Here is a 72089-nt window from a genome sequence, read left to right as displayed (position 1 = left end):
GAGCAGCAGCAATTACAAAACTCCGGTTTCCCTAACCATGATGCCTAGGTGGCCCAACAAAGCTTTTCAGAAAGAATGAAACACTCAGATACTTAAGGAAAGTGTCGCTTTTCAACAGCATGACTCGAACAGACTCCACACACAGACAGCGGAACAGCCTGCTCTTCAAGGTTTACAGGCAACACTGAACCAGCTTCTGCTGCAAGATGTTAACTTCTTTGACATGCCAACAGTCAGTGAAATCACCTCTCAATGTGGGTTGTTCTGGCTCCCCAGCAGCATGAAGCTGGATAATATTCTATAGTAAATGTGGCTGCGTTATAATGAAACACCAGAAAGGTTTCTATAGGCCAGTCATTCTCATATCCAAACCACTCAATTAATTTATTTCACTACAGGGACTTGCAAAGAAACGAACTTTCTTAAGAAGTTGTGAAGCCTGAGACTAGTCCTTGATATCTGAACACACTGTAAGTAGCTAGTGGATGCCGTTCATGTGGTCTCAGAACAAAGATAATTAAGATTTAGTTGGGGATTGGTCCTGCTTTGAGCAGGGGGTGGGACTAGATGACCTCCTGAGGTCCCTTCCACCCCTGATCTTCTATGATTCTATAATCTGATTGGTCTGCACTAAGTCCATACTATGTCAAGCATATAGCAGCAAACTTTGTAAATTATACAGGCTGCCTCTTGGGTTTCACCTCCTTCTGTCTGATTTGGAAAAAGATCACCACATCCTTCCACTGTTGGTCTGAACAATGCTCCTCTACCAGCTGAATAAAACTGATTCAGAGGATAGCTAAAATAGCAAGAACACTTGTCGGGCTAGGAGACAAGCGACCATTTTGGCCATAAATAGGATGTACATCATTCTTTCACCACAGGACTCAACATCTGTTATACATACAAATGGCTCCTAGATGTGGATTTTCACTACACCAAAATCTTATTCCTAGCAATGGGCCACACAGGAGTCCATTACAGCCCTCTTGTATCAGGGCACTAAGTGAAGTCACTATGTTCACTATTATAAAAGAAACGTACGAAGCCTTCCAGTACAGTGTTTGTCCATGAAAAGTTGAAAACGATTTTTTCCAGTTCTGGTGGGAACTTCACTTATTTATTGAGTCTGCAGACTCATAATTCTTGTCTGTCCCATAAAAGGATCGTTTCATCCATGTTTCGCAGCAATAATTAATTCCTCCCAGTATATTGTGCCTTGAATAATCAGGGAGATTATTTATTACTTTACTCTGTATACGTTAGCGTTGTATGGAGATTAGGCCAGTGCTCTCGGAGGCTAAGGCTTCATGTACACAAATTCCTTATTTTCTCTATTGCTATTAAACAGATTTGGAAACACTAGTTTCCTCCGGAACAAATATTGGTTGTTGTATTGGTGTAGCTGGTCTGGATTTGGTGTTTAGGATTTGCCAAATAAATTCCTAGTTGCTTTGGGTCCTGTCTACCTAGAAGGGTGCCTCTCTCACCCTGATGCTTCTTAGACACTCTTGAACCCCCAGGAGGGTGAGTATTAATGGATAGAATAAAATCAAAGCAGGTGTCTAAACCGTTAAAGTTTGTCATTGAGGACTCATATTGTTTCTCAAGTGCTACCATTTAGTTTCCGCACTCAGTGCTGTCTCTGCTAGCAGCACTATTGATAATTAGTGTGTGCACAGTCTATCTGCACCATGTCACTTTTAATAATAAGTGTGTGGAGGGGGGTGGGAGGGAGAGAATGCTATTTCTAAGCATGGATGATGTTCCTTCATTTAAGTGCTCATGATCCTACACATCTGCTTTATTCTAGCTGGCTTTGTCAAAACCTTCCAGTAGACACTGACCATCCAGGAACAACTGGAAAGCTCACGGAGGGTGACAAAAGGAATTTTTTGCCCCTCCCAGACGCTGTGCTGAGTGCCTTGCATATTCCAGTCAGCATTACAGAGCATAGAATCACACTTATGTCAGATACTTTATAACGATTTGTTATTTATATTGCCATAGCACCTAAGAATCCAAGTCATGGTCCAGTGCTAGGCATGGTACTCATGTACAACAGAGAGATGGGCCCACGCCAAAGCGCTCGCAATCGAAGTATAAAAGTCCCAGATGCAACAAAGCAACTGCGCAGATTAATGTATCCTCACTGGAGGGTCTGAACTTCAGCAATACTCCGGCATTCTGCATGCCCCACTAAACACACATTCAGCTAGGTAGTATATAGCTAACTATTAGGAAAACAACATAAACAGCTGCCAGTTTGGACCTAAAAGACAGCCCCCTTGTGGTACATTAGAGATACAGCAGAGTCTACAGCTGTCCTCCAAATGAGTGCTGATCAATAGATGATAATAGATCAGAAGAAAATGAGAAGAATTGAAGCACAAAGCAACCAAGTCTGGAATACCATCTGGCTGGAAATTCCGGTGACTGGCACAGTCTAGTCATCAATATGTAAAAACAAACGTAGAAATATGCCATGAGGAATAAACCCCACCTTGCCTCTGGGAAGGGAGTTGGTATTTGATGCCAAGGATTTTAAGGACAGAAACTGCAGAAGGCCCAAATTCCAGCACTATGTGAACCAAGAAGCTTCACCACTTGCCTAGAATTTGAATATTTAGAGGAAGGGAGGGGCTTCCTGGAGTCACATCCTGGAGACATCTCTCTGTTGGCTCAGTGATGTAATTTATGCAAACCCTAGCATTGTTTTCTGCCATGAAGGAATTGCTGCTGTAGCACTATGCAGATGCTATTTCTCCTTTGGTGTCACTGGCACAAAAGACCAACCCATGAATTTCAGGCTCCCTATAGCCAGCTGTCCGCTAAAATCTCTGTGTTATTGTAATCTGCAAAGAGTGATTTGGAAAAATGATCTGCAATGTTATCTGATTCAGTAGCAGGCGAGGAGCCAGAAAAGGCAATGCTTGATTTAACATGGACAAGATATATATATATATATATTATATAGCTACCTACTACATAGCAATGCGGTGCACTCACATAGCACCATTCATTGGAGAATCTCAAAGTGCTTTGCACCCCGCAAGGTAGGTCAGCATTTTAAACCTTATTTTGCAGCTAGACAGACTGAGGCAAAGAGAATGAAGTAAAGAGCCCAAAGCCTTACAGCGAGCCAGTGGTTGGGCTGGGAATAGGCCCCCACAGGCTCTGACTGTGATCTTCTTTACCCCTGTGTAAATCTGGATTAACCACTGAATTCAGTTCCTTCACACTGGAATAAAACCAGGGAGAGATGCTATTCAGGCCCCTGTCCTCTGCTCTAGCCACTAAAACACAAGTACCAAGCCATCAGGAACTGATATGAAGTGCCTGAATACCCTCTTGCTTGCCTTCGTGATGATCTGTCAACCGCAAAAAGTAGGACCAAAACACTTAATCTGCCTGACCTTTATCCCCATCACCGGCACACAGGCAGGCATTTATAGAGTGGGGTCTGTCTACACTGCAGCCATAACTGCAGACTCGTTTAGACATATTCAAGCTAGCTTTAATTTAGCAAACTCGGGTACCCGTAGCAGGTGAGCCATCACAGCATGGGCTTCAGCATGGGCAGCACAATCCCACCTGGCCCACAGGGTAATTATTCAGGTGGCTAGCCTGCAGGAAGCGCAGGCTACCGCTCCAGCACCCAAGCGAGACAGATTGATGCGGGCTCTACGCAAGCTGCAGGGTAGACAGACCCTAAGCCCGCCAACAGAGAGCCTCTCCTGGGAGCTGCACGACCTACCAGTAAAAGCACTATCTCTGAAGTGGAAGGCTGTGTTATTCTGCGGCCACAGTACCCTATACAGTACAGAACAGGCTTTGGAGTAAAGTAATTCGTGGATGAGATGTAATTAGTACTGCATCATCTCCTGCAGCATTTAAAGTTGTACCCGTGAAATGGGTGCAGAACTGCCGGCAAGTGCAGTAAATGCATTTTAACGGACCTGTTGAACTAGGTGGCTGCTGTGCTGATAGAACCAGGATTACCTCTCTCGTGTCACGTAACATCGCCAGAGCAGCAGAAGAACCTTTACGGCGCAGATTGCCCACTGCCTGCCACATGTATCGTCATTTCCACCGAAGTATCATGTACAACCATTGACTGACTTATAGACTCACTTCGCACAGGTGTAAAATGATGAATCCAGGAGTGGCGGATTAGCCACTGGGCCAACGGGGCCTGTGCCCAGGGGCCCCAGCCAATTGGGGGGCCTCAGAAAAATGGGCACCCCCGCATCCCACCATGCTCCACCCGGCACGCCTGCCGGGGAGTGGGGTCAGGGAGCAGGAGTGCCAGGTGGGGGGGCAGGGCAAGCCCCGTGCCCCAACCCCATTTCCCTGGCAGGGGCGTGGGGGAAGGGGCAGGGGCCCCCACTTGTTCTGGCCCAGGGCCCCAAAAAGCTTAATCCGCCTCTGCCTCCAGGTACCAGATAGCAGAGAATCAGAAGGTTAGGGAGAAATTTATCACCATTGGTTGGGTGAGATTAACCCCTCATGTTCATGTATGGTAAGATTGACATGATTGGTGACATCGGAGAACATTAAATATTTTAAAACAATAAGATCAGGGTATAAGATAATGTAGTTAAGAGGCGATCCTCCCAAACTCAAGCTGTCCCATTGTTCTCTCTGATAGGCATCTGTGAAATCTGTTCTGTGAGAGACAGAGCTCTTGGGATACCAGAAATTCCACAAAAATATTCTAGCAATTTGCTCAGGAAGTTCTGGAGATTTAATCCAGTTTTACTCTAATATTTTTTCAGTTTTACTACCTTAAATATAACACTAACTCCTAATAATCAATATGGATGTTAGTATAAAATAACTTATTTAGAGATATATTACCTTGTTTTGCATGTGACTCCAACTATTATGTACTTTCTAAAACAAACTACTATGCTGATTCAGGGAATCTTAAAATAATTGTCTTGACCCCAATGAGATATCTCTGAGTATAATATATTTTCAGACAAAGCCACTTAAATATGTCTTTGTGGGTGCTGTGCAGGACCCAGCAAGTCTACAAGAAGAGATGCTGCTGTAGATGATTTTTTTAATAGGAGTATGGTTGAAATTCAAATTTAAGTGAAGGGGTGAGATAAAGACACAATGGGAAAAGAATAATGCTACATTTGGGGAACGAGAAGTTAATTGCATTGGACAAATAATGTGAAAGCTCTTTTACATGTTATCACTGTCCTTTTGTTTACTTGTTCCAGGCTGGATTTTTGCTTAATATGGAGGAATACCGTTTCAGTAAAGCTTTGCTTTCAGTTCCAAGAGGAAGGAATGGATGGTTTGTTTATTACAACTGAGAAAGGTAATCTAAATTCAAGGGGAATATTGCAAACCTGTCTGAAGGCAGCATCCAGTAAGTACCCACAGGAGACAGGACAGCAAAACCACTTCAGGGAAAATCACAAATAAAAGACCATGAGTTACTGTCATTTGATTCTACTGCAAATGCAAAAACAGATGGACCATTCCTCCAAAACTGTTATGAGTTAGGAAGCCCAAGTGAGAGCAAGTATGCAGTGCAATTGGATCACTATTCTTTGGGATGGATGCCTGTGCAGCTAGAGGGGCATGGGAGATCTGCTGGAGTGGCCTTTTTATATTAACGAAATGCTGGGAACTCCATTAATCTGCTTTCTGTGGTCAGGAGACCTCCCGTGAAGCAGCTGTTTTCTGAAGATCTTTCTTCAGTTTCTATGGCAGACTTGCCTTACCAGTCTCCAATCTGAGAGTAAGGACATTCCATTAGTCAGGTAAAAAGGCTCATGTAAATCTCAATTTTTACAAGCAATTTCTGAAAATATAAAGCAAAATTAATCTCAGTACAGGCAAACCCAAAATTCATTTGTTCCTTTGGGCATTTTATAGGAGCCTGGGACAAGAGATGGATTTGAGCTGCTTAAGACTGGTTTCTTTCACTCAGACTTCAAAACCCTCAGGAACAAAGTAAGACTGAGGAAGAGTATGAAAGGGATGTAAGACACACTTCTTGTTGACTAAACTAACCGGCACTCTGCTTTCAGAGTGAATTGTAAATACTGGTTCCACTCTTAGTTACACTGGTGTAAATCAGGACAAACCACATTGGCATCAGTGGATTTGAACTGGTGTAAAATTGCTGTGAAATCAGAATCAGGTCCTGCAACCCAGCTCCAGAGCGGCCAAACATTTGACCTGCAAAAACAGATGACAGAGGGCCAAACCCTCAACTGGTGTAAACCAGTGCAGCTCTTTGACTTCACTGTAGCTATGCTGATTACAGCCCTAGGAATCGGGCCCAGAGTGCTTTTTCCTCAAAAGTAAAATAAAGTACTGTAATTTTTTCCCCTCTGCGTGAGAAAGAACAGCCTCTGAGCAACAGCTTGAATTGTGATGTGTACTTAACCAAGTGACTCTCTGCAGCACCTCCCTCCTGCTCCAGCTTCCTGATAATTCTCTCCCAGAGCTGTTTAGATGATAAGAAAGTGTGACAAAGTTCCTCCTCTGACTTGGTGGGTCCTGGCTTATTGGCGGATTTTCTCGCCTCAGAGGTTCACGGCAGCCCTCAGTTTGGCCACTATCGTGGCTCAAATCTGCCATTCACTCAGTTAGCCTCATCACTGGCCAGCAAGGGGAAAGGAAGAACAACAATCCCCGCAGTCTCTGCTGATCCACCTAGTGGATCGGGGAACAGGCCAGAGACCTTCCCCTCTGGTGGAACCCACAGTGCAGTTCAACTCCTCCGGTAGCAAGTAGGGAGTTTTGGTGGGTGGAGGGAACCCAGGCCCGCCCTCTACTCCGAGTTCCAGCCCAGGGCCCTATGGATTGCAGCTGTCTACAATAGCTCCTGTAACAGTTGCATGACAGCGACACTCCCTAGACTACTTCCCCATGGCGTCCTCCCAACACCTTCTTTATTCTCACCACAGGACCTTCCTCCTGATGTCTGATAATGCTTGTACTTCTCAGTCTTCCAGCAGCACCTCCTCTCGTTCCCAGCTTCTTGCGCCTCTTGCTCCCAGCTCCTCGCACGCACACCACAAACTGAAGTGAGCTCCTTTTTAAACCCAGGTGCCCTGATTAGCCTGCCTTAATTGATTCTAGCAGCTTCTTGATTGGCTGATTGGTGTCCTAATCAGCCTGTCTGCCTTAATTGTTTCCAGAACGTTCCTGATTGTTCTGGAAATTTCCCTGTTACCTTACCCAGGGAAAAGGGACCTACTTAACCTGGGGCTAATATATCTGCCTTCTATCACTCTCCTGTACCCATCTGGCCCAACCCTGTCACATAGGACAATGGCATCAAGGCCAAATTTATTTCACATGTTGAATTTGCAGTGCTAGGACAAGTTGAAAATTCTTTTCAATAGTTTCATTTTCCAAAAGTAGTTTCAGGGGAAAATGTGAATTTCCACTCGCACATTGACTTAATCATGTCGCTGTATATTTTCCTTGCTGGAATCTTGGGTAATTGGCAGCACAAGGCAGCCCTTTATAAGATAATACCTTATGTTAGTCCACTGTACTGTGAGACCACTAAGTTGGTAACTCACCTAACCAGGAACTGACAGACTACACTGAAAATTGGAAGAAAAAAAAAAAAGAGAGAGAGATACATTTTTAAAGATAACCTGAAGGCAAATATAATATTTATACTTATTTATCCTCACAGCACACTCATAAGCCCCAAAACATGTCTAATGAGGTGGAATTGCAAAATGGCCATGAGTGCGACGTGCTTGGCTTCTCATTGGTCTCTTAGCAGTCACATGTATCTAGAGTTTTCAACTATGTGACTGCTGCAGGCAAAACTCTTGTAAGGAGCAGTGAGAGTTGCTGCAAATCCCAACTCCCAGTGGTATTCAGCCCCAAAAATGCCAACCCAGGAAAAACAAGATGACTGACAAACAAAAGTTGCTGGGGCAATTAGCCAGAGCAGACAAAACTTAGTGCTCTTCATAAGACTTGGTTTTCCAAATGCAGGGCATCACCTGCACCAATGAACTTCCATCCACAGCTTTTTGGGTTGAATTGTCTCTGATCTTTTGGCATTCGGGCAGAATTAGAAATGTGCACGGAATTGAAAGGTGACAGAAAGGCATTAACTATCACAGATGAATTAGTCCTGGTCAGGTCAATACTGTGCCTTCTGCATGCCACATTTGTGAACACGAAAGACTGCATCCTATGTGTCTGCAATGTCCTAGCTGATACCAGCTTTGCAGCAGCCCCAACAGGAAGGTGTCTCTGGTGCCCTGATAAGAAGTCTAGGCTTTTCCCGTGGAGTAATTTAGTTTTTTACATTAAACTTAGATGCAGAGTTAGAACAAAGGCAGCTCCTTCTAAGGTGATCAGACATCATGTTTGTTTAAGGATGGTCAGACTCCTGGCTTGTTTTGATTTTCTCCCTTTTGTCAGAGTTTCCAGAAATTTTTGTCTAGACATTAAAATGCCCTTTTTGTAGGTGCCTGCCAGTTCAGATGTGATATCTAGGAACCTGGTTTATGTAGGTCACAAACCAGAAGGGTAAATCAAGGTAAATAAATTGGCTAGGTTCTCAAGGAGTTTGAGGCCAACATTTTCAAACGTAGGAGCCTAGTTAAGCAGCACATTTATATATGGGCACTTAAAGAAGTGGCTTGATTTTCAGAGATGCTAAGCAGCTGCAGCTCCCAGCAAGGTTAGTGGGGTTCCTCAGCAAATCTGAAATTGCCTAAATATGGATCTGTAGACCTCACATTAGGCAACTGAGTTTGAAAATGTGGTCTAAGTGTCCAGATCTGCAGGGGAATTCCACCGCCCCGCCCCCCATCTCTATACCCCTAGGAACTTCCAAGAACCCCATCTTTAAATTAGTATTTCTCTAGCTCTGTGATTTGGATGCTCTGTGGGTGACACTACCCAGTTGAGTAGGTTAAGCTCTGTGCACAGATATATAACTATGCATTTGCATACAAACTGAACTCACAACCCACAAAATGTAAGCAGAAAAAAATGGAAAAGGGTCTTAGTTATAACACTGCTAAGAGTTCAAAGAAGCCCCTTCCTAGGCTGAACTTGGAGTCACAAGGGAAGAATTTAAACCCATAGCAAGTGAGGTTTCTGACAGTTTTAGTTTTATTGTTCATATATTTTCAAAAGGACTAACAAGTCTCATCCTGCCAAGAGATCTGAGGAGCCCCAAGAGGCTACGGATTTGACTGATTTCCAGAAGCGATTAGCACCCATTACTCCAGCTGGAGAGCTGCAGGTGCAGAGCACCACTGCAAACAAGGCCCTGCCTGCTTACTACTGGCTTTGCCAGGACAAGATCGTTTTCGCTCCTCAGTGCAGGCTTTGTTGCAGGTATAAGACACATAAGACATTAATACCTATGATAGTCTGCGGGAGACAGTATCTAGCTACTTTTAAATCTATTGTATGAATGACTCATTCACATGCTGTTAGAAATATTGTTATGCCGGCTGTTAAGCTGCCTAACAGGTGCTGCGTCATATTGCTGCATACAGAAGGTGTAACCTAAAAATGCTGCATTCTACCCTGAATTTATAAAGGGGAAAACACTAATCCAGGATCTTGTAACTAACTACTGTAAATGGTGAGGATACGATCTTTTTAAGGTTTTCACTTCCTCCAGCACTACCGGTTTCTGCAAACTTTCATTGCTGAAATGTTGACATTGTGTCTAGATGGCTATTATATTTCTTAGGTGACAGCAGTAAGAAACATCTTCTTTCCTAGTGGAAAAAGAGAACCCTTAGTCATCTTCCCCTTCGAAAATGTTTTATAAACATTTATGTAAATAAACAAAGAAAATGAAGAGACTCTACGTGGCTTCGGATACTTTTCCTGCTGACCTACTGAGCCATTCCAATGCTTGCTAGTCCTGCAGTAAGGAAACTGAATGATGACCTATTCGCTAATAAACTAGTTTAATGCCAGGCATTCTCTTTTTAAATTGTTAACATGAAAAATAATTTCAACAAAGATTTGAAAATTTCACTGGAGAAGACAGATAGATGGGCCTTTTGCATTTATTTCTGATCTTCTGTGGAAAACTTGCATTTAGTAGCTTAATCTTCTTGATTCGCTCTCTAGTCTTTCACTTCCAGGACATAATTTCAAATCTATCCCAGGCTAAAGTAACAGAAAAATCTTTGTGATCTGAGTTGTCCGGAAAGGTCACGCTTAAAATAAGTTCCTACGTTTTAGTCTGGTTCAAACCTCAGAGAGGAATGGGAGAAGAGCCACAGCCAGGCACATGAAATTTCGTAGTCTCTCGATTGTCCTGCACAGTCTAACATTATTCAGCAGGATCCTGAAAATCTCCCAATGAGGAAAGAACGTGCAGTTCTGATACAGACACAAGCCCATTTGTTCTAAGATGCTTTTCCCGATGGCCTATGACAACAACTGGCAAGTTCTGTGGGGCTGGGTGCAAACCTATTATTCCGTTGTTCCCAGTGCCCTGGAGTGGCACTTAAGTAGTGCCATGGCCAGCTGCGTCTGGGGAGCTGACCTTTTCACGCCAGAGTGGCTGGCAGCTGTGACACAGGTTACATCCCTTCCGAGCACAGTCTACGACACTCACCTGACCCTCCTTAGCAAGGAGAGAGCACATGTCTGTGGACATAAGGGGAAAATGAAGGCGCTCTACTTCATAGATCCTCACCCTATAAATATTAAGCCATTCATCATCTCCTATGTGCTCTATGTACAGTATGTATCTGGAGTCCATAAGAAGCTTTTTATATTTTGTTTTTATTTAATGATCTCTCTGTCACTTTCCCCCAGGAATAGACACATATAATACAAAAATCACATTAAGTTCTTGGCACTAGTGAGAATGCCTGGAGCAGTATCACACTGTACCATAGCTCTTTGAATGTGGGCAGCTCATTCCCCTCTGCTGATACCTTGACTTATACTGCCTTCTTGGAGCTAGCCACAGTCTCCCCTGCTCCCAACTATTCTCTTATCTAAACCAGATTTCCAAACTATGGTCTGTGAACCCTTGGTGTCTGCAGAGAGCTGGCTGGTGACAGAGTAATGGCTCTGCTCCTGAAAAGTCACATTCAAAGAGACAAAACAAATTGAACACTTTCTTGATATGAATTTTCTATGAAAACATTTGCCACAGGGATGTTATAAGACAGCAAATGGGAGGGGAGGTGGCATGTGTGACAGTCAATGGGAGTGGATCTTATCACAGTGCGACCAATCTTTATATTAAGATGTGATTCATCCTATGAAAAAGTTTGAGAGTGGACTCCAATTGGCCAGGTACAGCAGGAATGTAGAAATGTAGGCCATGTCCACAATACCCATTTTTGTCGACAAAAGTGATCTTGACACCCAAAAGTCAACATAATAGAAAGCGGAATCTCATGTTCACGCTTGCTCTTGCTGTTGGCTGATTGCGTCCACAGTTGGGGCACCATCATCGACAGTGTGAGCAATGCACTGTGGGTACCTATCCCACAGTCCAGTTCAACACCTTCTGTAGGTAGGTGTTGTGGGAAGGCAGAGTGGATCGTGGTGCATCTTGGGACCAGGCTAAATGTCCCGTGATGCATTGCTTTCTGTCCCACCACTCCATGGGCTTCCAGCTTTCTTTTGCGACATTTTTGCAATGGCCCTTCTTTGCTGTGAACCCCAACATCTTTGTGAGAAGGGATGGATCCTGCACTGCTCTCCTGTGCTCTGTTAACTGTCATGAAGACATCTTGGATGGCAGTGCAGTTAATCATCAAGTTCCTAATTGCGTGACATGGATAGGAGCAACTTTAGATTGCTTTTGGCATTCACAGAGCAACTGCATAGGGTAGACCTTCACTTTTGGGCTCAGGAAACAAGCACTGAATGGTGGGATTATATTGTCATGCACGTGTGGGATGAAGAGCAGTGGCTACAGGACTTTCAGATGCCGAAAGCCACTTTCCTGGAACTGTGTGTGGAGGTCGCTCCAGACCTGCGGCACAAGGACACCAGAATGAGAGCTGTCCTCTTGGTAGAGAAGTGTGTGGCAATCGCTGTGTGGAAGCTGGGGACTCCAGATTGCTACTGGTCAGTCGCGAATCAATTTGGAGTGGAGTGGTGCTGCATTAATGCAAGTGTGTAGGGCCATTAATCGCATCCTGCTACGAAGGGCTGTGATGCCAGGAAATGTGCGTGATATAGTGGTCAGCTTTGCAGAAACGGGTTTCCCTAACTGTGGAGGGGTGACAGATGGCACATATATTCCAATTTTGGCATCAGACCACCTTGTGGCAAAGTACATCAATAGGGAGGGATACTTCTTCATAGTGTTGCAGACGCTTGTGGATCACCGTGGGCGTTTCACTGACATCAACGCAGGGTGGTCCGGAAAGGTGCATGCATCTTCAGGAACACAGGCCTGTACAAAAAGCTACAAGCGGGGACTTTCCAAATCAGAAGATTACAGTGGGGGATGTTGAAATGCCCATAGTGATCCTGGGAGACCCGGCATACCCCTTACAGCCATGGCTCATGAAACCTTTCATGGGACACCTGGACAGCAGTAAGGAGCGATTCACCAACAGGCTGAGTAGGTGCCGGATGAGAGTTGAATGTGCCTTTGGCAGATTAAAGGCCCGCTGTCAGTGCCTTTCTGGAAGGTTAGACCTTAATGAGGAGAATATTCCCATGGTCATAGCTGCGTGCTGTACATTGCATAATCTCTGTGAAGCTAAGGGTGATGGAGTGCTGAGGCAAGCTGCTTGGTCGCTGATTTTGAAGAGCCAGATCCCAGGACTGTCAGAGGAGCCCAGAGGGGGGCGATTGGAATCAGGGAGGCTTTGAGGCAGCACTTGGACAATGCGGACCAGTAATGTGTATCTCTGTCAAAGGTGCTTCAGTCTTATATTACATGTAGTTTCCCTAGGATGCAACGGTGTCATTTGGGGCCTTATATTCCTGTAAAACAATGATAACGATGCCTGTGCATGTATTGGTGGTGCCTGCAATCTCAATTAATAGAAAAAAATTGAGGTGATTTGACTTTATAAAGCTTTGCTTTTATTGCACAAGGAACAGCACGAACACACACACAGGTGCCTCCTGGAAAGGAGGAACCAGGGAAGGGCAGACTTTCACAACTGTGTGTAGGTCCAGCTCTCATAGTGAAAATTGTCTGAGTGGGTGGAGTGAAGGGGAAACCGAGACGTGCCGGAAGGTGGAAAGGAATGTGTGGGCGGAGTTGGGGGGGCAGGGGAAAGAGTTCTGAATGTGCTGCAGGGGAGGGCGAGCTTGGATCTGCTCCATCGGCAGCACCATTAACGACTTCAGCATTTGCTCCTCCATTCCTTTCATCATCCGCTCAGTTATGTCCTTAAACTCATGATTCTCTTTTCTGACCTGCCATTCAGCTTCCCAGCACTCCTTGCATTCCCTTCTTTCTGCATTGGAGCTCTGCAGTACCTCCTGGAACATGTTCTCTTTGCTGTGTCTTGGGCCCTTTCTTAACGGGCAGAGACACTCGGCCGGGGTGCATGGGGTGTTCCTCAAGGCCACATCTGGTGAAGCACAAGGGAAAATGCACAGAAGCAGGACTGTTAAATTCATGCACAGCACTGAAACATTTCAGTTAAATTCACCTTTTGCAACATTGCCATCACTTTCTTCCAGGCACACATCTCTGTGAACAGCCAAAGCATGGTGAGTGTTGGTGGGGCAGGGGGAGAGGAGGGGCTGGTCTACATGGGGAAAAGAGCATACACTCTCTGCAAGGCTCATGGTGCAGCATTCTGTGGAAAAAATTCTAAAATTCTCCCACTTTTCCACAGGCAGGGGTCATTCTATCAGCCATCTCACTGCAAAGGGTAAGCAGGGAAATGAGGGTATATCTACTACATACTTGTGGCATCTGCCCTGCTCCCTATACTGCTCGCCTATGTGCTCCTTTGGTCCGTGCACAAGTGATTGCCGAATGAAGCGGGAAAGTTTCCTACAATGGGGGAAGGAACAAAGCTGTTCTGCCACGGAACCTTCAGCAGAGCATGGCCGAGTACCTCCGGGAAACTTTCCTGGAGATCTCTCTGGAGGATTCCCATGAGAACTTGGCATGTATCAACACCCTGTTCCACCGTACCGATTAGCTACACAGGAAAACGACCAGCTCACAGAAACACAGCCAGCCTCCCACATTTCTATACCCTGAACCCACCTCCACACTACTCAGGCCACAGTCACTTACCAGGTGTCTCATCTCCTGCTTCTTGCTCCCCAGAGAACGACTGCTGAGATTGGCTAGACACCTCTGGAGTGGAGAACAGTTCCTGGCTGCCTGCCCCATCGAGCGACCCCGCTGGGAGCTGCATATCCTCATCTAACTCCACCTCTTCATCAGTAAGTTCGTCCTCTGGGTTAGGTCCTCTTTCTGCCGCCGCCGTTCCCTCCAAAGTATCCACGGGGCTCTTGGCAGAGGAGGTGGGGTCGCCCCGAGGATAGCGTCCAGCTCCTTACAGAACCGGCAGGAGTTAGGTGAAGCACTTGAGCAACGGTTTGCCTCCTTTGCCTTATGGTACCCCTGCCTTGGCTCCTTTATCTTCTCTCTGCACTGCAGTGTGTCCCAATCATAGCCCTTTTTGCACAAGCCTCGAGAAATGTGTCTGTAGGTATCCCAATTCCTATGGCTCAAGCGCAGCTGAGACTGAACAGCCTCCTCTCCCCATATACTAATCAGATGCAACAGCTCCACAGTGGTCCAAGTGGGAGAGCGTTTGCTGCGATGACCCACCATGGTCACCAGGAAGATGCAAAGAGACCTCTCCATGTGGAACCAGCAGGAAATGGAATTTCAAAAATTCCCGGGGCTTCTAAGGGGGAGGGGAAGATGGCTTTTTCCCCTGCTTGCAGGGCAGTGGAGTTCAAACTGCTGACCAGAGCGGTCAGGATGGGCATTGTGGGACACCTCCTGGAGGCCAATTAAAGCAATGAAATGAAGCGTAGTGTCTACACTGGGAGTTTGTCGGAAAAAAGCAGAGGAAAAAGATGTCAGTCTCTCATCGGGGTGGATGTATTTAGTCACCAAAACTGGGCAGTTTTCCTGACAAAAGTCACATCGCAGTGTGTATGCTTTCACTGTTTGGACAACAAAAGGCAGTTTTTGGCGACAAAACTTGGTAGTGTAGACAAGGCCTTAGAGTGGGAGGCAGCTGCAGTTTTGCATATTGAGCCTGGGGCAGGAAAGCAGGAGACAAATGTTCCAGTCCCAGTTATGCCAGTGACTCTTTCTGTGACCTTTGGGCAAGTCACAAAACTGCTCATGCCTCAGTTTCCCCTCTGTAATAGAAGGATAACCATCCTGAATCATCGAGAGTAAAAGTGCTTTTAGGTCTAAAACTGAAAATTACTGTATGATAATTAACAACAGTAAATTACATTGATGAAAGGAAAACAGTGGGTGCTTTTTACAATCATTTGCCACAGCCCTTACAGACCCACATGTCGAATGCTGTGGTAAAGGCCATATCTAACAAGTCAAATAAAATTAACATTCACAGTTCAACTATGTAATATCTTATTTAGAAAATACATATTGCATTTTAACTTATTCTTGGCTCCTTTTAGCTCTCTGCGTTGCTGCTTTGCTATTCCGGTCTGTTTGATCTGTGCTCTGGTTAATTAATTTATTCTGTTTATTTACCTCCATTTTCATTTTTCCATATTGTCTTCCTGTCAGTCTTTTCTTTGTATCACTTTCTGTTTGACTCACTTTGCCCTTACTTCTCTGCATCTTTTCTCTTTTTCCCTCTCTGCTTCTCCCATTTATCATCATCATCATAGAATCATAGAATATCAGGGTTGGAAGGGACCCCAGAAGGTCATCTAGTCCAACCCCCTGCTCGAAGCAGGACCAATTCCCAGTTAAATCATCCCAGCCAGGGCTTTGTCAAGCCTGACCTTAAAAACCTCTAAGGAAGGAGATTCTACCACCTCCCTAGGTAACGCATTCCAGTGTTTCACCACCCTCTTAGTGAAAAAGTTTTTCCTAATATCCAATCTAAACCTCCCCCACTGCAACTTGAGACCATTACTCCTCGTTCTGTCATCTGCTACCATTGAGAACAGTCTAGAGCCATCCTCTTTGGAACCCCCTTTCAGGTAGTTGAAAGCAGCTATCAAATCCCCCCTCATTCTTCTCTTCTGCAGGCTAAACAATCCCAGCTCCCTCAGCCTCTCCTCATAACTCATGTGTTCCAGTCCCCTAATCATTTTTGTTGCCCTTCGCTGGACTCTCTCCAATTTATCCACATCCTTCTTGAAGTGTGGGGCCCAAAACTGGACACAGTACTCCAGATGAGGCCTCACCAATGTCGAATAGAGGGGGACGATCACGTCCCTCGATCTGCTCGCTATGCCCCTACTTATACATCCCAAAATGCCATTGGCCTTCTTGGCAACAAGGGCACACTGCTGACTCATATCCAGCTTCTCGTCCACTGTCACCCCTAGGTTCTTTTCCGCAGAACTGCTGCCTAGCCATTCGGTCCCTGGTCTGTAGCTGTGCATTGGGTTCTTCCGTCCTAAGTGCAGGACCCTGCACTTATCCTTATTGAACCTCATCAGATTCCTTTTGGCCCAATCTTCCAATTGGTCTAGGTCCTTCTGTATCTTATCCCTCCCCTCCAGCGTATCTACCACTCCTCCCAGTTTAGTATCATCCGCAAATTTGCTGAGAGTGCAATCCACACCATCCTCCAGATCATTTATGAAGATATTGAATAAAACCGGCCCCAGGACCGACCCTTGGGGCACTCCACTTGATACCGGCTGCCAATTAGACATGGAGCCATTGATCACTACCCGTTGAGCCCGACAATCTAGCCAGCTTTCTACCCACCTTATAGTGCATTCATCCAGCCCATACTTCCTTAACTTGCTGACAAGAATACTATGGGAGACCGTGTCAAAAGCTTTGCTAAAGTCAAGAAACAATACATCCACTGCTTTCCCTTCATCCACAGAACCAGTAATCTCATCATAAAAGGCGATTAGATTAGTCAGGCATGACCTTCCCTTGGTGAATCCATGCTGGCTGTTCCTGATCACTTTCCTCTCATGCAAGTGCTTCAGGATTGATTCTTTGAGGACCTGCTCCATGATTTTTCCAGGGACTGAGGGACATAGTCATATATGGAAAATATATGCTAATACCTCTGAGGAAAAATAATCCAAATCTTAGACACTTGGTGAGAGAGAAGATCCTGGGAAGCTGTGATGCTGAAAGAGTTCTGGCCGAGACAGCAGCCAGCAGATTAGATACGAGTTTGAAATGAGATATGGCTACAAAAAAGGCTAATGTCATCTCGGGCTACCTATGCAAAGACATCACCTCATGTCACAGAATATGGAGATGAAAGTCCTTTTTTATAGGACTCTACTGTTATCTCAGATGGAATGCTGAATTCCGTTCTGTGCTACATGTTGCCAGAAACAGGTCTGTCGTCTATCTAGGAATTTATAGAACTCTCATCCCCACAGTAGCTGCTACAGAGATATTGACAAGGTGGAGGGAGTTCAAAGAAGAACAACAGAAATGATAAGTGGACTTGCAGGACAGTTAGGCAGAAAGATTAAAGGGGCTGAATACGTTCAGCTTGGCTAAGAGGCGCCTAAGGAGGCTCATGATAAGAGTCTGCAAATACATGAAATGCGTGAACATCAATGAAGGAGAAGAGCTAGTTAGTATCATGCACAGGGGGGTAAAACTAGCATTAATGGGATGAAATTAAACCAGGGAAGAATTTAGTCTGCATTTAATGAAAGTATTGTGTAACAGTCACCCAGCGAGGGGTTGGAAGACCCACTGCTTTAGACTTTCAGGTCAACGGCCTGAAAATATCCTTCACTGGCCCAGCAAGATCATCTGGAAGATCCTTCACTGGCCCCAGTGAGGTAGGCTGGAAGATCTGACAGCTCTAAATCTATCTGGTTAGAATATCTGCCAGCACATATTAAATGCCCATAGAACCACTGAGGTTTGCAGTGGTGCTAAACTGGTCTGAGTTTGTTTTCTGCATATCTCTATTAGAAATAGATTCTAAGACATGGATGCACATTAGTCTAGAAAATCCTATCTCCAAAATAATCAATCAAATCAAATGAACACAAGCCTCACTCCAATGCATTTCCTCTCTCTGTCGGAAATCAATAAAGGATGCAAACACTGAAATTCCAGCATTACCTACCGTTCAAGAGCATTAATGGTGTATGAGATGTACATTCAACCTTGATGCATAATAAGCTTTAGTTGATATTTCGCCATGCTACAGTCAGTGTTAATAAAAATATACTATAAATAATTAACAATAATTTAAATATTCATATGTTGTTGGGGGCAAGGCCTTTTATCAGGCATTTGAGGATACATTAGTGAAACATGATGTATTTCACTAAGGTTGACTTTATCCTAAAAATGCTACCCTGGTGCATAGAGTAATAAGATATCAGAGTGGCCAGCAGACAGTTTGTTAATATATAACTGCAATATTCTTACTTGATAAACTACAATTTCATAAATGGCTGATGCATATGAGCAAGCTTATAACTATATTGGAAGCATTAATTTAATTTGACTAATGCTTATATATATTTTATACATTTATATCTTTTTTAAAACAGTCTTTCTTTTATAGTCAGAAAGGAATTTTTTTCAGTGTTGAAAAATGCAGCACGAAAATATCACCTCAAATTGTCACTTAAAAGTAACCGTGGAAGGCTTAGATTTTTATTGGTAAATATCGGTAAACATTGATTTCACCACCCACATACACATAAACTGTCGAAAATATATTTCCATCAATAATAATTGAAAGGTGCAGCTTGGCAATGAAAGAAAAATGCTGTCTGAAAACTTCTTAGAGTCAAAAATTTAGTGATATTTGAATTAGGCTTGTTACAAATTAACTAGTGAATGAATAGTAAAGTTGGTTTGATTTGTTGATTTAAGGATATTTACTTTGCCTCTTTTGACCCGTGATGTTGACAATTTGTGTTTTAATGGTTTATAAAGCTTTAGCTATTTGAATTTCCATGTCAACTGTCATTATCTGTCTGATCCTCCCCCCATAATTTCTCACAACTATGAAAATTTAAAATCGATAAAAAATTAAAAACAAATGCTTAAAAATAAACACTGATATTATCCATCAAAATTAATAAAAACATTAAAATCTTTCTAAAGATAGAGCTGTTCATGGTGTCCCCCAGATAAGCTTGGGATCTATAGTGTCCTGTCTTGTAAATGTTCGGGTGTAGGTGCTTTGCCTCTGAATCTGGACAGAAAACCAGTGTTAAGGGTATCTTCTCCCATCCATAAACACAAGTACCTTGATATTAATGTGATCTGCACCCATAAAACAGGAGAAAAACTACTATAGGTAGAAGGAGATTTTTGAAAAGAGATGCAAGAGAAATGGTACCTATCTCCCTATGTAGACTATATTAAAATAATCCCTCTCCCTCGATATATAGACAATACTGGGCATTGGATTCAGCAAAGTACTTAACCATGTGCTTACAGCCCATTGAATTTAAACACAAGCTTCCATGCTTTGCAAAAAGTACATTAAGGCTTCAATAACAATTTTTAAGTGTCTGAAAATGCAAAAGATAGAGTACTTATGGCATTGAAAGCCCAGTCACATTGCACATATGAGGTATCTTCCGCTCCTGTTTTTTCTTTGTAAATGAGAGGCCTAATATATTTCAGTCATGTTAAATATATACAATAAAATATGAAGGATTTATCAGGTGACCACAGGAATGTGGTTGCGGTTGAGGGAGCCACTTATGTGGCATGGGCTGCATATACTTTGCTTTTACCAAAAGATGTGATTTTAGCCACTGAAAGCATCATTTCACATACTGAACAAAAACAATTACTTTATAACGAAGTTCTAAACAGGTAAATGGTAATAAACTCAAAAAGGTTTGCAACGAGTTTCCTAATTAATTACAAATGGCATCTCTAATTGATCTGGCATGTTGGCTCAGCGAAGTTCTGCAGTACTGCACTGGCCCCTGACATTTGATGCCATGAATTCATGTCCCAGCCCTACAAATCAGGATTTACAGTCAAACCACCGAGTATGTCAATCTCATTTCAGATCAGGAGGGACTTTACTCATCTCCTTAAAGTACATTCTGTTTGCTTTAATAAGAGGCTAAATGGCTGTCCCTGAGATGGAGGATTTACCTTCCTTCTGTTCAGCAGGGGCTAAAATGTGATCAGTCTTATCTTAATTTATCTGTTGTTTATATTCAAAAAAATGAATTAATCCAACCATTCTAAATCAGCATAAACCAGCAAAATAGATGTAGTGAGCTCCATTGACATTTCTCTCTCACACTAAATTCCACTGCATGACACAAAGTGTGCTGACCTATCACACCAGTCTCTCGAACTTCATCCCTTTGTATGTAAGTGCATTGACCAAAAGAAGTAGCTAAGTCCCATAGAATCCTCCAGCTCTCAGCTCCTTCCCTCCCAGCTTCCGTAAGTGTGCTCATAGAGGGACTTGGGCAGGATGAGCAGAAGGTGGAGAATGCCAAGAAATTGGCAGCCCCTCACTGACATGCCTCTTGGCAAGTCTCACCTAGTTTGGCTCCACTCTGCAAAATCAGTGATTTATACCATATGCACTGTCCCATTGAGCGGAGGCAATCTCCTTTCCCCTTTCTAATGCGTTTCCCTTCCCCACTCCAGACACTTTTTGTGCTGAATTATTGCAAGGCACCATCTCTCTCAAGCCCCCATAGCTGGTCAACACAATAAGAAAGGAAGAGCACATTGGAGAGAAGGTTTTGCAATTACTTCCTAATCTTGGTGACATTCAAAATTCAATTGTCCCTTTGTCTATTCTGTCTCCTGAGTTGATGCTAAAATTAGAAGCCTAGGCTACAGCTTGTGCAGGGAACTGGAAGTCAGGAGACCTGGGCTGCATTCCTGGGTATGCTACAGATTTAGGCTTTGTCTACACTTAAAACTTAGGTTGATATAGCTACACCAGTCACAAGTGAGAAAAAACACGCAACCTGACTGACGTAACTATGCCAATCTCATCCCCAGTCCATGGAAGAACACTTCTGGTGATGTAGCCAACTTCATTTTGGGAGGCGGTGTTCCTACACCAATGGAAAAACCCTTCCATCCGTGTATGCTACATCTACACTACAGGTTATGTTGGTATAGTCTTCATAGTGCAGATACAGCTTTACTGTGTCACCATGGGGAAATTACTATCCTCTCCCCAGTCTTAGCTGCTCCATCTGTACACAGGGATTTTGAGAGTGACTTATCTCACAGGAGATTTTAAGATTAAACTTGTTAAAGGTCCTTCACTGAAAGACATTAGAGAAGGTCAAAGTATAGTTTGTACAAGGTGCAAGACCTCAGCCCTAATTAAATATAAACAGGCCATAACATCATTTGTTCAGGGCCAGGTTCCCTCTGATCAATTCTGCTTGGAAAGTTGATATCAAACCCCAGATACATCAAGTGGGAAAGTGGTGCACAAAAGTGAAAATGACAGGGGCTTCTGGGTTGAAAGGAGGGGGATCATGACTAAATTCAAGGAGCAGAATTTTAATTCTAATAAAATAAACTTCATATTAAAACAGAGACAAACAAATGGGACTACTTCCTTTCATCTGTCCTGCTTCAGGATTATACCAATAAGAGCAACCAGATTCTTGTTTATAAGAGCTGGGAACCAAGGCATCACATCACAGCCCATCCTCTGACATGGTTGTGTCCTTCAGTGGAGTCCTAGACCTTTAGATGTAGGTTGGTTCTGACATAAATTTTTAAAATCAGGTAAGTAATATTTCCAGGTTCATCTCCTGAATTTGTAATGCATCCCTTTAAGTTGCCTTCCTGGTATTCCAAATTTCCATGAAGTCTGCCCTATTGTAATTACAGAATAGCTACTGCCTCAGTATAAATCTAATAGACTTTTTGGCCTTGTCAGATTAAAACTTACCTATCAACTCACTGCAGTCCTCTAGATCTCCCTAAATCTGTACTTGGGAGAGAATTTATGACCAGGAATTGCATTTTGCAGAATGATTAAAGTTACCAAACATCCATAAAAAGTTGCGGTAGTAGATATCATCTTTTTGAAAGTCTGCTTAATTTATAAGAGGTGGAAGGTTTATTGTCATTTAGAGTCCATAGTGATGCAGCAATTTAGCATTTTGCTGGAGCTGTACACAGCTGCTGTCTCATTTATGATTTTTACATGGTTTTAAATTGCCATACTTGTATCTGAGGCCTTCTGCACAGTGAAAAAATGTGAGACACTCTTTGCATAGCATTTTGCTTCCTATCCCACTGTTAGAATATGAAGCAGCCCATCTTCCTTCTGATAGCATTGTAGAGTATACAGTAAGCCGCATTGACATTATATTATCGCACACATATTGTCATCATGGGATAAATTCACCTCGGTTTACACCGGCATAAATGCTACAGTAGGAGCTGGGTCCTAGAAATGCTGCAGGGAGCAGGAGGATAGTCAATGGCCACAACCTCAAGAGTTCAGAGCATGTGTTTCAGTACAGCCCTGACGTGGGAGCACTGTAGGAGAAGGGGGCCTGGGAAATGGCCTCTGGCTGCACCAGGATGGCAGGTCCCTCAGCAGAGCCCCACAGGGAATAAAACCGGGCTCTCCAGATAAAGGGCAACAGTGAGAACATTACCTGACCACCAAATCTGTGACTCAACCCTTAGGGACACCGGGTTTAGCTGGCACAGGGAGGTAAGGTTTGCAAACCCCTGCATCACCTATGCAGTAGGTGGCCAATAGCCTGCACTCTCAAATGAAAGGCCAAAGCCTATGAGCCACCGTTCAGATACTTAAGGCCAATTCATGAAGCCAGGGTGACTTTTCATGCAGGACTTTTGTTGGCCTGTTGTGTACTCTGCGTGGACACCGGCCCCTTGCACTCCAGAAGGAATGGCTGCATACGACTGTGCTGGGGAAGCTGGGATATTCCTAATGGAGTCGCTGCTGCCCAGGCAGTGCTGCCCCTTTAAGTGGCTAAAAACAGGCAATAAGCAGCTTTGTACAGCCTAGACCCAGTTCAACAGTAAGACTGCTTTGCTCCAACCCAGCCCAGTGGTCTGCACACTGGATGGGACTCCTCTAACTCAGGGCACTGTCCGTTTCCTAGTGTCTGCCCGCCTTACTCCTCTGGGGGCTGGGTGTACAAAGCCCCGAGTATGGAGAAACCCAAGAAGGTGATCCACAGCCACAGAGTGTCCCCTCATCAAAAGGGAATCCCTCCCCATTCACCGGGCTCCAGGAAGGCAACGCAGCTCTGGAGAACGGAGTAAAACCAAGCTTTGGAATGCCAGCGTGCATATTAAAAATGTAAGCATCAAATATCAACTGACTCTTAAGATCTTTTACAGTTTAATATGTCTGAGTCTGTCTATTGCACACAGCTCTTCAGCCACGGCAAAGCCTGGGCTGCTGAAACAATTGGGACACAGAAAGGCTCCAGTCCCGCCTTCTCAGCAGGTTCCCTAGACCATGGAAAAACTATAAGCCAGGACTAAAAAGATCAGAATGGGCAACAGTTCTGTCCCCACAATGAAGAAGATTCAGTCTGATCCATCAAGAAATTCAACAGCAAGCTCCCCAACACAATACTGACTGAAGGTGGATACCACTTGTATCTGAAATCAGGTAAACTGGAAGGCTAGACATGGAAACTTATAATAAAACAAACTTGTTTCTTCTTTGCCCACTTAGCCATTTTCTTCCATCCTTTGCCCAGTCAGCCAGTGGCAGAGATGGGAACAGGAGTCCAGATGCCTATTCCTATACCTTCCCCAGTGGCCTCTGTTTGCCCTAAGCTTGCAGTCTGAATGCGAGACCAATTTGGAAAAGCATCTGAACTCCTGGGGGCTCATCTGAACTGAACTACTGAAACGTCTGAGGTCTGACGATTATGATGTATAATCTCCAACATCAGAGACATGAGTGTGATGGGAGGTTGCTTTGACTGTTCAGTTCATCCTACTGTCATCAATATCTTCTGCAGCTTTATCCTATTTTGTGTTTTAGTTCAGTTTGACAAAGTTAGCTCTGTATCTATACAGAACACTAATTAAAGACATTACAATTTATCTTTGTAGGAAATCCAGTCTCGCTCCCGTGAGCATTACATTTTTCCAGCTTAAGTGAATTCTACATTGTGTTTATGCTGTAATTTTAAGAATCCCCTAAAAACAAACTCAAATGGCTCTTTTCATTAATTCTGAATTTCGTCTGCAACAGGCCGCGGTGGAGAAGGCTGGAGTTTTTTGTCAATTGTAATAAAATCCAATTGCTGCTTAATAACTGGAGTGAAGTCAAAAGGAGCCACAACAATGAGGAATTAGAGATTAGCTGGAGTAATCATAGGCTAATTGAAACAATAAGCTATTAACTGGTGTTTTGGCCATTCTCACAGAAAGAAGCTGCATTTAACTCAAGTTGGCATTACTAAGCATAAAGGCTCATCCTCCTTAATGAAATCCCAGCCTTGCCAGGAACAGATATTGCACTTTCCTTTTGTCCTGGGATGCTCTGGCAATGGGCACCTCATAAACGTGTGTGATAAAATAAAATGATAATCACTGGCTTTTCATTAAGCCTCACAAATAGGAGCATATTTCATGCTAAAGCATCACAGGTTTATCCGAGTCTCCTCTCCGTATTTCATCCAAGTCATCTAAGAAAGTTTTCCATTTTTAAATTGTTTAGCTTCACAAACCCTACTGGAAATAACACAGTGGTGCAAACACTGGCTCCTTGAACAACTTGTTTCATCCTGTGGGAAATGTTTCCATAGCATGTAAATATCACATAATTAGCACATGGAATGTTTAAACAGCCAATCCATATTAATATAAAGAATTTCAACATGTCAGCATCAGCTGGAGTGAGGCAGCCGCACAGAGTGTTCAGAAAAGGCACTCCTTTTCTAGATGCCAACAAGGACCAGACAATTCTATGTCAGTAAACCAGACAGCAATACGTCTCTGTGAGGGACATGTTGCCAATCTCCACAGTATAACATCCATCACAGAGCAGACCCCATTTATCTGACTGTACAGAAATCTAACATGGGTCTCTCTTCCATTTCCCAAGATGGGACACCGGCACCAAAAGCAGAGAACACGGGAGCAGCTGTTTTATGGGCATAAATAGCGGGCGGCCTCAGTAGCCACAACAGCCTATTCAACCTCTATCCTGCTTCCTGTGAATCCCAGCAGAAACTGAAAACCTCTTTATCCAAAAGGTACATCTGAAATAAAGCTCATTAGCGTGTTTGGAAGGCACATTCAACTCCACCTACAAGTCAAAATTATAAATGTTCTCTGGACTGTACTCTGCAGCCCCAACATTGGTCCTGCTGCTCTGGAGAGCCGAGAGAGAAGGGAGGATATGGGCAGAATCCAGCTCTTCAACAATAATTCTCAGAAGCAGAAAGAGAAGAAAACTTGTAAAAAAGTATTTATTTCAGTAAATTCTAGAAAAGGGATGTGGCATCAGCACCAGCCATCCTGCAAGGGATCTGTGCTAGAGCTGACAGGCTAACAGCCTAAAATCCCCAGACCAGAGAGGTATATGATGTAAATGTTGTCCATCATAAAAATCAATGGTTCTTTTGCTAAGTGGTCAATATTTATTTGGCTTTAGCATTGTTTAATTCAATGCACCAATTAAAGATAGTGTAATGTCTGATTTGGTCCCAAGCCGCTGTTTCTATTTGTCGTTACCTCATCTGTTTGATATCACTCATGTCTGTAAGTCTCTGCTCTTTTGTCCCCTTGCATAACTCAAGGACAGGAGTAATTGACATGAAACTTTTAAAAATTAATTTCACCGCATATGCCACTAACAGAGAGTGCAAGTCCTCAGAATCATTTATAACTTCACGGTGATTGGCCCTGACAAAACAATACCTTAAAAACTCCCGAAAGTAAATTATGGTCCAGGCAAATGGCTGAATGGTAGCTGGGCCTAAATCTTGGAACACAGCCAGGCAAAAACAAAGTAATGCGCTTTTGATATTAATAACAGAGATGATATTGATCTGCAAGCCAGTGTCACTTCTACACTCAGGCAAGGAGATTGCTTCAGGCATTTAGTCCACTGAAAGCCACTTTCCATATAGACCATTTAATTCTGTGAGTCTTTAATTATATGAAATGGAACCCAGTTAAAGGGCCAGATACCTCTTTCACTCATCTTAGATGTGGGCTGTGATTCAGGAAGCTGTCAAAAATGTATATAACTCAATTCCTAGATTTCAAAATGCAGTTGTCTTTTAAAATGTTTATTTCATCTCTGTGTTTCTTTGGCTCACAGACTATGAATCTGTAGGTACAGGAACTCTAATTACAGGATCACATTTTTCAAAAGACCTAAAGTTAATGTTTCTAAATTTTATAAAATAAAAAAAAGGAGTAACTCAAGGAGAGAACCAACTTCTCTTGCTAAAAGACAGAGGAAGTCAATATAGAATTCCAGTGCTCGAAACCTCCTGCCACCCAAAAACCAGGCTTGTCAACCTTGATCAAAGGTGATCAGATTTGTCTCCAGTTGAGTAAATAAGTGGATTATTTGTCTTTTATCTACTGGGATAGGCTGTCCATTCAAGGCATGGCCTGAGGGTAGGGAATGGGAGGAGGTGCATCTCCCCAGGGGAGCTGCTAGTGGCAAACTCAATTTCCCTGCGGGATCATGGACCCTGCTGCACCTTTTACCCTCCCTGGTCCAGGGTGATGCTTGTGAAACCTAGCTCCAAGGCTATTATTTTCATATTTGGCTCCTACCAATCAGTGAGAAAGACCCACGGTGCCTCTTCCTGAGGTTGGAGCATCTTCTTTCTGGAACATAAGTTAGTCTTTGACATAAAGGAACCGTTGTGATGTGGCTTATTTAGCTGTGTGTATTACCCAGCAGCTATCTGAGGAGTTAAAATCTCCATGTGCACCATGTCCTAAGGCTGAGTGCACTCTGGGAGCTGGGCCAGGGATTTTTGTCCTTTCTCCTGTCCCAGGGGACTGATCACAAGTTACTAAAGTTGTTCCCACCTTGTTTCTCATCTAGAGAACCAGATGCTTTTCCTAAAACATCAGAAGCATGTCCACGGCAAACAGGCTGTGTCCAAAATGGGTTTGTCAACAACCTGGAGCCAACCTGCTGAATTAGAGGCAGAGTAATGCCATTTGGGGGGCACGACTTACCCTGGCACTTGAATTCTGCTATCCTACAAACAGTCACATGGACTCTAGAGACCTTTCCTGACTGGTGCAGCAACAAGTGTGCGTGTACTTGTCACTGCCTGATAGCAGCAAAGCCGTATGGGGTAGGTGCCTTCCCACACCAGGCAGAGCCAGGAGAAACAGACTGTCTCCCGGAAGAGGAGAGAACTGCACATGGGTGCCAGTGGGTACAAAGGAGCTGAGCCGTTGTTGCCAACCCTGAAAATGATGGCTGACTCGGTGGCAATCCTCCACCCCGCTGAATGTGCCAGTTTCAGCCTTATGCTAACAAAATGTGATTTCCACCTTGTGATAGCTCCAGGAAAAAACAAGATGACCACGGTTGGACTCACTGGGGTGAGCTAGAGTAGTCTCTGCTTCATGAGCACTGACAAGCTTGTGGGGCTCATGCACGTACCAGCATGAAAGCTTCACTAACACTTAAAGACCAGCTCCAATCCTATTCCTACAGACAATGGCTCTTTACAAGAGCTTCCTTAAATCTCTCTGGCTAGGTCTACACTACTGGGGTAAGTCCACCTAAGTTATTCACGTAGCTGGAGTTGTGTAATATAGCTGGAGTCGACGTAGCTTAGGTTGACTTATTGCGGTGTCTACACTGTGCTGAGGCTCTCCCATCGACTTACCTCACTCGTCTCATTCGGGGTGGAGTACCGGGGTCAACTGGAGAGCGATCTGCGATCGATTTAGCAGGTCTTCACTAGAGCCGCTAAATCGACCCCCAGAGCATCAATCTGGTGGTAATGTAGACATAGCCTCTTTCTGGGGTCCAACTCATGTTCGACACCAATGAATCCCGAAGAGTTTGACAAATGTCATTAGCCTAATAAACAGAACCTTTAACTAGCACACATTATAAAGCATCTCTGGTTAGAGCATGCCTCAGCCACCATCCTTATACAGGTTTTCGCCTTCAGCTGCTCCTTCAGTCACAAAGCAGAACACAGGCCCTCTTCTCCTCCCGCCCCAGGGCTGAATTCCATCTGACCTGTGTAAAGCCTGAGTCTTGGGCTTAGTGCTGAGCACATGGGGAGGTGAAATGAACTCCCCAGCCCAAGTCTTGGATGCGGGACTGCTGCACAGCACCCCCATTGCTGCTTCTCCAGCCTTGCACTGACCTTCTGTCCCCATGAGTTTCACCCATAATTAAAATAATATTCTTCACAATTAGAGCTGCAGAAGGCTTCAGTTAACAGAAAGCTAATTCTGTCTGAACACAGGTGTTAAAATCCAACTCTCACAAACAGCAACACTTTACAAACAGCAGAATGGTCCCAATACCAGTGGATGCCAACACAGAAGAAGCCAAGAAGGGGAAAAAGAGCCAAGGTGGATGAGCTTTACTCTAATTACATGGTGGTCAGTGGTGCACAGCTAAAAGTATTGTACTTTGAGACCTTGAATCAGTGATAGAGGAATCCAAAAAGCCCTGCACAGTCTGCCGTCGTTGTACCAGTTAGTTGTGGTATTATTCAGATCGTTCAGGGGCCTACAGATAACATCTAGGTTAAGCTATATCTTCTGCCTGGCAGTGGGGGACACAGATTTTTTTGAACAATGTCATGGGGAAAGTGAGCTGTACACTAAATACAGCTGTGTCCTAAGCTGTACCTTCAATGCAGCCATCACTTTTCAGCCTTCCTTTTTGTGCACATAGACATGTATAATATGGAAAAAATACTATTCCCTATTTCCTTTTTTTGAGTCTTTCCTAATGCCTGTATTGTGACAAATATACCCCAATCAACAGGGTATTTCACCACCCCCATCATTTGAGAGTCAGATTCTGTATAATTAATGAGCCATGATACTAGCTAGGAGAATATAAGCAAACCAATTTAGAAAGGATGAAGTTCATACTGCTTTCATGTGTTGCACTAGCCTTAGCATATTACAGGTAGGGCAGATATAAACTGCACCAAAGAGGCGACAAGATTATCTGTGCAGAATTGACAGGCTACTGTGCTGGCGAGAAAATGGTTTAATAATGATTTACAGTGCTTACCATCTTTCAGTGGATAATGATACTTTCATTTAGCAGGAAAAGAAGCCTGAAGTACAAGTGACTATTGAGTCACAATGTTTTACCATCCGGAACTATTGAAAGGTTTATTATTACCAACACAAATTATGAAATGACCATGAAGTTACTTGTAGTTAACAATGCATATACATTGTTAACTGCTAAATAGGAAAGTAAAAGGGAACATGAAAATGTCACTCCACTCGCAGCTTTTACTTTAGGAAAAAATAAGCTCTGCAGCTCGGGTTGGTAGCAAACCTAAAGACACTAGCTGAGCTATATGCATTTGCTCCAACCATCTTATCTTTCAGCAGTTCTCTCTGAAGGTGCTCACCGGTGTTTATAAGAGTATCTATAAGTGACAGTCATTTACGGCATAAGGTTTAGTTGTAGTCACAGGCAGAGAGGCAGATAGAGAGGGGATACATGATGGCATGTCTTGTTATGGTTTTAACTCTTCAATAGTCTGGAATGGCAACCTGACAGAAAAGTGCTGAAGTCATTAATGAGTTATGAAGGTTTTACTGGAAGAAGTTTGGGGGTGCCTGGGTAACACCCAATGCTGTCCTGCACTCAGATCGAGCTGGGTGTCCATTGCTGTGGTGCCAAGGGGTATTTATTTACTCTTTTAGGGATATCCAAGAGTGCTTTAGGCATTTCTTGGGGCTGTGTTCTGTCTCTAGTCACAGGTAAAGCTAGGTCCCTCAGTTACCAGGGGCCTATCAGTCGTTCCTACACAGATACCAATGGGAGGGGCACTGGGGAAGGCTAACAGTGAGCGTTCCCTTGGAATTTTCCCCAAAGAGGTTTCATGCCCTTGCAGAGCGGGGAAAGCATCTGTCCCTGGCTGGAGTCCAAGGATCTCCCCTGATCTAGGTAGATTTCAGGGGGATCTATGCAAAGGCCTTGTGCCTCTCCAATGGCTTTGAAGACCCTTTCCCCACTCCAGCGACCAGGCAGTGTGGCGCCATTGAAGCCCCACTGCAAGGACTTTCTGGCTGGTAAATGCCTCCAGGACCCCATTTTTAAATTTCCCAGTGGAGAAGGTGAGGGCCACACAGGAGCTTCCACAGCCTCAGGCTGCACTAACTACTCATGCACATTTCCATAGGGCTCGGAGGGGAGCTGGCGCCATCCTTCTCCCCAGCTGCAGATCCTCTGCTCTGAAGAGGGCTCTCCATGGGGCCCAGGACCGGGGCCTGGTACAACAGAGATTGCTGACCTTCACCCACACATGGAAATCCCCTCCTCATAGCAGATACCAACAGGATGGAGGATGGAGTCTAACTATCCAGGCCCCTGCAGGGGAGAAAAATTACAAAGAAACCTCTCAAATGTGCCTAACAAGGCACTTCCAGTCACTGCTTTGGCCTCTGATATCATGGGACCTTCCAGGGCAGGGAGCAAAGCTGTGTTCCTCCAGTGGGGCACTGGGAAAAGCTGATTTTAACTCCACTTCTGGTTCAAGGCCAGACAGTGGCCATCTTGCCCCCTCAGACCAGGCTTGTTTGTGAGAGAATTAAGGAAATGCTTGTAGCAGAGTGACTTTTGTTTTCAATGGGAGCTGTTAGAGCTGCTTAAAGGTTTGGGATAGCAGCCCAGGCACCAGGGAAGCTGAATGAGTCAGCAGAGTACATCAGCGGTGTCCTTTATCAATAAGTACACGAGGGTGTGGTGTGACAGAGGTTTTATCGTCACAAGTTTGGGATGGTGGCATCACTTACAAATGGCAAAGTGAGACATACATAAGTAGCTCCTTTCCCTAGAAGCCTCTGTTCTTAGCACTGCTTCCTCAGCATTGTGGCTAGAAACTGATCCCTGATTACGCTCTGTTTTTGTGATGTTTGCATTATTTTGATTTCACTGAAAGCTCAGATGACATTCTCTTATCTACAAAGAACAAATTATCTCACTCATGTTAATCTTTTTTATGATTACAAGATTATAAATTATTAAACAAAATCTGAGAAGTGTGTTGAGATTTACCCTGGGACTGACGCAAAGAATCCTTCCTTTCAGCATCAACATTAATTAATAAATGCAGTTTTTGCATACCCACTTGTTAGAGAGATAACAGAGCTGGCAGACAGTCAACAGAGAAGTGCTGTCTAGAGCCAGTCTTGCACTTGACATAATTTGTATCTTTAAAGAGTACATTGTCCTTTGATAAAAACAGGGGAGTGTTGGGGCATATGCAATGGATTAGCCAGGGCGTCACTGACATCATTGATGCGGCTTCAATGCGAGAAGTGATTTCAGGTTACAATGCAGAAAATAGCAGGGTGTCCGACATACAATAAATGGCAGCACCCAAAAGCTTAACAGCGACTGGATCCTGGACTCCACATACTCTGGAATTGAGGACAACGCAGAGCCTGGATGAAATCTTGGTCCCACTACAGTCAACAGCAAAACTCCCCTCGACGTTCAAGGTGCCAAGATGTCATCCCCTGTTTAGAATGAAGGCAGGGGTGGGATGGGTGGGGAAAGGAGAAGAATCGTAATTCAGGTGGCACAACTTATTAATACTATGAGCTAAATTCTGTCCTAACTCACAAATGAAATGAGTTTGAGAGTCTCAGTCTAACCCATTACCTCAATATCACAAAACTATCATTTCACTCAGCACCACTGTCAGCAGTTGTTGTAACTGACACAGCTGAGAGAGGAAGTTTGCGTGGCCCTTGCCCCTTCTAGAGCTTGCTCTTAGCAAGCCTGTTAGGGCAATCCAATGGCACTTTGCATTTATAGACAAGTAATAAAGCTCCCAGACCCTCACTAGGTAACCAGTGCGTATGATCATTGCACATTTCATAGATGAGGAAACTGAGGCACTAAGAGGGGAAGTGACTTGCTCTATGTCTCATAGCCCCGGGGTTAGAATTGAGGACATCCTGGAGCTGTTTTATTAGCTAAACAACTGAAATATGTTCATTTTCCTAATGGAATAGTGCCTGGTTGGAGGGGCAGTTGTTTTTTTCAATGTGTCCAGGAAATGTAATTATTTTTGGGAGGACAATCTCAGGCTACTCTGATTGCTCCTTCTCACACTCCGCAGTAACCAGCGCCCTGTGTACTGCTGGCTGGAGGACGGCAACTGAGCACTTTCTTTTGCCACCACTGTTCATTAGTTCCTAGATGAAATCAAAGGACGCTATTGAACTCTAGATAGATATGCAGCAATTAGATCACATCTAGATATATCTGGTGTGTAAAACAGATGGAATTTGCTCCAGTGTTTGGAACTAATTTATTCACATTAGATGAGAAAAGGTGAAATTATGCAGCAAAACCTCCACTCCAACACTCCATTTCATTTGGGAAAGTGCTGCTCGTAACATTCAGGCAGCTGCCAGTAATGAGAGCCCGACGCTGGCTTGCATGGTGCGCTTGGACACCTCACCTAGGGAGCAGCTAGACTACTCTGCCGCTTCTACTCTAAACGAAGCAAAACAAGGGGAAATGAGAATCACCTGGGTGCTTGTATCTGGTACATTGCTGAGATGGAAACTCCTCTGAGAAAGAGCATCCCATTCCGCTCCATAGCAAAGTTAAGGTGCCCTCAGAAAAAGAGAGAATGGTCTTTTAACTCATGTTACAAAACCTTCCTGCGAACATTTAACGGGGGGTGATGGCAGAGGAAGATTATTGCTGTTCTGGACATATTGGAGGTGGGAGAGCGGAAGAGTGGGGAGACCAGAGAGGAGGAGGTTTTGGAAATCAAGACAAAAGATAACCAAGGCTTGAATACAGGCCTTTCCTGTCAGAGGGAAGGGGAAAGTTCAGATATTAAGGGGATTATTACAGAACAGAAAGGGAGTTCTCTGTCTTGTATGTAGGACCCCAATGCCCCACTTCTCAAATAGTTATATTGTTCCAAAATCATATAGCACCAAAACCCCAGACACATCTGAATAAAATGAAGAACAAACTCTGTGGACCAAATCCTGCTGGCCACACATGCACAAATAACTAATGGAAGTCAAGAGTCCATTGCAGCAAACAAGACCAGCTGGGATAAAAAAGGTGAACAGAATTTGGACCTTGTGTTAACATGAATATGTACTCTGTAATTTGTTCCATTTCCTTTTATTTTCTGTAAGTAAATGAGACTGGTCATCTACCTAGTTACTGCCAGGACCTCCAACTGCCCTCTTGCATGTTCTTTTGTTTTGTGACTAGAAACCTCACAAATGAAAGAGTTAATTCACTTTCTGTATTAAATATTTACATAAAAATGTTCAGGAAGGTGTGTGTAAATTATAAATAATGTAAGGCAGGACTGGTCTTGGTTAGAGCTAAGAGACCCAAATTGTATCATCATAATACATTATTCACATATAATGCATCTATTCTCCTCCATTAGTGCTACTAGAAAAAAGCCCCTGAGTGCTTAACTTGAATTTGGAAGAGTGTAATAAATGTGAGATAAACAAATAGCAGTGGGGAATGCATCTGTAGTTAAACAAGTGTAAATTACAGTTCAGCCTAATTCCTCCAAACTGCACCTAGGACAAACATGTCATGTTTTCCAGAAACAAGAGATTGGATACAAATAGCAAAAGAAGATGCAATAAATCCAAATTATCTGAATTAATTCACCTAAAAAGAGCTTTCCGTGGAGAATGGCATCCTGCCCAACATTCACAGGCACAAAGTTACATTTAAATAACATTAAGGTTGCGACAGAGACTGACAAATGCACAAAGTGCAAAGTTAAAGCCCACACTTGGTCCTAATTCAGAGGGAAAGTGCCTGAAGCAAGTTGGCTGAGAGGAGAACAGAGATGTAACATACACAGAGTCCCTTGCTGCTGCTGGCTTATGCTGCAGCCCCAGTATCATGTACACTAATTTTAAATAGATGAGTTATAAAAACGTAGTAGGTCCTCCTTTCTCGTACACATGCGAAAGTGTGCATGAATACTGAGAGTGCGCATGCTTGTGCACATGTGTGCATAAATACTATGCACACACAAATGGAGCACATAGGTATTTATTTATTGATAGGATTGATTTGATTTGTAGGGTGGGCTCATCACCATACTTTAGCTGCACAAAGTACCCCATCACTACTAAAAACAAGCAGAGTACCTCAGCTAAAACTATGTTAACCTGCACATTCAAACATCCCCCATGTAGTAAAAGGTCACGTCTTTGCTTGAGCTTTGTCCTTGCATGGTCACAGGCCTGTGGAACTCTTCTAACATCTCTCTTTATCCAGGCATTTTCCATCATAATGTAGCAATAAAACCTGAGGAAAGCATCATTAGCTTACAAACAGAGCATGCTCAGCTCCAGCTTTGTCTAGTTTGAGCTGTGTCCCCTGTCTTTCAGAACGCTAGAAATTCAGTTTTTTTAAAAACTGTTTGACTTTCTCATTGTTTCCAGAAGCCAGTTTGGGTTTACCCTTTTACAGAAGAATTTCACAGCTTATTCTAGTGGTAACTGGCCCTTTAAATCTGGGAAAGAACCAGCTGCAACTCTCTTGATGCCCATTTTGGAACTCACTTCCTGCCAGCTAATGAACATTAAGCTTCTTTAGTGTGCTGTGCTGGCTCTCTCCTTTCTTCATTCATAAGGGTTGGCACATCCTCACATGGCTGACTCCTCTTAGAAGCAGCCCCATTTAAGTCAATGGGCCGGCCACAACTTTGAAACCATTGTCTATAAACAGCTATTTTTAGAGCCCCAGCACAAACCCCACTAGCCCAAGTCTGTTGACCCAGGCTAGGACGCTTACTTCAAAATGCTGCGTATACATACCCTCCTTGTCAAGCTTCTCAAAACTTACTGAATTTTGGGTGCCCATTATTCATTATTGGTGCCCATTTTGAGACATGTTAAAAAGGACCTAAATTTTAAAAAAAGTGCTGAGCCTCCCCCACCTGAAAATCAGGCCACACTGTAGGGTGTCTGAAACTGGGGCTCCCAGAAAATGAGATACCCCAAATCACTATCACTTTGAAAAGGCTTAGCCAGATTACTTCCATGAGTCAGGTGAGCAGAATCTAACTCCCATATTTTGGATGTTTCTTGTTCACATTCAGATTTTAAACTGCAAATGCTTGTGAGTTACACAGATTAAAAAAAAAAGGAGTAATTGTGGTACCTTAGAGACTAACCAATTTATTAATGGTTAGTCTCTAAGGTGCCACAAGTACTCCTTTTCTTTTTGCGAATACAGACTAACACGGCTGTTACTCTGAAACAGATTCAAAAGCACAACTTAATTCAGATAAATTCCTCTTATTTTTGTCTAGTTTAAAAAATAGGGTTTCTTTTCAAACCAAGAGAGCTGGCTGGAACATTTTTAACCAAACATTTTTTCATCAAAAAATTCTGTTTGACTGAAGCCAAAAAGTTTAATGGAAACATATTGGATTTCAACAAGGGTTTAAACAGTAAGATTTCTGAACTCCAGGAGAAACTCTCCAGTCAGAGGGAGAAAGACCTGAATAGAAAACCTGACCTTTTTGATCTGAAAATTGATGTTTTGACACAAGTCTGTTTTGTAAAAACATCCAAAAGGATTTATTCCAATGCAGAACAAAAAAGAATTTTGAAACCTTGCAAGTTGTTGCCAAATGGAATTGTTGTTCTCCAGTCCCCTCTATAAACAAATAAGACAGTTTCAGGAGTGAGACTGTAAACAGGCAGCCTGCTAAGCTAAGAGTGACTGTAACACCCAGAGCTGCAGCGTGATGTAGAGACAATGACGACTTATTCCTTTTCTACATGCTTTTACTTAAAGCACTGCAATACATAATGTGTTATTAAGCAGCATAGCCACTCTTAACCGTGGCCATGGTAAATATAGAGTTGAATGGAAACTAAAAATAAAATGAATTAAACTGAGATACAAAAATATGTAAACAATTCCTAAGCAGCTTAAACTTATTAATTAGAAGAGGAAGAATTGCATTAAAAATTACACAAGGAACATCACGTTCTCAGCAGACCCCTTCATATGAGTCACATCCAAAGCAATCCAGCAATGTGCAACAAGGTGCCTCTGCAAAGGGCTTCTCTATTCAGCAGCGATGCTACGTCAGTTCCTATGCCCTGAGAGCCACAGATTCAAAGCTGTGGAGTCCTTTTGCCCCAGGGGTGGAAGAGGCAGATCCTGGTAACTGCTGATTGGGAGACCAGGACCTGGCACCACCACGCTGTATTCTCCTCTCATCAGTCCAAGGACTGCAGAACAGCTATGGCAGGAGATACTTCCAGGGCCAGAGGTTCTGGCAACAACAAAGAGAGGCCTTTTATGCTGGCAGAATAAAGGGGTAGAATTCAGTGGAGGAGATCTTGGAAGAGCTTTACAAAGTATTAAATTTCTATGGCTAACAATGTGTATTCCAAATCTGCATGTCCAATAGGCTTATCCCCACTGCTCTCTCACATGTTTCTTTCCACTACAGACGTTAGATGTCTGGATATAAATTTGATCTAGGATTCTTCTCCCTGAATCCAGCAGAATATCAGCACCCGATTACTGAAGATTTAGTGGTGATTTATGAGTTGCTACTTGCTGTCGCATTTGGAACATGACCGTGTCTGATAAGAGTTACTGAAACCTTGGGCTAGTTTTGCCAGGTGTTTCCTTGTGCCTTGAGCCACTCAAATTCCTTTCCACACTGGATTCTGTTACTATGAAAAACAGGTGTGGTATTGTTTCAATTCTCGGGGCAGCTTTTTCCTTTTTTATATTTTCCCAGAAGCAAAATAAGTTTAAAAAATGCCCTGCTATTTCGAGTTCTAACATACACGTTCTGCTGCAGCCGACAGCATCCCACTCCCCAGGAACACCACATTTTGGAAACCAACTTTGAATACGGAGCCCACCATACATAGGAACACACTTATTGCTAGACACTGCTGGTAGCTTGTGTAACCCCAATGATAGAACCAAGAGCAGCCTATCCATACAGTAAGTGCCAGGAATGCTAAAAAATTAAGTGATTTAATGAGATGACCTCCACCCATATTTACAATTGCTTCTCACCTCTGACATAAATCCCCAACTCGACTGCTCACTGGAAGGCATGTTGAGCCGAGACTAGGTGATCACAGCAAATTTGGAACTAGCTTTGTTCTCAGTGCCCCTTCTCTGCCACCATCCTCAGTCCCTTTTACAGATCACCTCATGTCTCTCCTCTTCTGCCCAGGAATGGTAAAAGGCTACCATTATGCCTAACACCAGAGGTACTTCCAACTGGTCTGGCAGGTGACGCTGATGTGCAAGGTGGTATTTTTCTCCTGCATTTGTTAACACGTTTAGAAAGAATGTGAAGCATGCTGCCTACGGGCAGAGCCATTCTGCATAGGTACCAGTCCAACCAGCAGGCAGGATGAAGGAAAGTTAGGGACACTTTGCAGCTTCTACCACCAAATAGCGAGAAAGTTTCTTACTGCAATATGTATTTGCTGGAAGTAGTGACTTGAACATCTAACCTGCAAAATTAGCATGCACGGCACTGGCGAAGAAAATGGCATGTCACACAGCCTGAACAGTCACATAGCTAAAGGAAGGAAATCTGCTGCTTGAGGCCAGCTTCTTGATTTGATATAACACAAAGGTCTGAAAAACACTGGGAGCAGGTGGGAAGCACCAAGCACGTTGTGGAGAAGGTCTGTTAGGGCAGCAGCAATATCTAGTGATTACAGCAGGATACAGAGAGTCAGGAAACGCAGGTAATATTCCTGTCTCTGTCACTAACTCACTGTGCGATCTTGGGTTAAAGCTACTGCTGCTCCTCAGTTTTGTTACCTGTAAAATGGAGATAAGGATGTCCAAGTGTGTAAAGTGCTTATAAGATTCTCAGAGGGAAGTCACTCGAGGAGTGTACAGTATTATCACTATTAATTATTAATCTACACACAGAAGTCCGGTTATAAATTAAAGGATTTACAGTATAATATGTTCAGTCCACACATTGCAGTGCAAACAACCAGGCTTAAATGAGTCAATTGAAACTGCCTCTTGGAAGGGCTGAATAAATAATACTCCTGCCATCTCTCAACTCCAACACGTTACGTGAATGGTAATACTACTGTTGGATATCAGTTGTTCTTAGTATGTGTTCCTGCAAAGCACAGAGGTTCAAGAGGCAAGTGGTTTAATGCCTTGTCTGAACTACAACTCAATTAAACTTCGAATGGCTTTACGTCGAGTGAGTCTTTCTGCTATAAGGTTGAGCACCTCAGCCTTGAGGCAACAGTACAATCCCTCTTTTTTCTGCTCACAGCGCACATATGGCTTTGTTACAATAATGAAGTTTAATAGCCATATAAGTGAAACAAGAGTAAACTAGTCATCGTCTTGGCACATGGAACACTTCCGCACAAAGAAAACTAAGTTTGTAAGTTACTGATGTATGAGAACTTGAACTGTTCTAAGACAAGGGTGGTTAACGTGGAGTCATAAGAGGGAATGAATTTATATTTTTGTATTACAGTAGCAAATTTAAGATGCAAGTGATATCTAGGCTTTATTCTGGCTCTCTGCACAGGGATAAACTTCGCCCTGAATGAACAAAGTGTAGCCAGGACACCATAAAGGGTTCCAAATCCCATAAATAAGGGCAATGGCACCTGAGTACTCTACACTACACACACACCATCACCACCGAGTGCAGACCAGACTACAAGCCCCTCACCTTAAATGAAGGGTATTTCTTGAGATGAGAGCCTATGGCCATCCTATGTTGCACCTATGGCCAAGGAAGGTGAAAGAAACAGGAGTGGGCATCCCAAGCAAGGTAAATACAATTAAATCAATTTATTAATGCCTGACAGGAAGCCAAAGCAGTTCCTGTAATCTGGGTTGTTACGCTCAGAAATCCTGGCTCTCTCAAACTTCTAGCAGCTGAGCTCTGCAGCTGTTGCAGACGTTTAAGGGGACTGTAAGTAGACTAGCAAATAATGAGTTAAAATAAGCCAAGCAGGAGATGATACAAAACAGGTACAAGTGTCTCTGCCTCCTGGTGAGACAACACAGGTCACACCCTGGAGAGATTCCCCAAGACGGTAGTATGACATCTTGACTGTCTGATTAAGATGATCCTCCAGAGAACTCAGAATCAAATGCAGCTCCAAGGTTATGAGCCTTGGGAACAGGATGAATAAGACAACCACAAAGGGAATGGACAAGGAGGACAGAAAGGATCTGCAGCGAAAGATGCTAATCAGCATCAGACTGGTTTTATCAGCACTGCTCCGGAGTGGAAGAAATGGAGGCTTGAATATTCCACAGACAGCCACAAACCATAGGAAGGGCTTTCTCTGGGTAGGCAGGGTGAGAGAGGTAAATCACAGCCCTGCCACCACGTACATGGCACTGGGATGCCAGGAGCAAACATCACAATCCCCAGTTAATCCAGGACAAAATAGGATCTAAAACCAACCCTCAAGACTTCAGGGCAATTTGGACCTACAGTGAAGCAAACAGGATGAAAAGTATGAATGGTCTTTGCAGATGGAAAGAAGTTTCAGACCCAGCCATGGTGTCCCAGACAAGCCAAAAGTGATGGCCAAAAGGTTTCATGACACTAACTGTGAAAGGTGCTCTACCCTAGAGATCACTGCAGAGGAACAGCAGGGCAGGCTTTCTGCTGCCAGGTACATATAGGGCAGGGCTGGAATGCCCTGTGAAATGTCCAGTTCCTGAAATAGGACAGGTTTCAGAGTAACAGCTGTGCATCCGATGAAGTGAGCTGTAGTTCACAAAAGCTTATGCTCAAATAAATTGGTTAGTCTCTAAGGTGCCACAAGTACTCCTTTTCTTTTTGAAATAGGACAGTCACTGCTCAGTGATATCAGAGGTGGGCAGTGACTGACTGAATCCCACTGGGGAGAAGCAGGCTCTTTACGGGGTGCCAGCTTCAAACAAGCAAGAAAACTATCTTGAGAAAACTTACATCTTACAGAGCTTAAGAAGCCTTCAACCAACCAGGTGGGCCAGCGATCCAAAGAGGTAGACAGCTGAGTGCAACCCAGAGAAACCTACATTTCCTTCACATCTGTCAGTGTGAGCTCAGAAAAGGTGAAGCAAGAGATGGATGGGCCCAGCACAATGGGCCCCCTAATACAAATAATACATAATAATAGCAATCAGGTAATCCTGTAATACACACTTGAGAGACCGACAGAAAGTCAACCAAAGAGCTCACCAAATGAGAAAAACCTCCAGTGAAAATTCCTTTCAGAAAAGTAACTACTTTCTTAAAGGAGTCCGGTGGCACCTTAAAGACTAACAGATTTATTTGAGCATAAGCTTTCGTGGGTAAAAACCTCACTTCTTCAGATGCATCTTCTTCAGAGGTTTTTACCGACAAAAGCTTATGCTCAAATATATCTGTTAGTCTTTAAGGTGCCAGCGGACTCCTTGTTGTTTTTGTGGATACAGACTAACACGGCTACCCCGTACACTTTCTTTAATAAGATTTATTCTTTGTCCCCAAAGTGCCACCAAACTGGAACCAGTAGAAAGGGAGCTCCCAGAGTCACTTCTCAATGCCCCCCACCCCTGCAAACTTGGGAAGTTCAATTTTTTAAAACTCTCATTGCATTTAATATATTGTTGTTTATTAACGTAGGCCTGGGTTTTCAAGAGAGTTCAACACCTTACAGCTCCCCTTGAGAACTATGGAGAAGTCTCCCCACCTCCCACCCATGGAGAACTATGGGAGCTGTCTTTAGCCCACAGGCCTTAGGCAGAACATGGCACAGAGCAAATCACTTTACATAACAATGATAATTGTATAGGCATCTCCAGCAGCAGAGAGAGGTATCTGGCTGCTCCATTGTCAGATTTCAGAGTAACAGCCGTGTTAGTCTGTAGTCGCAAAAAGAAAAGGAGTACTTGTGGCACCTTAGAGACTAACCAATTTATTTGAGCATGAGCTTTCGTGAGCTACAGCTCACTAGCTCACGAAAGCTCATGCTCAAATAAATTGGTTAGTCTCTAAGGTGCCACAAGAACTCCTTTTCTTCTTCCATTGTCAGAGAGCTTCTATCTAGTCCAGAGAATTGCCCAGTGAGTTTTTTTTGTTGATTGGGATGTGTATTTGTTTGGGAAGCAGAACTAAGGGAAATCCCACCAAACCCTGACCCTCTCAAATGATTTCTCAGCCAAAAATGCACCAGTAATTTCTCTTCCATCTCTTATCTTTTGATGGCTAACATTATCCTTTGCTAGATAGTTTAGGATGTGCTATTTACCTCAGCGCGCAGCTTTGAAACCTTCACGTACCTTCTCCCTAACTAAGAAATTTCATAGATGAATCACTGAGATTATTTCTAAACTACTCCCATTGCTCCCAGCAGGTATTGGGTTGGCAGGATAGCAACACTCCAGACCTCCTACCTGACTAGTATCAGCTAAATATATACCTAAGATAATGGCAGTAAAGCAATTCCTACAAAGGTGTGGAGAGGATTCAGGGAGGGGAGGTGCTGGATAGAACCAAGGACTTCACATTTTTTAGAGTTTCTGCTTCAACGGACTGTGTCAGGTGCTTTAAGCCAAAATTTAGTTTTGTTTTCTTTGTTCTAACCTGTAACCAAATTTGTTATTAGCAGAAATGTTTTTGTGGCATCCTTGTGTAAGCAATTAACTGAAAACAGATATGACTTTCTAAATTGTGAATACCCCTTTACAGCATTTACATCTGAAATCTCCCAGGATTGGAGCAGCATTTGATATCCAGACAGGGTGCTGGAGCAATTTGTATAGTGGAGGTGGTGAGCAATGTTCCCTCTAATTTTTGACAGGCGGTGTGCACAAAAAATTTCTTCTGTGCAAATTGTTGTGCTTCTGTGCACATTTTTGTGCACATGGTGTTTTGCCATGTACGCGGGGTTTAGGATCTGTGTATGCGCGCACACTCACACAGCTTAGAGGGAACAGTGGTGGTGAGAGCTGAGCGCCACTGACCTAAACTGTAAACCTGGTATATGATGGAAACCACTTCAAGCCGGGGGTGCGGCTGCGCTCCCAGCACCTCTAGTTCCACCACCTACAGATCCAGAGACTGAAGCTAACTCAAATAAAGGAAAACAGCTTATCTATTTTCATGAGGAGAGAAATTTAAAGAACAAGCATACAGCATAAATAGTAAAAACTGAAATAGACTTCCACAATTATTTCAGTGTGAACTGGTGAGGGCATTTGTTCTGCAGAAATTTTTGGGAGGGGAGGCGAGTTGATTTTTAAAAAATTATTATTAACCTGACAGTGCCCCTTTATGCAAACATGCTGTAGAAGAATTTTTTTCTTTTCTATTGTTCGACAGTGGAGAGTAGGGAACATAACGGGTCCACTGCCTGGTCTTCAAACCCCAGAGGCTTAGACTAACAAAGCAGATGGCAAAGAGAAGCAGGGTAGCACAATAACTTTAATGTAAAGAAAGATTTCTCTCTTATACAAAGTGGATACATCTAAATAGCCAATATCTGATTCAAATGGTTTAGGAAGAATGGTTGCATCACAAATATTAAAATCTCAGTGTTCAAGAACTGGAAAAGGCTGTGGATATCAACTATTCAATTATTTCCAAATATGCCTAGATTATTTATCATATGCCTAGATATAATAACTCAAATGCATGCCATTTTCCTGGAACTCTGTTTCATTCTTTCGTTACATTTTTTGTTTTTCATCAGTCTTCTCCATTTAATGAATACACATATTTAGGTGAATAGCCCCTACCACTGAACTCAAAATGGAATTGATGCAGATAGCATTATGGTTCTGCTGCTTCTCCTTGCAATAGGCTAGAATTGATATGCAGCAGGGATTATGCTTTGTTTAAAGCTGAGCCTCTGCCTCTAAAAGAATACATTATACAAATCTTCTAATGTTGTTGAAATTCCCCAAAACTTGATTGTGTCAGACATAATGCGCCAATGAGGTTCTTATCCATACCTTATGCAGAATAAATATCTAGTATCAGAGAGTGTAACCTTGGAAAAGTATACACCAGGGAACATCCCTCGTGTCAATAATTCATAGTGCTGTTGGTGGGGAAGGTACATTCAGCTAGCCTCTAACATTATACAGAATACACTAATGCCCAGGCAGCCACAGCTCTAGGGAGGAGGGGTAGGGTTTAATTTACTTCCTTTCTGGCCCATTTAAAAATCCAGAATTATTCACAATATGGCTCTAACTACCAAGGAAAAAAACCAAACCCAGAATCAGGGGCAGGGCATGGAGAGGGAGCTCTTTTGTATTACCTAATTGTACAGGGATAAAGGACCTGATTTCCTGACTCACTGCTGCATGAGTCACATCGGTGTAAGCTGAAGTAATTCAGTGGTGAATAAGGCCCCAGGAGTTCACATATTAATTCTACTAATATTAAATCCTAAAATCAATATATTCAAGTCCAGTGGTATTTCTGTGGGCAGAAATATTGTTGCCATCTAAAGCAGCTCAAAGTAAATAAGATGCTTTTCTGATCATATATATCTGCCTTAAAGTCAATTACTCTTTTAATTAAAGACAGAATGAGAGAGAATTTTAATATAGTTTGGGTCCTTTGCATTCCCATTTGCTCTTTAAATGCTATAGTTTTAATGATTTAGGAACCAGAAGAATAACTAAGGAACCCAACAGTCATTATCTCAAATAATGAGACTTTTTAATGCAAAATCAATGTTTGTTATAATGAAAATGGATTCCTCAGCTCCTGCAGGGCCATATGTACAAATCTTTTCTGCTGTTAAATAAAATGTGACTCCTTATTTTCACCAGCATGATGAACATTTTTATTCAGGAGTAAAAATAAAATGTCAGAATTTATTTACTGTTATTAAGCACTCGTTCTTAGTCAGAAGCTTTAGCCAATACATGATTGAAGCTGAGAAAACTGAAAATAACTTCATGTGAATTTTCAGGGTCTGGGGAAGAGAGATGCAGAAACTCTGGCAAGTAATGAAAAAGCTCTCTCTGGGGGAAATTTGCCAGGCTGCATTTTACCTTCTTTCCATATGGCTGGCCAAACTCTTCATACATTCAAAAGTTATGGAAACATCTTAGAGGAAACTTGTTCAACTAATATTAGGAGGCAGTTGAATGAACCAGAGACTAAAAGCAAATGAATGGAGGAATCTTAACAATACTTAATCAGATCAAATTGAGCAGCTCTTCCTCAGTTAAACAGTAGAAGTGCTAAACACTGAACAATTGTTCAGAGTCATTACACACATATTTATGGCTATATTTGATCCCTACATGTGTGGAAAGAAATTCACATTTATATCATACATTCTTATTCTAAAAGCAGCCCAGATGATCTAGAATACTGGTTTTAATGCTCCATTTAGAATCATTTAGTTTATTTCTGAGTTAACATTATAGCTTGTTTGTCCATGTAATGTTTAAAAATGGATCATCAGCAGAACAAGAAGGAAGAATCTGCAACAGAGCTGTCAATGTGTGAAGCTTGCACACTTTAAAAGGTTTTATTAGGCTCTCTGGGTCTATGTTAACTGCAGAGTTAGAACCACGCCAATCTCACTTCCATCCAGATCAAAACCTCCAACTCAGGTTTAAGGGTGCTTTAAACCCAGGCTAGTTGAGGGTACAGTCTGGAGCCCAGGGTTTGCTTCATCATGGCAACTTACCTACGCTGCAGAGAGAACGCAGGCTAGCCAGGCCCAGATGTTCTTACTCCTTCAGTCCTATCCCACAGTTCCCACCTGGGCTGTACTTTCTTTTCTAACTCCTCTCTTTCTCCACACTGCATTGTAACCCATGTTTGCCAGCTCCATTCCTGCTCCACTTCCACAGCATTTGAACAGAGATGCCTTCTGTGTGTGCAGTATAAGGGCCTGAACAGAACAGAGCCACACATGGGAGCAGACCAGTTTGGAAAGCTTGAGCTAACACCAAACAGGGATGCTGGGAGTCCTGTGAGTAGGTTATGAGCTCAGTTTACATCTGTTGATTGGTCACTGCCACCTTGAATAACATCCTTTCGGGGGTTTCCTTTCAAAAAGGTGCCCCTTCCAGCAATGACATCGATACTGGAATCCATCTGGAAGAGGCAGTATTTCCTGAAGTGATGTAAAAATACGGGGGACCCCAGGCCTCTTCTGGAGTCCAGGACCTGGACTAGCTGTATTTACTTGGCTTTGGGGAGGGGAAACTATTCACAGGTGACAGAGGGAAGTCAGGCATTTTGATACTTAACCATCTTTACTTTCGAACAGTAAAATGACCAAGGCGATCTCTTGTATAAGATGGCTTCACAGAATTCATGTGTCTTTGTGTAATTAATGTACCAATACATTAGATAACTAGATTATAGTCCACTATCCAGAATGCATTATGAACTCTAGTAACTTATAGTAATCCTAGCCATTTTATCTCCGTTAACCTCTTGGGTGTTTCTTTGTACAACTGATCGGTATTATTACGTTTTCATTTCATCCGAGTCTCTTTGAGCTGACATTGCGGTTTCTGAACTAGCAATATAAAATGTTGTCATGTGTGCAATGGAATTCACCCTCCTTCATTGACCCTTTGTCATGCAAGGATAAATTAAACTAAAAATGTCTAATCACAAGTCAACAGGCAACACAATGTGCAATACACATCAACTATCTATGATATCTAAGTGATATCTATCAATTTAGTATCTAAGCAATATCTATAGCTACAGATATAAAAATATATTCCACAAGACAACTATATATCTCCCAATATCCCATGAAAAACAGTTAACTTATAATTAAAGTTAGTGCAATGAATAATATAAGCCATATATAAAATATATAACAAGAACATTGCCATTAAAATCCTGAAACTTTAATAAACATAGTTTCCATTAATTGTCACTTTTTTAGGTTCTGGAGTTGCCATATGATGAGGAGGACATATTTATTTATTATTTCTTTGGATTTACACAATATAAAGATCCAGTGTCATATGATGCTTGAATTCTGCAGAAAGGTTTCAAAGGGACACAGTGGAGAAGTGTTACACCCAAATCTTATTGGCTGCTTGCCCCTTCTAACATCTCCTGGATCAAGAGACACCGTGTCCTACTGGAACAGGAAACTGATACTGAAGGGTGCCCAAATAACCAATCAGGACTGGGATCAGCTGCCATAATCATGTATTATTATTCATGTATGATTGTGATCCCTGCAAAGTGTATGACAAAGCACAGTAACTTAGCACTACATCTATTTAAAAAAGAAACTTATAGAAAAATGTCCCTGAAAGTCCAGACACCACAGAATAAGAAGCAGCCTTTATCTTGGCTTGATTCATAATGAAATGTGCTAAAATGATGGATGAGATTTTGTTTCTATGTTCTCCTCCTTGTAGCATTAACCAAATTGACTTTCAGGATCCAAACTGCCATGTCAAGATAGGTTGCAACTGATACAAGAGGATGGAGATTTTGTATTTAGTGGGAAATTTACAAACCATTTCAATTTTTCAATTCAGTTTTGTTTCTTCACTGTTCAAATTATTCTCTCTGCTTCAATGAATAAAATAAGTGATGTTTGCAAGTGGCCCTTTGATGTGGAGTGACTGACCACTGGGGATGTGTCCACAGGAATATGTAGTAAGACTTGCGTAGTGGATGTTATTCCCAGTTAGACATGGGCCATGTAATTTTTTAAAAATAAAAATGCACCAGTCTAAGTGCTCTTGTGTCACATTTATATCAAACAACAATTTTACAAGCTGGTTTCATGCCAGCAAAAGATTTCAACACTCTTCCCCTAAATCAGAAAAAAAAAAAAAGAAAAAAAAAGAAATCCTGTCAGGTTCTCATCAGGCAAAAAGCAGTGTAAACAGACAGACCTTGCACTATGCTTAAAAATTCAACAAACTTAAGTCCTGAGTGATCAGAAGAGGGAGTGAATCCTAGCGCTGAGTGCCCTTCATGGAAAACACCTGCCTCCAATGCTCTCACATTCAAATCTGGTGTCTGTTAGCTCAAGCACTTCTGCAGGAGAAATCACACAACAAGAAAGGCAGGGGGTTCTCTGACATACACCCAAATGTCTCAGGACTTTAAAGACAAAAAACAACACCTGGCTACAAACTGGAAGCCAATTCTGGCTCTAGATCTCAGGCATCAAACACGATACCTCCTGCAAGAAGTACGACTAAGCATGAGATCTGTCAAATTCTGAGCGGTGTGCCATTTTGGATGCAATTCCATGCATATTACTTCACAGTAACCTATATATCTAAGGTACTCAGACAGCCCCCAGAGCAGAATATTTTAGCAAAACTTTAATGGATTTATACTCACAACACTCCATGTGGGGCAGGGAAGTACTACTTCCCATTTTCCATGTGAGAAACTGAGGCACACAGAGGCTAAATGATTTGCCCCATAGGAAGTTTATGGTGGAATAGGGACTTGAACCCAGGTCTCCCAAGTCAAGGTTACTGCCATAACCACAGAGCTCGCCTGCAGGTGACAAAGCTTTGGACAAAGCTGTAGGGACAGGGGCTGCTCATTTTGCCAAAGAAAGGAAAATGGATTTTTTGGCCATGGCTGCTTCTTGATACTTGAAATGGAGTTGAGATCCAACAGGATCCCCCTCACCCTTAAATTATCACAGCTCTTAACATGCACTGTGTGTCTTTAAATATACTCTAAAGTGAGGAAGATAGCCTAACCTAAAAAAAGTACAGAAAGCTGCCTAACCACTCTCAGACCTATCCTACTTCTTGTATCCCCCTGGGTCTGGGTTACCTTATAAAATGTAAATGACACAAGGATGCACAGAGAACATCTTATAGCCTGGCCTCTTATACATCAAATTGTTTTGCATACTGTACATTGTTCCTTTTGTGATCAGATTATGGGACTGACTGCCAGTCATTTTATACACACATTGTACAAGGTGTTAGGTACAATGATAACAGGTTTAGCAGTTTATGCATTTTCTAATTTCTGTGCACAGCAGATTCTCCCCTGAGGGGATATCAGAACACATGTTCTAAGCACTTAGGGCCAATTTATACAGCCAGTTACACCTGTACAAGTCCACGAAAGGTGGTGTTTGCTTCCTGTTAGGTAGGATTGCAAGGATGAAAGAATGTGAAGGCAGAATTTGATTTGACCCTGATGTTTATAGCAGACAGCTTCTGACTTCTTGTAACCTATTTCTCACCACTGTTCAAAGAAATCATCATTGTGCACCACTGTTATTTTAATATTGACAGTGTGAAAGAGTGACTAGAATTTGACATTCAATTTTATTTTAATATACATAAGATGTACACTAGTGTTTGGCATCCTTGTTCAGATTTTCTTAATGCTGTACTTTCAAGACTTTAGCTTAAGGCATGCAGACTTTTAAGCAGAATTGTGCTGAACAGAGACATAAAACCTGCTTTTTGGAAAATAATCAGCATGAAGAAAAATTCAGAACATCTTTACACACAAGCAGGGCAAAGGAATTCACTGTATATCACAAATTCCACCCTTAAATTTGTGTAGATCTGGCTGTGGGTGGGGTTTCTACATTTTATCGCAAAAAGTTAGCCATTGCGTATGTTATTACATGGACCTCTGCTTTGGAGTTTGTGTGCTCCTCTCATTCCTAATCCTTGCTACCAGTTCAGCACTGGCTTCCAAATAATTTCTTTAATGGCCATGGCATAATAAATAGAGCTGGGCAAAACTTTTTCCACTAACATTTTAAATAAATTTGCTGGAGCTATGCCTGCATTCCCAAGAAATTCACTTTGCATGAACATCTGAAAAATTGAGTTTCTATATGGCACAAATGTTCACGGAAAGCAAAAGTCTAAGTTGCAGTTTCAAGTATTTGCAGGAACCAACTTCTGAAGTTGCACATGCAAGAATTCATACTGAAGGGCCTATGTGCTCATCCAGTAAAGGCACAGAAATAATACCAGGTAATGCAGCTGTCCTATCATAACTAAACAATTCCACACAAATTTGTACTTTTATCCTCAAGGTTGAAATATTTACTGCATACATTTGGTTGATGATTTTGAGGAAATCATGATCTGCTCACAGATATGACGCTCCGGAATAGAGGTAAGATTCTTTTAATAATTATTAGTTGTGAAGTATTTGCTCAGCTCCAAAAGTATCTGATTGACAGTAAATGGAGAACAATCATTTTTGGCTAGAACCGCAGTGTTCAAACCATTCAACCAACATATAAATAACCAGGAAACACAATTTGTGTAATAACTGCCCCTAGTTTTACATGCTGTTTGTGACAAAATACACCAAGCTCTGCAATATGGGACTATTATGGATTTGTGTAAGCAATTTCCATTCTGTTTCATTACACATGCAGTTCTGAAACTGTTGAAGAAGACAGAGAATATTTTAACTTACAGCATGCCAGTAACCTGTGATTCATTACACTTAGATTAATAATTAAATATTTTAAATAAATCCATGTTATATCTATCACAGATTTTTTAACAAACTGCATACATGGAAGAGTGTAATCTATTCATTGGTTTATGAGCCCAGAGTCCTCCAGGGAGTCTCACAAATTCACATCTCTCTGAGAAATAGATTTTGCCTGTGTGTCTCAGTGAGTGTATCTTTGTGAGTTAGCTGAAAGATGTATAGTGATTTATGTGAACAGCCAGTTCCCTCATGGCTATATTTCTGAAGAACCTCAAGAGTAATTCCAGCAAAGACCAAAAGTCTTGATCCACGTGTTCCCGGTGGAAGCCTATGTCTAACTAAAGAGTTTTGCTAAAATAGACTATTCTTGTTGAAACACAAGCTGCTATAAGAAATGGAATAAATAAAGCTTTAAACTTTTGAGTTCATATTTGCAAGATTATTCCCCGATACCTGAATACATTCACTTTATGAGAGATGAGGAGGATCTGAAAAGACCCAGTGTTTCAAGAGATTATGGAATAAACATATATGTGACAGACCTGAGTGCAGGTCACCCTTGTAATCCTTATTTGGGGTGAAGTACAGGGGATTTTTCTTCCTCTCCCCCCCCCCTTTTTTTTTTTAGCTTCTAGGAATTTGAAAATCTGTAATACATTTTTTCAACATGCAGGTATATTCACTCTCAACTAAATTGAAGGCCCAATCAGCATACATAAACTCTATCCCCTAAGCAGTCTGCACTGGTTTATACAGAGATTAGGATTGCTTTGAATTACACATGTAATCAGGGCATTTCACACAGCAAATTGTGGTCATTTTGACAACTATACAGCAAGCTTAATTTCAGGCCCAAATATATATGATATTCAGAGATACAATGCGGTAATTTAACATTTAAAAGGGGAGGATGTAGTATAAATTAGCTGAAAAATCATGACACTTACAAACCTGTTCTAAAGGTGTATTGTTCCCTTTCCCTCTGTAAAAAACAGGTTCTATTAAGATTGAATTAACCACGAAAGAAGAATTCCACAGGCGGCCAATTCAGACTGAACATCTATTTTAAACTTGGTCAAAAGGGCTTTAAGAAAGAAAAAGAAAAACCCAGAGAGACTATGTGCAGAGGAATACAATTTACATTTAAATGCAAATACTTACAAAAGTGCACACAGAAATCAAGTCACTTTTAACATGCACTATGTAGAATGGCTGCCCACACTGCTTTAAACCAGCCTTCCCAAAGGAAATCAAATATTCAAATTCATGCTCATCATTCTTTCAGAGACAGTCCATATACATTCCACACTGTGGCAAATCAATGCTCCAGAACTTTGGTAGTATTTCCTGATGTGCCAAAGTGCTCCACAGAAGTGAACCCATGTGCGGCTTTGCCCCATGCACTGCATGTCACAACATGTAATCACTAGGTCACAAATGGAATATTGGCCAGACAGCAGCACTTACGTCCTTTTCTCTGAGAAAAAGAACAGGGAAATATTCTTAAGTAATAAATATCGTAACACCACAGATGATTAGCTGGAGTTCACAACCCTCCCCCCACCTCAGGTTGTCCTGTTTAAAAATAAATAAATAAATCCAACACCTCTTTGTCCATGGATCTTTGTTTCTATGCTCATTTCCTCTAAATACATCTTGTGTGCCTATACTATACTCTTTTTTGAATAAAGACAATCTCTGTTCAGATCTTCACTAACTTCAAGCAGCTTGACCATCACTTGAAGTGAAAATGTCGCAGTGGAGAGATACTAGCACAAAGCCCACGCACCACAGAAGTCCCATTTTAACCCTACAAGGTCAGACTTACGTGGTGCATAGGCCTTATACTGACCATCTGCACAGGTGTGGATTTCACCTTCAGGAGACAGTGACTTCCAGAACAGTAAATTGGTCCCAGAGACTCCCTGCACAGAAAGAGATCCAACGCCCTGGTGAGAGTGCAAAAGATTTCTGGTAAGAAATGTTCACGACAAGGTTTTATCTTTAGCAAAGGTGACACTGTCATCAACAACACTTTTCACATTAAAAACTCAGTGTGTTTTCATTAATTTTTGATAGAGCCTTTAGTCTATTACACCACCTCTTTTCAACCCAAAAAACAAATCTGCCAGGAAGCATAAAAAGTGAACTCACTCTATAATGTATGCTTGTTATGTTGGAGGCAGTGGGTTTTCTCATGCATTGATTGATAACAGTGTTGTGGTTTTAGTCAGATCTTGATGGCTTTGCACTTGGTCATTTTGTCCCTCCAGAAAAAAAGGGTACTTTAAAAACCTCCCTTCCCGATAGTTTGGCAGCTGACCTTTATGTGGCTAAGTTTGTACCCTGAGAACATTGTTAGCTTTTTGTATTCCTATAAAATGTACAAGGACCATAACTGGAATCATCTGATTTCTTCAAATTGTAGCTTCCAAATTATGATTTGTTAAAGCACTGTACAGATAAGCTCTTTATTCTCACCTAGATCATTGATAAGAGAGGAAATGGCCTCTTAAAAGTGTCACTGCTTTTTAAAGCAGATAGAATTAATAAGGTTGACAAAAGAAAAAAGAAAATTGAGCATTATGAGGGTAATAACTTAGAAAGTGTCAGATTCAGAATAATTGAATTCAATGACATTTAATGCTATGGAAAACAATAGCAGCAGCCCTGCCGCCCATCTGATTCATGTCTAGTTCATGTTTAACAAAACAAGGCTAAGGGTCAGGCAGTCGTGAGTCCCATAAATAACCTGTTAATGGGATTTCCAAACAAGCTGTCCTCAAAATGGTTTTTCGTCTCACAGAAAGAATATTAAAATGCAAATGGATTCGGGCTGTGTCCTCATAAACAACCGTGTTCATTTAACCTCTGACCTCACCATTTAACTGCCCATTCCAGCAATTTGTATGGTGTTAGCCACAGCACGTCGCTCCAAAGTGCTAACTTTGAGGAGAGTGCACTAAATGAAGGGGTTACAATCTACGATGCTCAGTTAATCATGTCAGGCTGATTTTATAGACATAATACTGTCCCTTTAAAGCTTCCCCCTTACAGCATCCCTCTTCCATTATCCCTTACTTAGTTGATGACATTTTTTAGCTAAGGGGGAAAAAAACCCGAACAAGTGCCAAGAAAGGTATTTTTGAAACAAATTATTTACTGCATAGCTCTATGAGCTGGCTGAAATGGGAAGAAGACAAGGCAGTTTAGCACAGGCCACTAAATGATGTCATTCTACTCTCTCAGACTCCTTTCTGGCTGGTCAATGAGTCTTTTCTGCCATTTCTCACCTCATCTCCTCCTGCTGGTGGCAAGGATAACTTACTTGCAGCACTTAGCTATTGACAGTATCACTGCTTTTCATAGCTCTGTACTGCTCAATCCAGCTTCCCCTGCCACTTTGATACCACAGCCTCCTTAATGAAATGACCCAGCCTCTCACCTGCAATATTCTCAGACACATAACATCTTAGAAATAATGCAGCCCCTTTTATTACATTACTATGAAAAGACCAGCTGCCCACCACAAATACATAAAAATCAGCCTTTTGTACAAGCTCACCCCAATCTTTTCCCTCAACTGCCTCTTATCCTTTATAGTACTCTGAGATAGTTCTTTAAAGGGATAATGAGTGCATTCTATGCCGGAGTGCTCTGTCTCCTCAAACTGACTTGACTCAACGTTAAATTAAAGCAGCAACAAGTGAAATACCTGGTAATTGCTTCCAGTCATGAGTAGCAATAAAAAAGAAACTAAAACACATGCATACACAAAACCAAACTAATTTGTAACAAGAAGTTTGTTCTTAGCTGTCTGGCTTTTGTGTACGGTTCAGCTGTTTGAAAATTGTATGTTGTTAGCAAGGATACAGTAATTAGACTGCTGGTGGCGTAAAGCTTGCCTTATACCAAGGTCTGCCATCAAGATTTGTCATGCAACTCAGAGCCAAAGGGGGGAAGCAATTTGAACAATATTGCTAGGGAAGGAACAGTCATTCTGGGGGTTTCTGACTTTGGGCCATGGCTGCACTCTCAACTGGGAGTGCTATTCCACACCAACTAAAGAATTTATGCATTCTCCCAATGTGTAAATTCCTCCCTGGGACCAGCCTTTTGGGACAGGAATCCGGGCACTGGTTACTTCAGTTATCACAATTCTTTAATTCAGCTCACACTGACTAGAAATAACTCCACTTCAGGATTTAGGCCCCAAAAGCCTATTTTCGTGCAGCTTGGCTCAGTTGGTGTAGGGAAAGGCCAAATGATGCCATCTGTCCTGCCAGTGCCAGCAAAGGGCCTGCCCTGTGCATTTGTCTCTGTCACCAAGATCAGGAAACAGTTTTATATCAAATCCAGAAATTCATGAACAAAACAATGAGGTAAATTTAAATCAACTTTAATTGTCATTAACCTCTGAAGAAAACACGTGCTCATTCTCTACACCTCCACTTCTCTCTGAGGAATGGTGACAGAGGGAACATAAAGATACTGCAAGGCCTGAAACAAACCCCATTTTTTGGACTCTGGCAGCGTTCAAGCTTTTTTTCCATTTTTTCTTCTTTAAAAACCTGAGGCATAAACCACGTTTTCAGGAGGATCCCCTCATGCTTGGCCTGCTGCTGGACTCTCCCCCAAATTCAAGGGATTCCAGCCACTCCAAATCTCTACTTTCATCCACCTATTCTATTCTACACCTTTTAACAGACTCCAGTCCTCTGGGGATTGCACTGAGAAACACCAGGCTTGATCTGCCCCTTCGGAAAGTTGATTCTATTTCAACTTCAGATTATAAATATTTTTTAGAAAACATGAAAGCTATGACTGAAAGACAGAGATTCCATCAACTAACTCCAGGCTTCTTCAACAAAATAGAAAAATGAGTTCTATACCATTCTCTGTAACACCCTACATTAAGCATAATAAGGCGCCTGCATGAAATGAGCAAAAATTAAAACTATGTACATTAGATTGCTCTGACTAAAACACAGGTATCAAAATAAAGTATTATTTGAGTTTGGTATTTAGCTGACACTTTGTTTTAAATGAGCTATTGTGTGAGAGTTCACAGTGATTGAGAAGAGGAATTTTCATCTTCATATGCATTTACTGCAGTTTAGCTTTTGCTTGGCTCACATTTTCCAAGCTCTCTTCCCTGTCATGTATGTTTAGCGCTTAATATCCATCACGCTATTTGTACTTTATCCCAAAATTAATGCCACAGGAGGCAAAAATGGGGAGAGGTGAAGGAATCAAGAAGTGACACAATCCCTCCCTGACATACCCCACCAAAGTTGAACTCCACAGCTTCCTGGTTCACAGACTTCTGGGCACAGCACATCACAGTTCGAGAAGGGCCCACCCCCAAATATAGGTGCCAAGAAAACCCCTGCAGTCTGGGAGACCAGCATGGAGCACAGAAACCAGCAGAAGACTGTACAAGGCTGTCTGTGTAACTAGCTTGGTACAGGAGGAAAGGTCTGGCAAACAGGTAACCCTGCTGTGACAGGCTGTCTGTGGACACAGGCCGACAGTGCAGGTCAGCACAAGGGAAAGATGGAGCAGCAGACTATGCTGCAGAACGGAAAGGATGATAGGAGTGTTTTGTTTGGTGTACAATACACTGGGCACTGCTCCAAGCGTAGGGTAACAAAGTCACAAAGTCAGGAGAAGGTGAAGGAGACAGAGGGACACATTGTTAGAAGGATCGTCTCTCCTTTGAGGGAACAATCTGCACCCATCAGATTGTGCGGACACTGAAATATCCCAGAAAGGGAGCCCCTTTGAGTGGCAGGAACAGACTACAGGGTAGAAAGAGATGAGTGAGGCGCGTATGTGCTGTCTGTAACTGTTAAAATTTCATGTGCTTCACGAACATTAGGAAAGCACCAGACACACAATTCACCACCAAAGGTAGGTGAAGGTTAGACAATGCAGTGATAAAAACACCAGAGCCTTTTCTACATTACAGCTTCTAACATTGCTAACACCCGTTGAGGTGAAGCAGTGGAGAATTATAGCTCTGAAATTTGTCAGTATATATGCAGCCCATGTGAAGGAGCTATGCTTATAAACCTCTGGTTCAAAGCATGTTAGGCAGAGCTCAAGAAAAATTACGGAAGCAAAATGGGAACATTGTCTCATTTGCTCCAATCCCATGTGATCTTGGTTTTTGTTAGCTTCCAGCAGTTCTTTATCCCAAGGCACAAATAAACAGACTCAAATCCATCAAATGGCCAAAAAGCATTTCCAGAGCTTGGGATCTCCCATGCTTGAGGTGCATAAAACTTTATAGCTCCCCGGCCAAAGTTTGTTACAGCTGATAGACACACAACCTTTTACCCAGTATCTGATGTTTCCACCCAACACCCCCATTTCAAATTTCCTCCTCTTTCTCCTTTCCGTATTCTTCCTTCTTCAGCCCCAGCCCCTTTCTGTCTCTTATATCATCCTCTCTCTTTTCCCATCAACTTGTTCTTATAGTCCCCCTCAGTCCTCCTTTTTGCTTTTCTCCCTCTCTCCTTATCTTACATTTTTATTTTTCTAGCTAAAACCTAAAAATATGAGGGGCAGGGGAGAATTTTTGCAAATAATCATATAAAGCAACTGTTATACCTTTATACCTAGAAAAAACACCCTACTATTTTACATATCTTATTCTCATAACACATTTTAGAGAGATTATGTTAAATGACTAGAATTTTTCTATGATTGAACACTTTGTGCTATTAAGAAAATTCTTTTTTCATTGAACAGAAAAATAATAGTGAATTCACTGTTCTGCAGATCCAGCTTTGGTTAAATAATTCAAATACCATGAAAGAACGTCAATAAAAAAAATCAGAAAAGTTTTATCTGCATTTTAATCTAAGTTTCATTTACCTTTTTAAACATGTTTGAATGAGAGAAAAAGGCAGAACAGGCACAAAAGTGTAAAGGGAACCAAATAAATTAATATTTTGGCAAATCAAGAAGAAATTTTTAAAAAAATCAAGTGGAGTCCTTATTAAAAATAACATTTCTATACACAGGAAAATAGAAACATGAGAAATTTCGCTAACTCTAGAATATTCAAGTTTTGGGCTTCCCTGAGATGTCTAAAGGGAATGAACTTTTGGGTTTTATTAGGTCTTTGTTGATTTCTAATTATTAATTTGATCCTCCCTTTCAGATAATGAAGGACTATCAAATCCAAAATAATGTCAGCTTATTGGCAATTTGTCCTAATAGTAATAGGAATTTTTGCATGACCTTTAGACAGAGAAAAGGTCTTAATACCTTTTTGGGATGAAAAAGGGAAGATTCTTTTCAAAATCAGAGCTGATAGCTTTACTGGGATCTCAAAAGCTCCTCAAGTTCAAAGGGAAAACCTGATATTTTACAAGCAGTGTGTGTTGCTTTGGGCTTTTAGTCCTCTGCATTATTTCTTACCACGCTGCTTTTAATCAAAGATCGGGGGGGGGGGGGAATGTTTCATACAATTGTGATGATGCTGAGTTTTCTGATCTGCTAAATTTAGTGACAAAAATGTTTCAGTTGAGATTGGTGTAACTGGATAGGATGATGAGTTATCTAAGTCATTACTATAAGAATCTGAATCACTTTGAATCAAACTTGGTGATTTATAGCCTAAATACAGAAGATTTCATATACTACAAATGCAAGCCTTAAGCGAAAATTATTTTCAGTCAATATGATGCTTTAAATCCCCCCCCTCCCCCGATATCTGGAGGACTTGGGTGGCTGACAATCTTTGAGAAATTTATGTTATTATGATATTGCTGAAATGATAAATCATGTGTTCAGCCAGGAATCTTGTTTCAGCACATTTATTAGATGATGCAAATCATTCAAAATAAAAATTGATTTAAAAAAAAACAGAGAAAAGTTTCACTTGCTTGGTTTAGATCAGACAATACACTAGTTTTTCTTTACAACAGACTATTGTGCAAGGCTCGGACAGAAACTTGCTCAAGAGTGTTCATGCCTGCTATAAGAGCCCCAACTGCTGCTGCAGCATCCACATAGGATGCAGAAAGAGGACTTCCTCAACACAGAGCTGAAATGCTGTTCCACTCATTTCTCATTAATGCCTCAAACTTACTCCAGCACATTCTCCTCTCGATACTGCAATGTGTGGCTTTTATCATCAATCCTGACTTTTGCTGAATTCCATAAAGATGAACAGAGAGAGAGACTCTACACTTCCTATGCTTTTGCTTTTTGTTCACTGATTCTTCAAGTGTGGAATTAGCATACCAAGATCTAGAGGAAATTCACAGACTAAAATGGCAGCATCAGTAATTTGTTTATCCAACGGAGGAATAGTGTGGCCTGTAATTATAACTTAATTAGGAAACACTGAGTCTTGACTTTAAAATGCTGGTGTTCAGGAACAGCTATGGAATGTAAAGTGAATTTTGGTTCCAAACAGTTCTTTAGGTTTTTCTATGTATCCTTGTGAGTTACTGGTCTGTATATGATGGCAATATTTCTGTTATATTTATTGCGTTGCTGCAAGAGCCTAAATAAATGAAACTGACAATCAGGTTTAAAAATTGACTTTATAAACAAGAATAAGGTCTGTGCTATAGAACAGGCAGTACCTGGAACAGCCATATAAATAAAGCCTGTGAGCAAATCTAAGAAAAGCAGAATCCCCATGGAACCACAGAAGTGAATGGGAAGTCCCATGGGAATCCTGAAACAGTCTAGAAAGGGTAAAGCTTAGCCTGGTGCAGAGACACACAAAGGTGCCCAGAACTTGCAAGAACTCATGTGCAGTAGTGCCCACTAGCAAAGTGTGTTAGAGGGGCCAAGAAGGTGATAAGGACGTGAGATTTATATTGATGAAAACTAAGTAGCATTAATACATGGCAAAAGTGGCATAGAAAGAGCTGTGGCTCCTACTCTAGCCCATAATCCCCAAGACTGGGCTCTGGGCAGGAAGTAGATTCATCCAGATACTTCATGTTTAGGAAGGGAATGTTTTCACAAAGACCAACTTCAGTCCTGAATCTCTTTTACAAAGGCCCAGTAACCTCTGACAGTTCAATGACTCTGCTGGCACTCTTGATGTATTTAAGCCTTAAATTTACTTAGCCCCAGGATTGGTTTATTCAAATCCAACACCTTAAAAGTTAGAACCAAGCCCCAGAGAAGTCAGAGATGGAAACTTTTTCTGTAATGTGCTGAAAGCAGAGTCATTAATGCTGTGATTGGTCTAATCCGGAGCATTTGTTGCTGCTAATTATTACGGACAAGCCTCTTTATTGAACCACATCCTCTTATCGACATTAGGATGCATGAGCCGAAGCTGTTGTTTTAAACGCACTCATTAACCACACAAATCAGCCCTGTTGACAGAGCGCTTTTGAATTAAGCCTCAGACTGTAGTCATTGGACAAGGAGCAATTTATAATGCCATTAGCAACACTTGCGAAGGTTACAGGCTTCAAAAATTGTTCAGCCGTAATTATTCTTAATGGATACAAGGAATAAACTGACGCAGGACAGCTTTTTCATTAGCTTTCAATCAAGGCTGATGGCTTTGAGAAATGTACAGTAAGTGCGTTTTGGGGAGAAATAATGATGTTACAGCACCTTTCATTGGAAAATGCTCTCAGTACAGAATTTAACTTTTAATAACCTTAATTTGACATGATTAAAAAAATCTGAATTTGCCTTGAAGATCTTGTAATAAATTGTTATGGCTGCAGTTTAACCCTTTCTCAAACATTCCCTAAGGATGCTGAGAAATCTTCAGCTACCTCAAGTCAATGGAAGGAGAATTCAACCATTCATTTACATGCACCCAGACAATTACTACAGATTTTACAGCAAAAAAAGACTCTTTGAGAAAAGGGGAGGGGATTGTATCTAGCCAAGAAATACAAGCACCATACTCCCAAGATACTCAACAAGCACCATGAACTATCTTCCCCCAGTAGGATCTGCAGCTTTGCACTTGGGCTAAGTCGGGGGAATAGAGACACATAGGTGGAAGAAGACACTGTCTTCTTCTCTCTTCTGGTTGCATGGAATGGTCTGCTGAGAGCTGATGAAGATCTCTTAATATACATGAATATCTCCAATAACTCAGTGGGCTTTCTCCCTGAATTATGGGATCCAACCACTTGATCCAACCACTTCCTAAATGATCTGGAGGATGGTGTGGATTGCACTCTCAGCAAATTTGCGTATGATACTAAACTGGGAGGAGTGGTAGATACGCTGGAGGGCAGGGATAGGATACAGAGGGACCTAGACAAATTGGAGGATTGGGCCAAAAGAAATCTGATGAGGTTCAATAAGGATAAGTGCAGGGTCCTGCACTTAGGACGGAAGAACCCAATGCACAGCTACAGACTAGGGACCGAATGGCTAGGCAGCAGTTCTGCGGAAAAGGACCTAGGGGTGACAGTGGACGAGAAGCTGGATATGAGTCAGCAGTGTGCCCTTGTTGCCAAGAAGGCCAATGGCATTTTGGGATGTATAAGTAGGGGCATAGCGAGCAGATTGAGGGACGTGATTGTCCCCCTCTATTCGACATTGGTGAGGCCTCATCTGGAGTACTGTGTCCAGTTTTGGGCCCCACACTACAAGAAGGATGTGGATAAATTGCAAAGAGTCCAGAGAAGGGCAACAAAAATGATTAGGGGTCTGGAACACATGACTTATGAGGAGAGGCTGAGGGAACTGGGATTGTTTAGTCTGCGGAAGAGAAGAATGAGGGGGGATTTGATAGCTGCTTTCAACTACCTGAGAGGTGGTTCCAGAGAGGATGGTTCTAGACTATTCTCAGTGGTGGAAGAGGACAGGACAAGGAGTAATGGTCTCAAGTTGCAGTGGGGGAGGTTTAGGTTGGATATTAGGAAAAACTTTTTCACTAGGAGGGTGGTGAAACACTGGAATGCGTTGCCTAGGGAGGTGGTGGAATCTCCTTCCTTAGGAAGTTTTTAAGGTCAGGCTTGACAAAGCCCTGGCTGGGATGATTTAATTGGGGATGGGTCCTGCTTTTGAGCAGGGGGTTGGACTAGATGACCTCCTGAGGTCCCTTCCAACCCTGATATTCTATGATAGCTCCCTACACTGATAGAGCCTTAGTAAGAGTTGGGAATATGCCTCAGCAGAATAAAAATAATGGTTGTTATATTTTGTGCTTATACCATATCCTTTCCTCAGAAGACCACAAAGCAATTTGTAAAGGAAGGCAAAGACTAGTAGTACCTATTTTACAGATAGGAATATTGTGTCAAAGAGAGATCAATGGCCTTCTCAAGACTACATGAGTCAATAGCAGAGTACTAAATAGAACCTAGGTTTTCTGATTACCAGTTCCCTTTTCTCACCACTGGACAAGACTTCCACAATCGCCCTGTCTAGAACGACTTTAAATAGGTTTATTTTGTTTTAACTGCATTTCTGAGATTATGTCATACATAGAATCCAAAGTGATTAAAGTGATTGGAAACAACACTGCCAGTAGCATATCTTCCTCGTACAGTGAAACATGTGAAAAACAAATCAGCAAACATAGCAACTGATCAATTCAGTCCTTTTTCCTTACTAGCTGAGCACATATTTTATAAAAGTTTAAGAGTTCCTATTCTACACACACACAAATGTCACTGATTTTAATGAATAACCACTGTACTTCATAGATTTAAAACTACTCACAATGCACAAGAACCAGGAGACTGGCACAGGGGCCATGGTAAAGGATATGTTCTGCCCTGGGAGATCTCAGTTTCATCATTAGACTTGGCTTCTCACTGCTGGGCCCTTCCGGGGCTGGGGCTGGGGCTGCCAACAAGGCAACAGGCTGCGGGTGACAAGCCTTGCTTTGATCAAGTGGAATGAGTTACTGCAGTGCAAAGAGCAACAATAGTGAATTCTGGAGGAAGCCATAGTCAGCACGTCTGACTGAAGATTATGCAGTAGGGACCAAGTGGGGTCTTGCAGGCTCAGAGAGCAGATTTGTGGGGAGATCCAAATGGCATTTAAAAGACAGACTGTCCATCAACAATGTATCATTTTGATTAAGCTGCATCCACCTCTGCAGATACAGCATGTGAAATAATGAAGAGATCATTCTGCTGAATCCATACTCTGCCTACCCAGATAATTATAATATATCAATAAGCTTCTTGCCATTGCAGCTCCACTAACCAACACTGGGCAGTAGAAAAGTTAAGTAAGTTGTAAAATGGAAATCAATGTACTGAACATTAATGTGCTGCAAAGAAACTGATTTTGAAATCTGTAGTCAGAAAGGATATCAGTAAGATTTACTCTCAGAAAAAACACCACCACAAAATTAACTTAGTAATGTTTGACTCATGTCAGCCAAACCAAGGAATTCAAATTCAGGCCTGACACTCTGAAGATAACTTAACATGAGCACACCTCTCCAGGCATGCACATGGATGGACTCTCTCTTCTCACCCTTCAACCTCACAGATAAGGAGACACTGCTAGTCTGGGTTTCAAATCTGAATTTTCCAGGATAGGTCTACTTTAAGTGAATTTGTCAGAAGCAAATCCTTTATATACTGGATGTTGTGGTAGTAACATCCCTCCACAGCTGCCAGTCACAGCCCTCTATGGGTCAGCTCCTTTTCCTCTGCTAGGAGCATCTTCTCTTGGAAACCAGGGTTTTCCCAGAAGTGTTGAATCTTTAAGCCAGCACCTGAACTGCCAGATAATTTCCTAGAGAGAGGGAGAAGGCCTCTTAGCTACATCTAGTCCATTCCCCTGCAGCCAGGCCAGGATTCCTCTGTTCTTGAGCACTTACAATTACTCCAGCAATTGGGCTTCAGTCATTTGCCAAAGACACATGACCACAGCACAATTCATCTCCCCACCAATCCTTCCTTACATTTAGGCAATTCAAATAATAATAAAAAAAAGAGTTAATATGAATGAAATTAGGCAATGAGGCAGTTTCCTGTGTTCAGTCCATGCAGTATTTCTCACTGTTGTGCATATCAGATTACAGATCAGGCTGGAAATACAGTAGCAGCTCTGCTTTTTAAACAGTCTAATTTATAACATCAGCACCACTTTGCATGAGTGTGATTCACACAGAGCCCCAGAAAGGAGATGCTTTTGGAACATGCTGTGCAGAGAGCCGCTGAGAGGACAGAAAGTCTGACACAAACCTAATGAGAAGAAATGACCTGAGCCCAGCCACCGTGCTGCAGCTTTTATCAAGAGCCAGGAGATGCAGAGAGGTTGTGAAACCAGATTTGAAATGATTTCTCAAGTTCTGGGGATGCCAAACAATGAAAAAAACAAGGCAGGGTTGTCAAGGAGATTCTTTACAGCAAGGACACAAGAACCGTGCTGAGTTCAGACCCAGGTAACTTGCAGCAATAACGTTTCCAAATCATTCATTTTATTGCAAGTCACATGGTATTCTTCTTAAAGCCCCAGTTCCTGGAATCAAGAGATTACATCCTTGGCTTTCATATAAAAAAACAAATCAAAACGAGAAACACCCTGAATCCCTCGCCCGCAGGGTTTCAGAGAAAAGCTTGGAAAGTGAGGCGAAGGCACCAGAAGGTAATAAGAGCCACCACCATTTTTTCTTAAACTTATAATTGCCAAGCCAGCCTCATGATTTTGGGGCCTGACATAATTTTAAAACTAATCTGGGGTCTGACTTGTAGTTTATGGATGCTTGGATTTGGCAATGCTGCTGCAATGTCCCATCACTGAAGATACCCAGCGAAATGGAGAAAATGGATATTTATAAGTGGCTACTTTTATTAACTGATCCTGTACACTGATGCCCAAGTACACATGCTGCCCTAGAAGGGCCATCTAAAGGAGAGGAGGTGGGCAGCTGAGATCATCTGCTTATATTAATTATAAATTAAATCTGTATTAAAGGGCAGTTGTTTTGGGTGACGAAATCTCAGAAGAAACCCCACTCAGAGGAAATAGTCTGTCTCCCCACCCCCCACCCCGCATAGGATGCTGTTTACTGTGGCTTCCTACAAAGCTTCTTATAGTCACTGTCAGCTGTCCCACGGGAAGGCAATTACTACCATGGGGAGTGTGCAGTGGAGAGTGGCAAAGATGACACTAGTGTCCAGAGATCCAAGTGGCGATGAATGAGTAAGGGAGCTGGGCTTAGATTCTTATTGGGGAAAAGGAAATTACTTAGAATCTAATAACATGTGTTTTGCTAAGTACATAGGTAACAACACGTCTTATGAAATCAAAACTCCAATCTCAGATTCTCAGCAGCCCAAACTGCTCTCTGCCACCCCCTGACCCCCGGCCAGATCCCCTTCCTGCCTGTGTTTCATCAGCCTGTCCTCTCTGCCCCCAGATCACCTTTCCTCCTCTTCTCCAGGCAGCAGAGCCCTAACCAAGCTTCTCCTTATCTTGTTACACCCCCTTCCAATGCGACACACACTCCCTTGCTAACACCTCCCTGCATCACCCATTAGAGACAGATATGAATTTTAAAACCCTCCACTGAGTTTATCTTCAAATACTGGTTCCACCAGGCCCCTAAGCCCAGTCGCTCCTAAGTCAGAGGCTTGTAAGATCAGGTAATTATGTCCTATGCAATAAATACTGCCCTAAATCACATTTGTTTAGCATATTTTGCACGCTTCAGAGCCTTCCTAGGTTAGAAGCAGAACACTCTGAGTATATTAGGGGAAAACTATAAAGTATGTGAACACTGGCCATTGTGAAAGCTATAAATTTCCCAACTAACTAGAACAGAACAGAAAACTTTTTTTCAAACCCTCAAGCAGGATGCACCAAGTCTCATGTTGTGTGTTTCATACTTTGTACTTTTGTAGCCAACTGCACATCTTTGGCTCCGTGACTCTTGTTTAGAGACCGACCTTAAAATTACTGCTCCAGGATTCTATGTCAATGCAAGTTTACATCCAGTGCTGCCTCTGCTCAGATATCAGCACTCCCTGAGTAAATAATTCTGAATGAGTTCCATAACTGCTATAGCATCAGTAACCCTGGCACTTGGCAGGCCTTTTAAGCTGTCTAATAACTTCAGAAAAAAAGTGAAATGTTTGATTGGGAAAGATCAGGGCTGGCACCATTTTAAGGCTAGAACTAGAGCCAAACTTTCTGAGCGTGGAAGAATATATCACTAGAAGAGTGTTCCCATAAGTGAAGAGTAGGCTCTGGCATCCCCATCCTGCTCCTGGCCTCTCATCTGCAGGCTAATTACATCCTGGAATGGAACAGAACATGTAGCCTCCACAAAGGAAACAATCGATAAAGTGACCCCCTCAGCAATGCCCGCAGCAAAGAGGTGGATAATTCTGGTGAAACATTCCACTTTCTACCCAAAGGCATTAGGACAAATGTAAGCACCTGTCTAATACAATAAGATTCCTCTCATTACACAGGGGGCCTGAGTCTCACACTGGTGCACAGTGAGCACAACAGGGGTGTAAAACACTGGTATTCAGAGCCAGTACCACTTTGCGTTGCCTTTGCACTAGTGTAAATGACAACAAAGTGTAAGGCAGGGAGAGTCAGTCCCTAAATTAGAAGCCAACATCCCATTTTGACAATAGTGAACCCAAAGTACAAGCTTCAATCAACACCAGGGACCTGAATCTGACCTGACTTTCCCTGAGAACACCTCCTTTGACTTCCGCAGAGTCACTTCTGTTTTACACCAGTGGGAGAGAAGGGTCAGGACCAAGATATCTATTTTCTTCTGACCTTGGGTACTCCACATGTGGATGGATGTAGGGGATTTAATTTGGGGTGAGAGCCTCTGACACACACTTTGCAAATATCTGTGCCAGGAAAGATGGCAACATGTTTTTGATATTAGCCCTTCTAGTGGCAAAGCAGCATATTGACTCCTTTAAATGTCTAATAGATAGAAGTTGGCCCAATAAAATACATTACCTCACCCCCTTGTCTCTCTAATAAATATTAGCACTTTTAGATAAAAAAAAAAAATAAAAAAGCTTCTCTCTAAGCCATAAATAAAATTATTACCAGGGAAGCATACAAGGAAAATACTTTAAAATGAAGCCAGTTGCAAAAAGAAAGTCCTCCAATTCCATGCCCAGAAGAAACTCAGACTAATAAACACAGTCATGCTGAAAGTATCTGCCAAAACTGTCCTGATTTCATGGTGCACTGAGTGTCTGCCTGGATCGCACATGTATTTTCCTAAGTTTCAGAAAATCTCAGAAGTAATGAACAGCTACTGTTTACTTATCTTCATCAAAGTGTTCTCAAGCCAATACTCTTCAGTTACCCTCACGCTTGTGCCCAGATTTGGACTTTTTCTGATAAAGACCAATATCTGTGCAAATTATTAAGGCAGACTGGCAACAGCCAAGAGGGCACACAAGTGAGGCCTTCAGATGTATGATAAGGCAGGCAAAATAAATTTCCAGTCCACTAAGTCATCAAGTTTTCTGACAAGGAAAATTTAACTCTTGTAGATCTTATAGGACTAATTTCTTTTACGCAGTGAAGTGCGTCATAAATTGTTTAAACCATTGCAGGTTACACCAAGTGTACAGTGATTCCCAAGCAGCTTTCTCAGTTTTGCATTTCAAGGTGAGGAAATTTAGGTCCCCAAGGTGACAATTATTCAGATATCATACATAAAGTTCAGACAGCCTGCTCTATACTCTAAGTTCTGTGTCATGTGTGACATGGCTTCCCCATGCTTGTGGTTTTTTCCTGGGAAGTGCAAGTGAATAAGAAATTCATTATTTGCATAACCCTAAGCCTCGGAAATAAAATGATCAGACTTTGCCATACTGATCACATACAAGAGCATGCATTAGCTTTCTCCCCTGATGTCTTAACATAGACACCCCTCTGTCTTTTGCTAAGACTTGGCTGCATCTGTTATGTTGCTGTAACCTTCCCAAAATGCCACTGTAAAATGCCAAAGTCCAATGTTTGTCTCACACAGAATCCTCTCACCCCACACAGAGCACCTCCACACTTGGATCCTGCCTGGTTGAACCTGCCTGCCCCGCACCTGGCGCAGAGGGGCAGGGCCCCAGGGTGTTTCTGGGGCAGACCCAGGCCTTGTGCTGTGTCAGGGTCAACTGCAGCCTCACCACGGAGTCCATGTCCCCGGGATGGAGGATGGAGAAGCCGCAGGGTGATCTCCCACCTTTGTGCAGCCAGTGGCCTGTGCTCTCCACTGCCATGTTGGAGCCTCTGCATTTATTTATTGACAAATAAAACTTGCAGAACTTTGCAGATCTTTAAAATACTGTGCACTGAATTTTTAATTTTTTGGGCCAGAATTTTTAATTTTTTGGCACAGAATACCCTCAGGAGTACCTTATTAGGTCATAAAGAGGAGTTCCCCATCTCCATGCCCTAAATCCACAAGGAATTTTCCTCAAGCCATAAATCTGCCTCTGCATCAATGCACATGTGTAAATTAGGCCTTTATTTCAATAAATCATTTATAGAGTCCACAGCTTGAGTCAGGGCTGGAATATTGCACAGAAACCTCACTGCACAACCCAGAATGGGACCCCGAGGGTATATATTCTGAGCTGGGCTATCATATTTATACCTGTTTAATTACCATCCATGTGACCACTCACCGCTACACACTGCACTCTGGTAGATAAAAACCAACTATGCACAATATGAATCTGAACTTGAACCTGACTAAGTGAAGAGATTGACTATAAAAGAGCTGTGGCAATACCTCATCCTGCAGTAACTGTTGGTACCAGCAGCAGCAGAAAAACCCCAGAACAAAAGCACCGGTGAAAATATTGCATCCATCCCAACCATTGAAATTTGGAAATCTTAAAAACCAAGTAAGAGTTTCAATGGATTTGACTCTTCTACAGCCCCGTGTTACAAGTCATCCTGAAAATCAGTTTTCTATACAAAAAATTATATGCTAATTAACTCCCTGGTCTATCTAATGAGTTTAGCATGTTTCAGCTTCCCTGAAAATACTGATTTATTTTGTAGCTGCTTTAAGTTTCAGCTCAAGAAAATAAGGGTCCAACTCATCTCTCACACTGGTGTAAATTACAAACAGCTCCTTTGAAGTCAATAGAGTTATACTGCTGTGAAACTGAGAGGAAACTCAGCACCCAAATCTCTAGTTACAATTAAGATTCAGAATTTAAAGAACAACAAAATGCAGCTCAATAATAATTAGAGCCGAGGAGGCAAGGGAAAGCTCAAACAAATGCGTACTGTACCTCTCCGAAAGGTTCGTCCAGCTTCCTGCAAGTACATGGCATATCTGTTCTCACTTGAGAATCAGGCAAAAGGTTCTTCACAAGCTGTGAAGGACATCTGTTCTTCATTCATCTAGGGCTATTTCTGTATTTGTTTACACATTTAAAGAAGGGTAAAGCCTTCCAGGTAACGCTGCAAGTCAGATGCCAGCTGGAATCTCACTAGCACCTGCTAAAAATTTTGCCTTCCTCTTCTAAAATCCTGAATGTTTTGAAAGCACAAGTGACACTAAAACACTCGGGAAAATAAGATGACCACAGCTGTGTGCAGAGTGGATTACTAAGGCGTTCTACAGATAATCTGATGGGAAAACTAGGACCAACAGGGATGCTCTGCGTGGAGGAGGAAAGCTGGAGAGGTGCCTCAGTGGTGAAGGACATAAATATCTCTATAGCCCTTATGGCAATTAAGGAGTCACAGGCCATGAGTCCTGCACAAATAAGTGAACTAAGAGGTGAAGTGTCAGCCATAAATAGGACCAACACCACAGACATTTTGAGAGAGCAGTGCGGAGGGTCAGCAGTGTTGCAGGCAGGGAGAATGAGACGATGCTGGCTACTTTAGAGCCAAGACATATCATCTTGGCTCCTTGAAATAGAGGGCTTAGAGAACAGGGGCAGCACAGCAACCTTAGACTCACTGGGTCACAGCGGTTGCAATGGGTGAACACGCATCGGAGAAAAAGCCTCAGCCACTCCCTGACACCCTGATTCTCAACTGCTGGAAGTGCAAAGCCATCTGGGGCAGCAAGCAGCACCTAACAAGAGTGAAATTCCTCAGACACACAGAAAAAGGGCATGTTCCTTCAGAAGCAGAAAGATAGAGAGGGGGCAGGTGATAAGGTCACATAGGAAATCTGTGCCAGGGGCAGAACCCTACCTTCCTAACTATTATCCCCTGGACTGTGCTGCTCCCTGATCGTAGAGAAATACCTGGCCAAGCTGACTGGTAGATAGCTAGCATCACCATGAGAGACAGCATTATGGACCCTGGATCAAAATTTATGAACCAACTACCAATTCCATGTGGCCCCCATTCTGAAGTATCTGAGCATCTCAAAAACATTAAATGCATTTACCCTCACAGCAACAGTGACAAAGGGCAGTTTATGATCCCATTTTACAGATGGGAAATGAGGCCCAGAGAGGCAAGCTGTGAGGGGGTAATTCCCAGCTTGAGGAGACATACTCACGCTAGCTCTGACTGAGCGAGTGACTACAAATAACGTAGTTGCAGTGGTGCAAGCAATGGGAAGGGCCAGCCGTCCTGAGTACATGATTGGTGTCCCTGAGTACATGCTTGGTGTCCCTCCGCCAGCTGCTCCTACTGCAATGGTCACACTATTTTCAGCTCGGTCAAAGCTAGCATGGATGTGTCTCCTGGAGCCGAGGGTATAATACCAAAGTCTATGGTAGAGCTGAAAACTGAATCCACTGCCTTCGCCAAAAGGCCACCCTTCCTCCCAAAGCCAAAGACTCCACAGCCATTGTGCTGAACATCAACAATGTCTTATAAACCCATCCCATGTGTTTCCCTTTTAAAATGTAAAAAACCTTCACATACCAAGAGAAATAACAAGAGAAAGAAAGGGAGCAGTGGGCAGGCTCTGATTCCAGAGTCCCGCAGGGTCAGGGACGCAGGTCTATCTCCCCTCAGGCTTGAGCTGACTGCCAGTCAGCAGCTACAAGCCCAGCGCCACTGCAGGTAAGAAGAGATGCACTGGGAGGACTTTAAACTCTGCATGTTTTACAATGGATCAGTTTGAAGTTCCTGGGACAGATGGCTGTGTAATTGTGATGTACTGGAAGATGCACAGTGCTCAACAGCCCCCGAATTTCTTCCTCCTGCAGGGTGTTAAGGATCAAATTAGTGTTTGTGCAATGGATTGCATTAGGGAATTTGTGGGAGTGCAGCATGGCTCAGGACCTGCTCTGCATTCCCTACTTCTTTATGCACCTAGATGTATGTCTCTGTATCTGCTTTTATATTTAGCAACCTTTAGAAAGGTGTTAACGCCATATTTAGAAGAAGCCAGGCTTCTGAAACCTGCGTGAAATACTCAAACAAGGGGACAAAGACAGGCTACTGCTGAACCTCACTAGGCCTCACCCTGGGACCATGCAAACAGTGCTGTCGTGGGGCAGCCACACAACAGCCATAGCAACAAAGCTGGACTTTCATTACAACAAGAAGGAGGGATGACAGTAGCAAGGGCCTCCTGGGGAAGCACAGGGAGCTGGAAGGAATGAGACTGGCATTATCTCTTGATGGAAGGAGGTGAAAAAGAAATTAAGGAAAACGAAACCCCCTCCCCCTCCTGGAGGTGATTCTGCCCAGATGTTATATGAACACCCAGATGAAGACACTTACCCATCACACAAGAACAGCTCATAAGCACACTATAATTCTAGGTCTGGGCAACATTCCTGATGTCCACAGACTAAAATCAGTAATTCCCCAATTTGCTCTTGTGCAGAATTTTACAACAGAACATCCTAGGACTGTTCATGAGTGACATTTTGCCCAGTAAAGCAATAAAGTGCAGATCTCCTCACCTCTGAGAAGAAACTACAAGATGTTTCACTTCCCTAGAAACAAGGTTGAGAATGTGATTTTTTTCCCCACCAAAAGTGAATTGTTCTTGTCACCACATTACAACTCGAGTCTGCAGAGAGGAAAATTTATACCATCAGCTGTAACGTCACCTTCTGATGCAGTAGAGCACACTGTGAATATGCAGTGAGGTGCATGGTGCATCACAATATGGCCCACAAAATGGAGTTAGCTGCATGCCATCCATCTCCTGCGTTCACGTAGTTGTTTGTTTCTCCACCTGATAGTGAAAGTAAGGCTATAACTATCCTCAGCTGGTGTCAGGAGTATTTAATAACTACCAGTGTCCTTGTATATGTTAGAAGTCTGTTATGCAAGCTGTCTGCGGTGTTGTTGTAGCCATGTTGATCCCAGGATATTAGAGAGACAAGGTGGGTGAGGTAATAGCTTTTAGTGGCCCAACCTCTGTTGATGGGAGAGAGAAGCTTTAGCGCTTACACAGAGCTCTTGTCTCACCAACAAAAGTTGGTCCACTACAAGATGTTACCTCACCCACCTTGTTTCTCCGTTATGCAACCTCGCAGTCTACTTGCTTTTTGGTAGGTTCACACAAGCAGAGTCCCCAGAATAACGATGCAAGCACAAGCTCAGTAAACAAAAGACTACATCTGTTATCTGAAGAGGATACAGAGGCAGCTCTGTTCCCACCTGGAGCAGCCACATCCCTTTGGGGCTCTCTATGGGTGTGTGCCAGGAAACATCCTCACCCAGCCAGCACAGTGATTCTGACAGCCCTTCCCACACCTGACATGCTCTCTGCAGCCTGGTCCTTAGCCCATCTGTGCACATCATCAGAGAGGGTGGAGTTTGTTGTGTTTCCCTATCTCATTATTTATGGAACACATGGCCAGAGGAATTCTGCGCTTGCTTTCTCCCCTGACTCAGATAGTTAATGATTCCCACAGACAGCGCACCTGGCAACTCCATGTTTGTGCTGCATCATATACCCAGTGCATCACAGTGTAGAGAGGGATTCCTTCCTGGGCCTGTTGCCAAAGACACACCATTAAATAGCCTCTTGTTACCAGCAACAGGTTTTGTTGGATTAATAGAACAATTATTGACAACTACATTATTAGCTTTTATGTTTTTAAACCTCCCTCTTCCGAGGGACTGTAAGGGTAATTACAGCCTTGTTGTCTCACCAGCCTCAGTGACACTGGAGCTGAGGGTAATATCCAGCCAGAATAGGAACGACTTTAGGCTCACCACACTCAGAGGCATCTTTCAACCCCCCAGCTAAGGAATCAGTGAGGCAGCAGTAGCCTCCCCCAGTCCCACTGCTGCAGAGACTGTGGGCAGGCTGCCTAACATACACCAGAAGGTTCTTTAGAGAAGAACAGACTTGCCTTGCCAGCTCCCAAATCCAAGCAGCAGCACTGGCAGGAGGGAAAGGCCACCCAACTGCATCTAAAGATATCACAGGCCACTGGGGTGTAGGAGAAGGTCACCAGGCCTCACATCCTGATGTCACCAGGTCCAAGGTTGGCTTGGGGGACTAG

This window comes from Lepidochelys olivacea, assembly GCF_965140295.1.
Source record: "Lepidochelys olivacea isolate rLepOli2 genome assembly, chromosome: 19".
NCBI lineage: Eukaryota > Metazoa > Chordata > Testudines > Cheloniidae > Lepidochelys > Lepidochelys olivacea.
This window is presented reverse-complemented; position numbering follows the sequence as displayed.